General features: G+C 41.4%; 2 protein-coding genes across 3 annotated transcripts; both read right to left on the minus strand.

Moving 5' to 3' along the window:
- Nucleotides 1–5,215: 5,215 nt before the first annotated feature.
- On the minus strand, nt 5,216–38,589 carry MEP1B (meprin A subunit beta). Its single transcript, XM_034060227.1, has 17 exons — nt 38,527–38,589; nt 35,501–35,519; nt 35,266–35,316; nt 35,119–35,160; nt 34,046–34,126; nt 33,380–33,497; nt 29,375–29,557; nt 27,720–27,934; nt 25,713–25,865; nt 24,820–25,035; nt 21,921–22,388; nt 20,228–20,410; nt 19,456–19,771; nt 16,875–17,073; nt 6,003–6,104; nt 5,611–5,735; nt 5,216–5,285 (listed from the first exon to the last, which is right to left on the minus strand). Exons 1-17 carry the CDS (start codon nt 38,587–38,589, stop codon nt 5,216–5,218), a joined length of 2,604 nt encoding a protein of 867 aa, XP_033916118.1.
- Nucleotides 38,590–44,594: 6,005 nt separating this feature from the next.
- LOC101881935 (E3 ubiquitin-protein ligase RNF138) lies at nt 44,595–56,004 on the minus strand. 2 transcript variants are annotated; one of them, XM_013130127.3, is made up of 7 exons: nt 55,696–56,004; nt 54,619–54,784; nt 53,165–53,280; nt 51,608–51,673; nt 49,883–49,988; nt 48,924–49,031; nt 44,595–47,491 (listed from the first exon to the last, which is right to left on the minus strand). In XM_013130127.3, exons 1-7 carry the CDS (start codon nt 55,806–55,808, stop codon nt 47,423–47,425), a joined length of 744 nt encoding a protein of 247 aa, XP_012985581.1. In that variant the 5' UTR covers nt 55,809–56,004; the 3' UTR covers nt 44,595–47,422. The 2 variants fall into 2 exon arrangements, with proteins under 2 accessions (XP_012985581.1, XP_005153596.1); XM_005153539.3 differs by having other exon boundaries at nt 51,608–51,676.
- Between the last annotated feature and the right edge of the window lie 4,500 nt (nt 56,005–60,504).

The raw sequence follows: 60,504 nt of genomic DNA on the forward strand, positions 1-60,504 counted from the left end.
TTTGACTGCGTTTTACTCTGTGCTTACTTAAGCCTCCTGATAGTCCTGATTTAACTGTCTTTCCAATAAATTGAAGAAATCACTTTCCCATTTCCCAGGAGTATTTGGGCAATTAATTGTAAAAATACTTTGTAAGTGCAAGAACATTTATTTCATTCAACTTCATTCCAGCCAGAGCTTGAAGGTACCAAGATTCCAGTTTACTGGAGCAATTAGCCCCTGACACCATCAGCAAATATTTAATGACTATGAAACCTCACCACAGAGCGACAAGAGCCACTGAGGAGGGAGCCTCAAGTCCTTGACAGGACTTGCCCACGAGCTCAGCTACTGCGAGGAGGTGACTCACCGGGGGCGGAGACAGGAGGAGGGGCAGCAACTGTGAGTGGTTAAAAATCTACCCAGGGAGCACAGCGACCAGAGCAGGCAAGCAGAGTGGGTCGAGGCAGTTTGCGTGGCAGTTCGTGCGGGCAGGCGAGCGGGATGGTGAGCACTCACTGTAGGACCAGGGCCCGGTCTGGGAGCTCTGCCCCGGCCGCCCCGGTGGTGGCCAGCGTAGGCACCCAGACAGAGCTGGTAAGTGGGGAGGTTGCGGTGAGCTTGGAGTGTAGAGAGTGCCTGCACTGGTCTTGTGAGGGAAAGGTGCAGAATGGGCAGGGCTGCGCTCGCTGCTCCCTGATGGAGGTCCTCCTCCAGCAGGTGGCTGAGCTACGGGATGCTGTCAGTAAGCTGCAAGATGTCAGGGAAGCTGAGAAGAAGCAGGACTGCTTGCTCCAGGCCCAAACAGTGCAGGGGCCTCAAGATTCCCCTCTAACTCATGGAGGAGAGAAGGAGGCTGTTGATCAGGGAAGCTGGGAATTAGTAGCAAAAAAAAACAACAAAAGGAGGAAGAGAGCAATTAAAAGCAAGGGGCTTCCTCCTAAATCTGCTGTACCCACCCAGAACCGCTTTGCTGTCCTGCAGGGGGCTGATGAGGAAATGCACTTGCATCAGAAACAGTCGGCTGGTGCACTGGTACAGAAGATCTCTACTGCTGCCGCCAGGAAAAAGTGGCGGGCTGTAGTAGTAGAGGACTCCGCCTTGAAAGGGACAGAAGTGTTCATCTGTCGGCCTGACCCGGTCGCAAGGGAGGTGTGCTGCCTACCTCTGGGGCATGGATCAGTGATGTTGTGGAGAGGCTGCCTGCTCTAGTAAGTCCCATGGACTATTACTCGCTTCTAGTGATACATGTGGGTGCTAGGGATATAGATAGTAGTAGCCTGAGGAGTATAAAGAAGGACTACAGAGCTCTGGGAGAGGTGGTCAGGAGCTCTGGAGCTCAGATAGTCTTTTCGACAATTCTCCAAGACACAGGGGAGGACCTTTCAAAGGCAAGGAGGATTGGACAGGTTAATAAATGGTTAAAAGGGTGGTGTCATAGTCAAGGGTTTGGGTGTCTTGGACATGGGGCCCACATTTGTAGGCCAGGCCTACTGGGGGCTGATGGAACTGCTCTGATAAAGAAAGGGAAGAGTGGCTTTGCTGGGAGGCTTGCCAGACTTGTCAAGGATGCTTTAAACTAGTTGTGTTGGGGGAGGGGAGCATCATTCCATCCCAACACACCCAGTCAGTTGCCAGCACCTATAATAAATACTCTGAGCTATGTAGTAATATTCTAGCCGCTCCAGCCACTGAGCTGGCTTCGTTTGGAGATCGGCTCAGATGCCTCTATACAAATGCCCATAGCATGGGGAATAAACAAGAGGAATTAGAGATGTGGGCACATCTACGGGGCTATGATATAATAGGCATCACCGAAACATGGTGAGATGGTTCCTTTGACTGGAGCGTTGGAATGGAGGGTTATAGGCTTTTTAGAAAAGACAGGCCCGGTAGGAGGGGAGGGGGAGTTGCCCTTTATGTTAGGGATAAGCTAGAGAGTATGGAACTCTGTCTGGGGACAGGTGATCAGTTAGCAGAAAGTTTGTGGGTCAGGGTTAAGGGGAAATTGGTGACGGGACACATTACTGTGGGGATATGTTACAGACCACCTGATCAAGAGGAACCTGTGGATGAAGAACTCTACAGACAAATAGGAAAAGCATCACGTTCACAGGCCCTTGTTCTCATGGGGGACTTCAACCACCCTGACATCTGTTGGGGCAACGGGATGGTACAGCCCGGCACAAGCAATCCAGGAGGTTTCTCGATTGTGTGGAAGACAGCTTCCTTCTGCAAGCAATAAAGGAGCCGACGAGGAGAGGTGCCCTGCTTGACCTCGTGCTCACCAACAGGGAAGGGCTCGTTGGAAATGTGACTCTCCAGGGAAGTCTTGGATGCAGTGATCATGAGATGGTTGAATTTGAGGTCCTCAAGACAGTGAGAAGAGTGTGCAGTAAGCTCACTGCCCTGGAGTTCAAGAGAGCAGACTTTGGGCACTTCAGGAACCTGCTTAGCAAGGTTCCATGGGATATAGCCCTAGAAGGCAAGGGGGCCCAAGACTCTTGGTTAATATTCAAGGATCACCTGCTACAAGCTCAGGAGTGTTGCATCCCGACCAGAAGGAAGTGCAACAGGAGGGCCAGGAGACCTCCTTGGATGAATAAGGAGCTGTTGAGAAAAGTTCACAAGAAAAAAGAGGCTTATAAAAGGTGGAAACAAGGACAGGTGGCCTGGGATGAATACAAGGATGTTGTCAGGGTAGCTAGGGACTGGGTTAGGAAAGCTAAGGCCCAATTGGAGCTAAACTTGGCAAGGGATGTTAAAGATAATAGAAAGGGATTTTATAGGTATGTAGTGGCTAAAAAACAGACTAAGGACAATGTAGGCCCCCTCTGGAAACTTTCAGGAGAACTGGCTACACAGGACTTGGAGAAGGCTGAGGTTCTGAATGGCTTCTTTGCCTCGGTGTTCACTGGCAAAGGCTCTGACCGCAGCACCTGAGTCTTGGAGGGCAGACGCAGGGACTGTGAAAACTTAGACCTTGGGCCCACTGTAGGAGAGGATCTCGTTCGAGACCATCTTAAGAACCTGAATGTACACAAGTCCATGGAACCTGATGAAATCCATCCGTGGGTCCTGAAGGAGCTGGCGAATGATGTTGCAAAGCCACTGGCCATCATATTTGAAAAATCATGGCAGACATTGATGTTCCTGATGACTGGAAAAAGGGAAATATAACCCCCATTTTCAAGAAGGGGAAAATGGATGACCCAGGGAATTACAGACCAGTCAGTCTCACCCCTGTGCCTGGCAAAACCTTGGAACAGATTCTCCTGGAAGGCATGCTAGGGCACATGAAAAACAACAAGGTGGTTGGTGACAGCCAGCATGCCTTTACTAGGGGAAAATCCTGCCTGACCAATTTGGTGGCCTTCTATGACGGGGCTACAAAAGTGATGGACAGCGGTGGAGCAGTTGACGTCTTCTACCTGGACTTGTGCAAGGCTTTCGACACTGTCCCACATGACATCCTTGTCTCTAAATTGGAGTGTCATCAATTTGATAGGTGGACCACTCGGTGGATAAAGAACTGGCTGGATGGTTGCACTCAAAGAGTTGTGGTCAATGGTTCAATGTCCAGCTGGAGACCAATAACGAGTGGTGTCCCTCAGGGATCGGTGTTGGGACTGGTCTTGTTTAATATTTTTGTCACTGACATGGACAATGGAATTGAGTGCGCCCTCAGCAAGTTTGCTGATGACACCAAGCTGTGTGGTTCTGTTGATACGCTAGAGGGAAGGAATGCCATCCAGAGGGACCTCGACACACTTGTGAGGTGGGCTGATGCCAACCTCATGAAGTTTAACCATGACAAGTGCAAGGTCCTACACCTGGGTGGGAGCAATCCCAGGCACATCTACAGGTTGGGCAAAAAGAAATTCATGGTAGTCCTGCGGAGAAGGACCTGGGGGTATTAGACAATGAGAAAATGAACACGAGCCAGCCTCAGTGTGCACTCACAGCCCAGAAAGCCAACCGTATCCTGGGCTGCATCAAGAGGAGCGTGACCAGCAGGTCAAAGGAGGTGATCCTGCCCCTCTACTCTGCTCTCATCAGACCTCGCTTGGAGTATTGTGTGCAGTTCTGGTGTCCTCAACATAAAAAGGACATGGTACTGTTAGAACAAGTCCAGAGGAGGGCCACGAGGATGATCAGGGGACTGGAGCACCTCCTGTATGAAGACAGGCTGAGAAAGTTGGAGCTGTTCAGCCTAGAGAAGAGAAGGCTGCGTGGAGACCTCTTAGCAGCCTTCCAGTATCTGAAGGGGGCCTACAGGGATGCTGGGGAAGGACTCTTCATTAGGGACTGTAGTGATAGGACAAGGGGTAATGGGTTGAAACTTAAACAGCAGAGGTTTAGACTTGATATAAGGAAGAAATTCTTTCCTGTTAGGGTGGTGAGGTACTGGAATGGGTTGCCCAGGGAAGTTGTGAATGCTCCATCCCTGGCAGTGTTCAAGACCAGATTGGATGAAGCCTTGGGTGATATGGTTTAGTGTGAGGTGTCCCTGCCCATGGCAGGGGGGTTGGAACTAGATGATCTTGAGGTCCTTTCCAATCCTAACTATTCTATGATTCTATGATTCTTTAATGCCCAGCTCAGAGGTCTGGGCCTCTCAGCCCAGGCCAGCACAGCTCTCACACTCCCATGTGGCCTCCTGGCTGTTCCCCAGGTTGGAGCAGCATCTGTGAGTGCCCACAGCAGCGCAGGAGCTGCACAGGAACAGCTGCCAGGGCCTGGGGAAAGAAGTGGATTCATGTCTCTAAGGATAAAGTGCCCACAGCACAGGATTGTCCAGCAGAGCTCTTGTTCTCAGCCCTTCTGCTTCGAGCCCTTGCTGAGATGGAGATCCTGTACAGAGCCCCAGGGTGCATCTTTGGCAACTTACCCGTCTGGCTCTGCCCCGTCCCTGCCTTCTGGACAAAGGCACTGCCTGGCGTTGCAGCTCCCATGCCTCTCATACAGTTCTTCATATAGATTGTTGTCTTCCCATGATGCATGTCTGATGGAGAAAGGAAAATTGATGAGCCCCTGCTGCCACAGCATAAGGCATATGCAGGGCCTCCCCACTCTTCCCCCGACACCCTGTTTCCAACTCCTGCATGGAGGTAAAGCCTAGACTTGGGGCTGAGCAGAGGGCCACAAGTGCAGGGGCAGGTCCAGGCGTGGCACAGTGCTAGCCGGGAGGACACCAACCTTACGGGGATTCGGATCCCCATGAGGAGCATTTCTGTTAGAAAGAGTCTCCTATTTTGACACAGAGGGCACTGCAAGCAAAACGCGCCAGCACGCATAGCCTGTGCCTGCAGGAGAAACAGAAAGAGTGTGAGTGAGGTTCTGGTGCTGCTGAGAGGTTGCTGTGCCCGGAGCAAGGGAACAGCTCCTACCTGGATGCAGGCCCTGTGGAACCAGGCATGTTTACACACTGGGCACACCATAGTCCTGTAGGTCGTTCTGCCTTCAAGTGGATCCATGCAGATGAGGCAGTTGGTGCCCTCTGGAGCCTCCAGCTCTTGCTGCTGTGGGCGGTGCTCCCAGCAGAAGGAACTATGGGAAGAGGGAAGGGATGGGTGAGATGAGAAGTGCTGGGTCCTTCCCTGGTGATGGGGAGAAGGGTAGAGGGGGTACCTGTATGGCATGAAGTAGTGGGTGACACATCCACCCTCCATGGCACAGGGGAGATGGAACCTGCGGTCGCAGCCCATCTCCTGGCAGGCGACGGTGGCCCCGCTTTCACCACACACAAAGCAGACCTGGAAAGAGCAGAGCAGCCACCATCAGTGGCAGCCTCACGGTCTCCACAGCCAGACCCACACCTCGGGGCAGAGCGCAGGATGTGGCCCCAGCTTGATCACAGGCCACAGATCCACCTGGCAGAGCAGGCTCCTGTGCTGGAGCCTCTGTGGAGCTGCTGGGAGCAAGACTTCTGTCCCAGAGCTGGGATTCTGTTCTTGGCATCTGCGCTAAGCTCCCGCAAACCTCTCCTGGCACAAATCACCCTGATCATCTCAGATCCTCACCCTCTGGGCTGCCTGCTCGACTGTACGTTGAAAATCCGTAGAAATAAATCGTACTTGTTCCTCCTCTTCCGTCGCTTGTGGTGGAAGGTCACTGGCAAAACGCTGCAGAAGAGCAGAGACAAGGAGGAGATGAGGGGCATGTGTCAGGGCAGGTGCGTTGCAAAGATGAAAGCAGGAACTCACCAGGCAAAAGTAATGGGCACAGATCCAATGATAATTATGTTTTAACCCGCAGATGTCCGTGTTTCTCTCTGCACGGTGACACAGCATGCATGCTGGAGGGGAGAGAGCAAATGTCACTGAGAATGAGCACCTCTGTGGGGCCAGGGATGTGTCCCTGAGGGATTGCCCCCAAGGACTGCTCTGTCCCTGCCTAGTTTGCTGCTGAGCAAGGCTGGAAGCCTTGGAAAGGGCACTGCAGGCATGGATGTCCCAGAGGGTGTGCACTGCCCAGCCCTGGTCCCACTTGCCAAGCAGAGGAGTGGCCCTCCCCGACGGTGTCTTTGGAGCTTCTGCCTCCCCCTGCCAACATTCCCAGTCCATGCCAACAGCCTCAGGAGTCCCTCTGCCAGGCTGTAGGAGGGACACATTTCTCTCACCCTGCTCCATCGCATCAGGGGTCCTAGACCTCCTTGCGTACGTGTCAGACAATCAAAGGCGGGTGTTTGGAGAGTCCCTGTCCCAGCAGCACTGGGGCTTCTTCACCAAATGCTCCTCTGCTACCTCTGAGGCAGAAGAGGGATGCAGGTGAGTTTGCAGCACAGGTCAGAGCTCTGCGGTGCAGAGCCCCCTTCTCCCTCGGCAGGCCCCTGAGAGCCCTGTCCCTGCCCTCTGCTCCCCGCACCTCACCAGGTCGCAGGGATGCCTGTGCCCTGCGTTCCCCCTTTTATAGGCCTGCCCCCACCACCAGGCACAGTGGCCTCTGTGACATCATCACCGCTGGCCCGCGTGCGCCCCAGGTACGGGCAGGGGCACCCTCGGCCACACACCACCCACTGTGACCCAGCCACTGCATCACAGGGCTGGCTGTGAAGTGCATAGGCAGGGACCTGAGCCCTTGGCACCCAGGTCAGTGGGGCGGCTGCTCCATCTGCAAGTGCAGAGTCAGGGGCCAGCTTAGGGACATGGTTTCCTGGTGAACTTGGCAGTGTTAGCTTAGCAGTTGGACTCGGTGACCTTTACGGCCTTCTCCAACCTAAATGGTTCCTGTGACTCTCATTACCATTCCACTATTACTTTAGCACCATTTGCTTACGCTATGATTTTCCTTCAATCGTCGATTCCTTACCATTTGGTCGTCACTTCATCATGAAGAAAGCCCTTTTAATTAACCCACTAAGGATGACTTCCCTGAATAATTCACCTGCTATGCCGGGACAAACACCAGACCATGTCTGGAGCACAGCCAAAGTAGAACAAAAAGAATGATGGAATAGTTTGGGTTGGATGGACCTTCAAAGGTCCACTTAGTGGCTGGTGTATTGTTTATCCATAAAAATAAGCCACTGTTGGTTGTGGCAGTCATCGAGACTCCATTAAACTCATGCAGTGAGCGCAGCTAAAAGAGGCAGCTAACAGATGAGTAGTTTCTCTGCTTTCCTTTGAGATCTCCTGGGAACTTCTGAGGCTGCTGGAGAACTGGGAACTCTTCAAGGGTTTTCAGGGTGCTGGCTGCAGCTGGGAAGGGATAACTACAGGAGGCCTGTGTTCCAGCAGGCTCTGGCAACTTCTAATGAGCTCTGCCAGCTGTGCCTGATCAGAAGGTGCTTTGAGCTTTTTCTCCTTCTCCAGCTGACTCCTTGTTTGGGAAGATCATACACCCTTTCAGCAGGTGCTGTGGAGAAGCCTATGTAGCTGCTGGCCTTAAAACACAGCTCCCAGAGGTAGCAGTTGATGCAGTAGTCTGGGAAGAGATTAGTTCTTCTCCGGGACCCTGAAGATACAAAAGCCTGAGCCCCTGGCTGTACTGAAGAATGTGATGGAAGTGTGGGCTTATCAGGCTGGGAAGTGAAGATTTCCATGGTGGCAGAGGCAGAAGCCTGTGAGTTCTGGCCTCAGGAGGAAGTCTTCTGCTCCCCTTGCAGATATGCACTACAGAATAGCTTCAGTTCTGTGGGTGCGGATGCGGGGCTGGAGCTCTGTCCAATAAAGCATCTGAGCCTGAGAAAGAAGGCTGGTGGCAATGGGTGACTGTGAGGGATGGAGTCCTCATCTGTCAACCCAACCTGTGTTCTAGGGGATGTTTTCTGCTTGCCAAGGGCTCAGATCTTGGGTGTTGTAGACACACTGGTTGGGCTTGTCTGGCCCCTGGGCTATCACTCACTTCAGGTGAGCAACAGTGATACAGTCAATGGCACCCTGAGCATATGCGTTATGGCTATAAGTTTTCACAGGTCATGGTTGAGGACATGTGGCCCAGATGGTTTTCTCATTTATGGGGTAGGGCTAGAGAGGGAGTGGACAGACCCTGTAGGTATGCAACTGTTTGCATATTTGGTGTCAACAGCAAGGGCTGGGCTCTTATGACTATGGGATCTTCTTTGGGGATCAAAGGTGCCTATAAAGCAAGGTGATCTTCCTGATCAGTGTGGCCCTACAATTGATATATAGCAAAATGCTCTGCTTTCCCCTTTAAGATGTGATCTTTGTATTGAAAAACATTCCCTACACCACTTCCACCATCAGCAGGGGGTTGCCAGGAAGGCAGTTGACAGCAGCTGTAACTGCCGATTAAGAAACTCATGCTCAGCCTTGCATTTCCAAAGATATCAAACGTTCCATCTTCGGAGCTCTAAAATCCTCCTGTCGTGCAATGGTCCCCATGCTCTCGGCTGCATGCTGTGAGCCCGTGTGTGCATCAGCAAGCATCCATGTACCCCAGCTCAGCACCCTAGCCCCTGGGCTCTTTTGGTAACAAAGCCTTGAAATGGTCCTGGTGCCACCTGATATTCTTAGGGAGTGTTTTATAGCTGAAGAATATTTGTGGAATGAGAAAAAAGAAACACCTCTAGCCCACCCAGTCTGAGCCCACTAGATCATTGAGATGCTGTAGGAAACAAGGGAGAAAGCAAATAGGCAAGTAAACCCAACCACACACAATCTGAGAGTGATCTGATGCACCTGTGAAGTACTTTGCGCAAGATGGGTATAAATCAAGGCAACTGGAAGCTAAGGTAATTTACTCTTAGGAAAGCAAGTGGCACCATCTAACCTAAGCACTTGGGTATGATTATGGAATAAATGAAAGCATTTCTATGAATTTGCTACCATAAAGAGAGGAGTGGCTTGCTCATTTGAGCCCCAGGGGAAAGAGGTAGCTAAGCCCCTGTTCCTCCTTTTCCCACATCTTATTTCAGAAGCTCCTTTGAGGCTGCTGGGACTGCAGTTGTGGCTATTTGTATTTCTCAAAAATTCAGACCTGTTCCGAAGCTCAAGGTTCACTCCTGGGGGGAAAGTGGTTGCTAGTCAGTGCTCTGAAGGTCTTTCATGGACAGGGGTGTAGCCAGCAGGGAGGTTCGATGTCAACCAAATTGCTTCATATTCATTCCCACTCTGTGACCATATGGGGATCTGGTCAGGAAAGCCAGAGTGGGGCAGCCCTGCTTTTACTGGCAAGGGGAATTGTGTGCAAGATGAGGACTTCCCTCCCCATCAGCAGCCTCCACAGGGCCAAGCTCTACATGGGAACAGCAGAGCCAGCACTACAGGGTACCACCACTAGCTTTGTCCTTGGCAGAAGTCATGGAAGGGGTTACTATTCCCAGTTTTATTTCAGTCTTTGAGCTCCCAGCAGCAAAGCATGCTATGTGCTGCTTGTGTCAGCTCTGCCTCTGCACACCCTGGCTGCCAGTCTCCCAGACCTACTTGAGGGACAGAGCTGCCCAAAGAGGCTCTGCAGCACAGTGCTTGGGGCAGCCGGAGGTCTTACAGCACTTGTGAGAGATGTGCATGTTAGTGTAAGCTGATGGAAATAGGTTTAGAAAGCACCCAAGTAATGGTGATTGATCTTGCTGGGAGCCTATGAAAAGCAGAGCAAATGGGTAGGCTGCTGAGCAAGAGGAATTGCTTACGCTTCATGTTGCAAAGGAGCATCTATCTGCTTAGGAGACGTGGCTTTTACCTATCATACACTGGCCCATAGTTGTGTATTCGCTAACCCAGGTGTTGAGGTTTTTTTCTGAGTTTTTCTTTCCTTAAGGAAAAGCAGCTTTTCTTTTTCCATTCCTCACAGTCACACATGCTAAGGCTTAAGCATGATCCTTATTCTTTTGGCCAGGGCAAACTGAGTGCTTGCAGAGGCTGTTCCTTAAACCAGCAGAGGTGATAGATGCTTTCATTTTCTGTTTCTCTCCTTACCTTCAGCTTGCCCTGACAAATATTTTCTGGAGATGAAGGCATGATGGTAGCAGCCAGTATGAAACCTGACTCTTCTGAGGAGCAGCAGAGACTCCTAATACAGTTAATAAAGTATTAATTAGTTATTATAGTATAATTATTATTAGTAGTGGTATAGGTTATTAAATACTTAATAACTCCCAAACTTAATAAACAAATAGCTTAACAAACTAAGCTGAAGTTGCAGTGTTATTTTATGTCATTTATAATGCTCTGTTCTGAATAAGCCAACATCATTTACATGAGTGAAAGCTGCCTCCAAACTCAAGTGTTCACAACATGATGAGAAGTATGAAAAAAGCAATCACAGCTGAAGGGGGGAGATGTGCTGCTGACAAGATTTGATCTGGCTTTTTGTAGCATAGACTGCATGGATCCAGATGGTGGTAAAAAAATACCAAGGGCACATGCACATGCACATACACAGCTCTAGCAGAGCAAATTTGCTGGTTCTAGTTACATATTAGTAACCACTGAGCAGAAATGCTATTGTTAAGAAGTTAAGCAAAATGTTCCATCACATTTTTTAGAAGAGGTAAGATTCAAATCTGCTAAAGAGCACACAAGTTTTTTTTTCCCATGAGTATTGCACTGGAAGAGCAATCATGTTTATGTATTGTAGGATTAAGCATTGCAACCTTGGGAAACAATGAGGTTTGGTTTTGTTCTTTTAAGTTCCACACATTCAAGTTAAGCTCCTTTGATGCTGTTTTGTTTTCACAGTAGGTGAAGTCAAAGGTGGAGATCAAGCATGGACCATTTCATCTGAAGTGGAAAGAGTTTAGGAATCTGTTAGCAAATTAAAATGAAAACTGGGATGTAAACCTGCCTTCAGCCTTTATGACACCAGTTACCATGTACATGTTGTAAGTAATGAACTGACTTCGGAGGAGGGAGGGGAGTTACACGACAAAATAGAAAAGGTGGCACTGATGTGATGGATGATGATTTTGAGGAAGTTTGATACAAAGGAAGCTGATCCATATGTACTCTAGAAAATTATTAATTTGGGAGTAGGAGGGGTGATCAGCCTGAATTGCTGCCGTCATTGTTTTTTCTCAGTTCATTCTGCTGTTGCTCAGAAAGGGAACAGGACAAGATGAGCAGCCACATGGAATCTGTCCACTGACAAAAATTCATAATCTTCTTCTTGCACAGAAAACAATGACTAAAACTTGACTTCTGAGCTGTCTTTTGCAATAAACTAGAATATATGGAGTTAAAAGAGGTGGGGAAATGAGATCACTGTGTATTAAATCTCTTCATAATTTCATAACACGGAGCAAAATAGAGGTATTTTGCCATTCCTGCATCAAATACTACAAGAGTCTCTAGGCAACAACTCTAGATTTGAAAAGCAGCAACTGACTGTTCAGAAAAGGCAGTTTATTTGATGGTTATCTTTTCCTTTTGAGACATGACTATCTGTACTACTGGCACTGAAGATGATAGCTTGAAAATCTGTGTCTTAGCAAAAGCCCCCAAGCTCTAATAGCAGTGGGAAAAGAAACAGGGAGGGGCTGGGGAGGGAAGGAAAGGAGAAATACCACTTCTGTGCTTTGATCTGCACCAAAACAAATGATAACTCATGACTCCTGCTGTGCACCCTGCACCCATGTCTGCTGGCATGAGTGATATGAGACAAGAGAGAGCTGGTGTCTAGGATCGGTCCCTTTTTTGTATTTAGACAATGCAGTGTCAGCCAGACTGTTAGACCTTATAATTCAGGTATTTGCTACTTGTGCAAAAGCTAGACTGAGCAAGCTGATCCGTGTGATGCAAATAGCAATGAAATTGGTCTGGTTTGTCTACATCAGGAATATGAGGCTGTTTAGCATAGATATTAGGTGGCATGCATAAAAGATTTTCTGCAATGCCGAGATTCTTGAAAAAAGACTGCTAAGCAGCGAGAACAGCCTACCTTTTTTCTTAATCCAAACCTGAGCCACTGACTTGAATACTGGGGTTATTCTAGTTGATTTTTAAACCCATGCTGTGGCTCTGATAGACTCAGCAGTGGGGAATGAGTCATGCACACAGCTCTAAATACAGTGTGCACATACTGTGCTGGCTCCAGCTGTACAGCTAGTCCGGAGCCCAGAAAAGGAGGAGCGGAGAAGACAACATTCACTTAAGCCTGGGTCTTTGCTGGGGGAAGCAGCCACCAGGTACTGGCAGAGAACATCACATGTATGAGAAACAGGAGCAGGGCAGTTGACCCATGGAGTCAATATCCACAGTTCAAGCCCTTGTTCTGCACACTGTGAGAACCCAATAATAGTTTTTTTCCGCTAGTCCTGTTTTCTAGAGAGTGGAATGTGCCTGCCCAGGGATGCAGGCTGAGCAAATCCTTGCCACAAATTTTAACCTGAATCATCACACTGAGAAGGATGGGAAAGTGGAACTTGCTGCAGATCTAATGTTGGTGGGTTTTACTATCCTGTTAGTATCTGGGTGATTTCACACAGAGAAGTTTACATTAAAGGCTTTTAGTAAAACTGTGTGAATAAATATGCTTTAGGGAAGACAACACCCAGGCTGCAACCCCATGCATGGCTCTCTGGCTGACCAACATGATATCTATCTGTGATTAAATTTGTATATGTATCACATGTATGTCTCCAAAATAAAGCTATTTCATGAAAAATAATGGATGCAGCCATAGTAACCATGTAGGCAAAGTCAGGGAAGAAGGAAAGTCAGCTCCAGAGGGAAGCTGTAGCACTCAGCTAGTGAATTTTTGTTGCTGTTTTCACAACAGGTGAGCACTACTCAGGCACTGTAGCTTTAACCAGTTAAATTACAAATCCAAGTAAAGTATCCACACATAAAGAAGAAAATTCCAGTTGAAACACTTAATTTCCTAAACCACATATGTACTTCTAATCTCTCACTTTCTTTCTTCACAGGAAAATACCTTCAGTGTAAGCCAGTTGTGCTTAAGCTTTCTAAGAAAAACGAGTTAGCTCAGGAACTTGAGCTAGCAGTGTAACTATTGCGGTAGACAATGAAGTGCAATATTGGATCTTATGCTGGGCTTCCTGAGTAATTTTCTGCATTGTAAAATTAAAAAAAAAAAATGCATTTTCCTCATGAAAATTGTCAGGCCACTTAGTGACACTAATGAAAACTCAGTCTCTTTTGGCTCTGTGGAGTCTACACACCACTGAAAGGTGAGTTGTTCATAATTGCTGACACAGAGATTCAGTTTTAAGTTCTGTTCTTCATTGATTCCTATTTGAAATGAATAAGCAGAAGCTTAAGGTGGGTTTTTTTTTTCCCTCCATGGAAGTTTACCATTTCAGGATATACCCTATGATATTCGTATTTTGCACAATGCATTGGAATACATTAAGCTCTCTTCTGGTGAAAGCACAGGTATGTATTTATGCTATTTCACACAATCTGGATTTCAAAAGATATAAATGATCTCTGCAGTAACAAATCTGGCAGTTAACATTTGAAATTATTAAATGCTCACTGCTTATAATGTTAAGTATTTTAGCCACAGTTGAATTAATGAACAGTCTCATTTGTGTCTTCTTAACTCCATGTAAATCTATGTGCATATCTTAATTGAAGGCACATTTGGAGGATTATTTGCATGAAAACTGCTGATGAAGATATGTCAAAATAGGAAAGTTATTTTAAGACAGCTATAGTAGGGTATCTTCCTATCCAGGATGTTTGTTAGCTCTGACGATTCCTTGTTAATTTTGCCTGGCTGCTTTCACGAATCTTTGGGTTCTGACAAAAGCCAATAAAACCAGCTATGAATGCTTTAAATATAACTACATTTCAGAGAATATCAATCAGAGGAGGACTACATGTGTAATGCCAGTACAGAAGTATACACATTTGTTGCTTTGTGCCATGCAGTACCGTTTAGAGAAAGACTACTTCCTTCATCAAATTTCCATACATTTGAACTGCTCTTGCCCAGAATTAGGGTAAACTGCACAGTAAATGTTATGATGATCAACATCCATCCAGGGAACCATAGTAGCTGCTGACCTTTAAATGTGAACATATTCACATACCATCTGGTATGACCTGACATTTCTATTACTGGCACTCCTGTTTCTTGCAGCCCTGCTCCAAACCACTGCAAATGTGATGATCTGTGCCCATGGTGACTGCCATCTTCCTCTGCAAATTGTCCTTAGGGAAGTACACTTTGCTTCCTCTGGCTGTTGTATTTCCATGCCTACTCTGTTCTCCAAATCCCACTGAATTGTAGCCCTACCTACTTGCCAAGGCTGTTAACAATGTCAGCATATCTACCAGACCCATGATCCCTTCTCCCCAGCCAAAATGCCCAGCCAGGAATGGTCCCAGATAATCTTTACATCCCATTCCCAGGGATTCAGTTGTTTTGTGTTTGCAGGTCCAGCTTGTAGCAAAGTTGAGCATGTACCCAAGAGACACACGCACACAGAGGTCCTTACTGTGGCTGAATGCACAGACTGCTGCACATACACACACACAGCAGAGTGGGTAGCACAACCCACCTACCATGCTACCCAAACTCACACAGGTGCAAAAACTCTGTCCTTTTCCTCCCCTCCAGCTGATCAGAATGGAGGTTCTCTGGTGAAAAGGATTGCCCTCATTCTCCACATCCACAAATAAACCCACATTCATAGCCCCCTTGAATGTTAGCATGGCCCCTGAACCTGTTTAATATCCATGCCTGGACATGGGATCCTTTAACTGGTATGCAAGTCACCTCCTACTTGCCAGATAGGGAAATGTGATGTTTGCTAGTGCAACAGATGCATACACTCACAGGTTAATCACATAAACACTCCCACAATCATAGTGCTCTTGAATATTACCATAGGCTTCCAGTCTGCCTAATATCCACACCTGGACCCTGGGCTTTCTTTCCCCAGTCAGTGGCTCAGATCAAGACTTCCAGATGTGGAAATGTTTCTTCCAACTCACCAGCTAGTCCAGCTTGAAGTTTGCCTGGGGAGGATTAAATTCAATGAAGAAATATAAACAGGTCCGTGTCCCTGCAATTGCCACTGCTTAGACCTCTTTCACACCCACATAAAACCTCATCCTTTCAATTGCTATCACCTAGACCTACAGCTGTGCTGCCCATGGCTTCTTATATAGCTGCTGGCAGTTGGACCTTTCAACACACATGAAACACACCAATCCTTCCAGATTACCCATTCAGCCCTTGGTTCTTCCAATTGCTGGCACACAGATTCTTGCATGCTAGTCCCTCCATGTGCTAGTACCTAGGCCAACAAGCCCTAAGACCTGTGGACTCCTCTGGTCATTGAAACACAGGTCTCTCTTCCCTGCCAGTCTCTGCAGTAGCTGGCACCATTTTCCCACACTAGCTCTTCTCCAATCCACCATGATCCTTCCCCTCATCTTTGTATTCTTTGGCCCTTTCCCTAAACATACCATAGTCATTTTTACATAAGTCCATAAACCTCTTCTGACAGCACATATTCCAAGCAGCCTCAGGTTTTCCACAATACTCATGTTAATCATGTTTCCCCCTGTCAGTTGAAAATTGTTGTTCAGATTGACATTCTTGAAGGCTCTGCCTGAGTAGTTCCTTTAATGGGACATCAATCATCAGCTGAAGTGTTCTGGGTCCTCATTACTGTCTCTGTTGTGACTTCCTCCTTAATGTTTGCACGTCTGTGTGGTTAATTTATTACTTTACTCATTTATTTCTTTTATAGTAAGTAGATCATGACCAAATAACTTAATGAACCAGAAGCTCCCATGCTCCACATACTCTCACACTACTGACTGACAGCTGTTGCAGAACTCAGAACCACAGCATACCCAGTGATTACAGGGTCCAACTCCTGTTTATTATAGACATCTGTACGATGATAAGATAGCAACCTAGACTTCACTGTGCTGATGAAAGTCAGGAGGCAGTTTTACATGTTTTCTTCATGTTCCGGTAGACTTAAAGGTATGTCATACAACATATTCTCATTTTGCTTCATTGCACGGCAATACACAACACTGTCAGACACTCACTGACTTTAGTGCAGTATTTTATCCAGATGATGACTTATTTTCCAGACTTTATAAGCCTTTATCATGATGGTTAAGATAAAAATAAAAGAAAGAACAATGACGTAGTTGTGGTTTTCAAGCGATGTTCATCTTGTGTCTTTGATGCTTGTTTGCACTATCTTCAGAAGGCTGTTCTAGTCTAAATAGGAAAAAAGAACCAAACAACTGCATCTTAAAAGAGTGTAGGGAAGGGAATACGTGTATACTGTAAGAGCATTACGTGCAAAGAAACCAAAATTGTCTATTCAAAGGTCATAAATTAACAGTGTCAAGTATCTGGCATTGCACAGAGGTACTGCACCCCAACAGGACAGCACACACAGGATATTACTACATAATTAAAAATGGAATTCTGCTGTCTGGAAGGCAATTGCTCTTCAATCTGCTTACATTTGTTAAAAGAGACAGAATACTTACCTCTAGAGTCAGGTTCTCCCCATTTTCCTTTCTTTGTTTGTATTTCTTTTTAAGGCAAACTGCAGTTGTGATAGTGACAATAAGCATTACAACAAATACAGCCACGGTTGAAGAAACAGCTATTACAGTATTTTCTTGAGTTGTGCCTTTCCTTTCACACTTTTCTCCCATGTACCACCAGTTGTCAGCTGCGGGACACCTAGAAAGTAAAAGAACAAATGTGTGCTATCATCACCTAATGATTAAAGGCATGAAAAGGTCTACTTAGGAAAAACTGCATCTTTGATGCACTGTTTCTATATGTCAAAGCATAATGAAGTTATCTGAAAATGGACTTGTATTTTAAAGTTGTCTTGAGTGGACAACTGCCTTTACACATGTGTTTTTTTTTAGCTTCCGGCTGTTTTTCAGGTCATGTCTTCAGAGAGAGCCTTTGCCAAAAAAACCCAAGCACCATCCTGATCCATTTGACTGCTTAATGCTTCTCTGCAGCTGATCTATAGAGCTGCTGGTATAGAATGATTGTCTTTAACTTTCAATGAAGACACCCTCTGTATCACTCAGTTCACTTATCTGCTTCCTTTTCCTTGAAGTTTGTAGTACTTATGTTGATAGAAAACTCTCTGCTCCATGAAACTAATACCTGTCACTTGCTCCCACTATTATTAATTAGCTTCAAATCCTCATGTAGTTCTGCCTTTTATCATGCTCATCTTTCACACAAAGCCCTTCTATCTTCTTCAAAAAGCCTTTGTAGGAAGAAGTTGAATAAGCTCCTGGGGCATCTGGTCCAGAATCTTTACACTGCTATTTTTATCTGATCAATCTACATTTCCAGGAAATGTAACTCTCCTGTTTCTTCACATGTTCTTTGAGGGCTTTATTATTTCTCAGCTCACCTTATGCAGCAATTTGAACCTGTGAGATAAACAGGTAGGAAACCACAGCATGGACTCTCAAGGCACCTCTGAACAGATAGCAGCTGAACCAAAACTTAGCTGCAGGAATTTCCCAGTTCAATTACTATGTCCTGAGTTTAGCAGTAGCTGACTTGCCAACAGAGTTTAAACCACGACACTGAGCTAGCCAAAGGTGCTCCCACCACATTTCCCTTTCCCTGCTCAGTGCTTCTCCACTAGTAGATGTGGAATGGTCTGATGAGACTTTCTTTTTCCAGGACATAATTTTCAACTGTAAAGAACTTGTATGAGCTGCCTCTGCTCTCTCCCAAGAAACTAGCATCCCAGCACCATATGGGTTTAGAACTAAAATCAGCTTCCAGGGCCTGATTCCTTTACCTTATCCAGCATCACAATCAGCTCCAAAACATTTTATAGTGAACATGTAAGGGTCCCATGGTCTAACACTAAAAAGGTACACGTGCAGTACTGCTGAGTGCACACCTGCCCCTTTCTAACCCAGACTGCTGAATATGTGTTGTTTTCTCTAGTGTCTGTCAAAGCCATTTATTCAGATTTACCCTCAGCGCTGAAAATGAGTCCATTTGCAGTGCACTGTGAAGATACTGACTGTTGGGAGACTTCATTTGGTCTGGTTTAAAGTTTTGTATTGCATTCCCGCTTGTTTCTCAATAGAAAATCAGAGCAGAAACTGACTGCTGGTCATGTAATTCTCTAGGACAGAAAGTAGGTCACATCATAGGCACTAAAACTTCAAATAGTCCATATATGTCAGAAATTAAACGCTCTCTCTCTGTAATTTCAAAATCAGGCATAACATTCAGCATAACTTTTATTTGGCTTTTTGGAACAGCTTCTTGACATTTATTTATATTTGTGACCTCCTTCTGATGGGTTGCAGAAGAATTATTTTTCAAAAGGTTTCTAAATGGGGAGATATAACAATTAATGAGTCATCCTGACTCTTGTTGCTCTTGGCCTTTAGGTATTTGCCTCCAGCCTACCTGCACAGCCTCACATAAGGTTACTATCTTCAGCATTAGAGATTGTTTGAGACCTGGAACAATGCTAATAAGCCAGGTGGGTTACATAAATGTATCCACAGAGAATTAAATAAAAGTTGATATTAATTTTCCTGCAGGGCAAACAATGTTTTTAGGTCTCAGCTTTCATTGCTGGTTTCAAAGACAAGCAACTAGACTTCAGTAATTCATGGTCATAATTTGCACTGCATGATATTTCTGAATCAAATTCTAAAACAATGTCTATGCTGCTTCCTGTCCGAGAAGTATTAAACATCTTTTGTACTGATACAAACACTCTTTTATTTCAACTGCATTTATATTTAATTCTTCCATATTTTGCTATAGGGACTTCAAAGGAGGTGCACAGTCTACTTTATAACATTGGACTAAGACATTACTGAAAACGATAAAATACAATTTACAGAGAAGTCAAGCAGAGTACTTCTAACAGTCAAATGCTGTGGTCAGGAGCTCTGTTGCCCAGACTGGTCAAAAGTTTAGTCTCACAGTAGCTGTTGGAAATATTTGCTTTACTCAGCTATAGTCTTTCCCTTCCCTAGAAGCAAAGATTTATTCTACTAGAGACTTTCATTACTCCTCCTAAAATGGCATTTCAAAGTGAATAAAGGCAGTTACCTGCACACCTGTGCTCTGTCTACAATAACACAGACACCATCATTTTCACAAGGATTGTCTGGGCAGAAATCTGGAGTCTCTATCTCTGGCTTTTCGGTGACAGAGGCTGTTGTGGTGGATGTTGTCATGGTGGTAGGCTTGGTGGTAGCTGTGGGCTTAGTGGTGGCAGCTGTGAGCTTGGTGGTGGCACCTGTGGGCTTGGTGGTAGCTGTGGGCTTGGTGGTAGCTGTGGGCTTGGTGGTAGCTGTGGCACTGGGGGGATTCACAATATGGGTGGGTGAAACACTTGGCTGAGTTGATAGTAGATACGATATATCTGCAAGATAAAAACACAAACGATAAGGTCTTTACTTCATGTTATTTTTACTCTTATTCTAATAACAAGTTCTAATAGTAAACAGAACCTCTCCATAGGTATAATGGATAAATAGTCTTTTTTACTTTTCAGGAGCATGATGTATTTTGGAAATGTCCTCTAAATTATTTCAGAAACAGAAAAATGTATTCAAAATATCCTATTCAAAATAATTTGCACAGGATTAGTATAATTTTATGTATCTTCACATAAGATAAAGGAATTATACAATGCACTTACCTATTCACAAACATATGATTTGACTTTAGATACATGTGTAGTTCCAAAACTGGAAAGTTTCCAAAAGTTCATCAAAGTATATCATGTGTATCTATATCTACATCATTAATGATTTGGTAAGTATGTGACAGTCCTTTCTTAACTGTATCATAAAGAATATCAGCAATGTTTCCATACCTTCCATTGTTAAAAGAATATAAATGCCATCTTCTTTAATAAAGTTGCGGCTTCTAAGTCTCTGATGAGTTAAAAATACACTTGTTCCACTTCCTGGACCTCTCATGAATGTAGTTCCATTAGGAAAAGATGCTATGGATCCCACTTTATCTGGCCTATCCCAAAAATATGTTGATGAAGACTCTGGGAAAAAAAATCAACTGAATGTGAGTGTGGGACCACTCAGGATTTCTTTCTCAGTAAGGTCCCTTCCTTCTTAGATAATCTCTGCTTCAAAAAAGTACTGAGGCCTCTCTCAACAACCAAGGCAAACAGCATCCTACTTTACCAGCTTCTCCTTAGCTGCTTATGGATATCATGATGATGGAGAACACAATAAATTACTTCAAACTCAAGTAGTAGGAGCAATGCTGAATCTGCCTACAGATTTTTGCAGATTTTTTGCTTGAGATTCCACACTAATGAGATGCTCAAGACAATGGAGATCTTCAATGGCTTGGTTTAGCATAGGGTACTGAGAAAAAAACTTGGTGGAGATCAGGTTATTGAAGAGCTGGTTGAAAACCTATTGTATTTTCTTTTGAGTTCTTCTAAAGTAAGTGTAGCAGAAAAAAGATTAGTAGTACATGAATCATCTGTAAAATGAATTGATTCAGCGCTCCTCAAAAAAGAGCATCTCTTGATGTGGACAAAGGGCACAAGGTACTTGAACAACCTGAACAGTCACAGGCCACTGATGTCCCCTCCATTAAACCCTGTTCTAAATCTCAAAGCTGAGCCTGATTGTCTATGAAAGTATCTGCCAGAGGGAGAAGAAACTGCCTACTCCAACACTCTGCTGGTTAGAGAAAGGATAGTAGTTACAAGGCTTCTCTTGGGAATCTGGGGCTATCAACAATACACGAATAAACACAGGAGAAGGAGCAGAGTGCAAACTGTGGCCATAACAGCAGAGAGCACATTTATGTCCATCTATCTATGGAGGATCTGGTGTGATGCATTTTTCAGTTACAGGGGGACCATTTAGTCTTTCCAGATTACCGGCTTTGTTTTCATGTAGAGACAGTGTCACAGAAAAATTCATGTAAAGTGTAGCATTTTAAAAATAATACTGTAAATTAGACATTTTTGTGCCTACTACTTCTCATAGTTACATCTTTCCGTCCACTGCCTCCTTTCCAAGTTATTAAGGACAATTGCTCCTTATCTCCTCACATCTTGAACAAGTACAGATTATGTAATACGAATCAGTACTTTGTCCATCTGGAAATCTGCACTGACAGCACTATAGCTTTTACAAGGAGGGCAGGGATTTGTTTAATAGCTGCACTTTTATCTGGTATGAACTGTGTGTATTGTTAATTCAGTATTTTCTTCTCAAGCCTTCTGGAAAACTTCCATTCTCATTAAAGCAGATATAAATGCATCTTCACAGAACATATGGGAGAAGTTTTAGGAGTGGATCATCCACCAGTTTCTAATGCAAATCAGCCTTAAAATCCAGGGTCCCAGCTTAATCTACTTGTATGTTTAATTTTTTCTGGTCTGTGGATCCTTTATATTGTTGCTGCAAACAATTAAAACATTCCAGAAGCTGAAAAACCTGCACTAATTTACACAAAGAGAAAAACTAACTCCTTGTCTTTTGGTTGCATTTTAAATGTACTGGATATCACGTCTGATTTTAACTAACCTGATAATTCTAGAGGGTCTGTTGTTATACTTCTTTGGTTTGACATCCGTTGACGAATATCGGGATGCTGGTCGAGCAGAATCATGGTACCTTGTTGCCATGCACAGGGCCATTGCAACTGATCATCATTTGCTCCAGAAATCAAGTGGAAGTAAATTGCCAAATTAAAGGGATTATCAATGGTACCATTTACATATAAGCTGACCTGAAAAGCATACCCTTCACTTGAATAAAAGGGTGGACTGTATATTCGTCCTGATGATCCTGCTGGACTTGTATTGAGGAGATGCGTGAAATTTCTGATATGCCAGACATGGTGGGGACACTGAGTTTCCGACAAGTTGATGTCATCAATAGAGAGGCCTCCATTTGATAAGCCACTTCCTTTCATGCCTTGAAACACAACCCGGAATTTACTTGTGACATTCAAAGCAACATGATGGAGCTGCCAGTAACTCGCAGGTGAACCTGAAAAACAAGGGCCAGCATTTATGAGGACAGTCAAACACTGCACAGCTCTGTGGACCCCATACCAACACCATGTTAGAATTTCTTAATTACACTGGCTCTGAAGTGATAGAATACTTCTCCTGTAGATGTTACTTATTCAGTGCAAGATATTTTCTCAATTCAAATTTTCAACAGATTTAATATTCATAACAGCTCTGCAATTTGAGTGAAAACAGTGTTAATCATTCTTAAGACAGTTTTTTCTTTTATGTTTTTTAAGAACATTGCTTTAAATTAGTCCAAATGTTGTGATAATTAGATGCACGAAGATGGCTGTCACCTCTATTATTAAAAAGAGGAAAATTCAGAACAAAATATATTCAAATTAACATGTCTCAAAGAAAAATGCTAAGAGGATTCTGGGAGCCCAGAACTGCAAGGTTGGTTCATTTGGTTGGTTTTGTGCATTTAAATGACTTGTCAGAAGTTTGCCTATGCAGAAGCACTCGCCATCCATCAAATAATAAATGGTACTAAGTTCAAATTAAGCCACTCATTTGCAAAACCTACTTCATGTGATAAAACCTCACTGCAAATTTGATGCTGCATCCAAAAGTGCCTGCACTAGCAAATTCCACTTGACTACAGCAGCAATGCACACAAAAGCAAAGATCTCTGCAAGGCAGGTGAAAACTGGACATCCTTTGTTAACAGTATGTGCAGCAAAACAGTTTCTTTTGCTGTCTGGTTTATGCTCATCTGCACAGAAGACCAGACTTTCAGCTGCATTTATGGAATAAGCAGTGCCAATCACAGGTACAGAACTCATGACTCAGTCTCCTAACAATTCTAAACACAACACAATGGATCTCAGATATGAGTCTTAATTTCTTGCCATTTTTCATTATTCTTATAATTAGGAGGAAAAAAATAAACACAGAAACAAGAACCAAACCTGCTGTTTTTTATTAAATTGTCTTCTGCATAAGGATTTTTTTAACTGCACAGATTATATGCAAGGTGGGAGTTTATGACTCACGTTCAATGAGCAGACCAGCTAACTGTGCTGTAAAATGTCCCACCACTATAGCCTTCACAATATCCCCTGCTCCTGTGCCACAGATCAGGAGAAAGAGCTCAGGGCTTGTCCCTCAGCCTCTATGGCATGATGGTTCAGTGCAAACCCATGAGCAGCTCAGTCAGGGTGTCACACCACGGCTGGAAAGGGCTGCAGTGTCAATATTTCTTCCAGTCTAACTGCGCTGGTGAGGGTAATTTCTCACATAAGAAGAGTGAAACAGCTTGCAGGAAAAAAAATATCTTGAACCATTCCTGAAAGTTTTACCAGAGATTGTCAAAGTAGGATGCCCATCTGGACACACATATGCGATCAAAGACTTACTTAAAAGGAAACTATGGACTTAAGAAAGAAAAAATGGTGTGTGGGACCTAATGTATATGAAAGAGTATTTGTGAAGAAGGCTGAACTGTGGAGAAATTAATCTTGGCTTCAAAGTAGGGTTTGAAAGAGGCTGGATCACTCAGACTGATCTGAAATATGCATCTGCCTCAGAAACTGTGACAATTCTATTAAGGATTCCTGATGGCACACAGGGATGATGAAAGTATCAGGGTGTAGAAAAGAGTGGGGAAAAAAAAACAGGCACCAGCAGCAGCTGAGCCTAAAGGAGTAAGAAGAGGCAGAAGAGTGGACTTGATAACCTGTTTAGTGAAAGAACTTGCTCAGACCCTTAGGTAACCTGAAGATTGAAATAGTTATAGCTGTAATGGACACCGAGTGATAGCTAAGTGAGAAAGTAATTCAATCATAAGGTATCTTTGGCAATTCTAGCTTAGAGAGTTTTTGTGCACTAACTGACCCCAGTTGCTCATTTGGTAGGTCATAAGCTCCTAAAGGCACAAAAACTCAGTTTTCTTCAAACTACAACATAAATCATGATCTGCCACCCATATATTTCAGATAAGAAATTCTAAACATCGTTTAAAAGTAAGCTGAATTTTGTTTATCTTTTTTAAACTAGCATGTTAGGTATTCCAGGACACTTACACTTTCCATTTCTTTATTATTACTTTCTTAGTCATTGCAATTTACTCTAATGACCAACTTCATCGGTTGCTATCGATACCAGCAATTCTGGAACAGCTAAAATGACTACTCATGGAATTTCATCTATTTTGGTGAGAAAACCATCTTGATAATGTAAGAGTTTGTAATTTGTGATAATTGATTACATTATAGGAAAATCTGACTGAGGATCACGTATATTTTCATCAAGTATAATTTCACCAGCAAAGAATCAATTACATATTTAGAGAAGAAGCCAAAGAATAACACTAGGAGATGAGTCACTTTGATACAATATTTCCCCCAGTACTTTGAAAAGAATATTGAGTATAGATTAAACCAAAATGCAATTTTATTCCATACCTTTTATCTCTTCAATGAGTCTCAAAGTGCCATTCAGATGGGTTGAAGTATACTCCCTGACCCAGACATACAGGCTATCACTTTCATGACCACTGTTATAGAAATAGAATTGTAAGCACTGAAAGCCCCTTTTGGGATACAAAATTCTGCTCTCCAGGATAGCTGTATTTCCCTCTACTCCAGTGCCAGTGTTGAAATGCATGAAGTAGCCAGAATCTGTCAAAAGTCAATGAGAAATTAATGGTGGAGGAGAAAGAAAATAGACTTTTCCTGGCATACTGCTATTCTTAATGCTGTATTGTAATAACACAAGAAGACACGATCAAGTCAGGGTGAAGCAGATTCTGTACAAACCCTCAGATCCTTGCAAGACTTTTCCTCCTTTTTGGATCTCTAGCAATTTATACTCTTTACCCAGTAATTCATCATTGACTCTCCCTCTGGAGGACTGGTTTAAGCTCCTGAACTCATGAAGATTTTTTTCTGGCAGGTTTAGAAGCACCTGGCTATATTCTCAATTAACGGTTCACCTGAACCGGGATAATACACATAATTTCTAAATCCTGATTCTTTCCAAGGATTTACTGAGCTGTTATTGAGAAAAGCAGCAATCTTCCTGGTGTGCCTGTACCATAGGTTAGAACATTTTACACAGTTCTCATGTTAGCATGTGACACGAAGACTAGAAAACAAACGAGATAAGGACATTCAATCTTCTGAAATAAGCAGAAAATTGATCATTATCCCTGAGTATATAGATTTATGTTGCTTAGTTAAAAAATAAGCTGTGATTTGTTAACACATAAACAGAGAGCAAGGCCAAGATCAAAGTCAACACACATACCTCTGCAGAATATAATTGCCAGCAAGATAAGAGCAGTATTTTCTCATACCTTCACATTCTCCCATATTAGTGTGATCAGTATATGGCCCAGCAGGAACGTGAGACAAACGCTGCCAATCACTGTTATCATCTGAACTTTGAATCATGCCACATATATTTTCAAGTTCAAAACTGCATGTGTCCATAAAACTCAGGGAGGAGGCTATAACATTCAAAAAAAAAAAAAAGGAAGTTGTGAATCTCCATTACACAACATACATCTTAATTCTGAATGTCCAAAAACCAAGAGCAGAGAAAGACTTAGATGCAAACACCAAATAATCAGTCGCTTCGCTTACCATCAACATTCATAAGTATAATGTTCTGGAATTCAAAGCGTTTGGCAATTAAATCCGACATTAATAAGATGTTGTCAGGACCATTCTGGGCACTCAGCAAGCACAGGAGGGTGCCAGTTTATTATCAGATCACATTTTTTATTTACAAAAGGAACACTAATATCAGTCCAAACCCACCAACTTTCACACCATCAAAAGGTCCTGAGGTTTCCCATTTATGCCTCTGCTTTCCTTGGGCTGGTCCAGACATGGCCACAGATTTTGAACTGGAGTGCTTATTTTGAAATATAGCAGAGCAGAAGTTATTTCACTGCAATAAGCAAACCTTGATTTTCAAAATGCTGAACAGAAAAAAAACAACACATTTGGCAAAGGTACATTTGGAACCAACTTTTAAGATGTCTTGCATATAACAAGTGAAAAACTAAGTAAAGGAAGACTGTGCAGTTCAGTATAAAAGGGAGAGCACTGTATGAAATATTTTCTCTGTCTAACGCAAACTCTGGATGGGTAAGGGAAGATACAGCCCAGGTTTATCCCTGATCTTTGTTTTGTTTCCCATTGTACCATGCTTAAGTTGTGTGTATCACTAGACAAGATCTGAAAACAAGTCATATAATAAAATGCTTTTCGAAGTACATATAAAGTATTGCAGCAGGTTTAAAGGTTTCATTGTACTACAAAAAGGACCTTGAGTATCACAAAAATCAACCTCAATGGCATGCCAAATGCTTCACTTATGCTGTGGCTCAGGGAAACACTTAAGTATGAACTGCTGCCATATCAGTTGTACTGCTGAGAAATTTGTAGTGTCCTCATAAAAAGCTAACAATCCTACAGAGCTGTAAGGCTATCAGAAGTGTTGTGTGACTGATACCTTCTAAGCCACAGTATTGGTATGATGTAAAAAAACAAGAAATTTTAATGGTAACTGTTATATTGACTACTGGAGAAAGAATAGAAATAAAAAATGACAATTATTAGATGAAAGAACTCTTTGAAATTAAATATAAACCGAAATACAAAATTGATTTGCCCAAACAGAAAAGAAGTAGCCAAACTACTTTAATTAGACACTGCTAGCTGGCATGGAGTGGTGACCCAAAGAGAGAAAAGCAAGACCCAACTCCGACTCTTACTTTCACTCAACTTTCTAAAATAAATCCCATATAAGCAAAATAACTCTTTTGACCACTTTTGTAAGAGGCTTGGTTTGAAACTAAAAGGAAAATATCTAAAAAGCACACATTTTTGTCATAAGAGTGTCTGTACCCCATTTGCTTGAACACTGGTGGTCTCACAGATTCTGTGGAAGAGGAGTAGGTACAATAGCCACAGCAAAGATACTCATTTCTGTACAGTGTCTGAGTAACAGCTATGCAATAATGGAGGGAAAAAAACAGACAGCTTTGTGCAGAAGCACATGTTTTAAACAGCCACTTGAGGGACGAACAAAAATCAGCTGCTGAGTGAAACTGGTTTTTAGCTAAGGTCAGATGACATTTCACAGAAAACACTGCTGCATAGCAGTATTTCTGCAGGAAGCCTATGTTTTTTCTAGCTGCACTGTTATTTATGGTGTTTTTAACACAATTCATTTCTCCAAATACATTAGCATCTCTTTCACTTGTGCCTGGATGAGTCCAGTGTGTACATATCACCCTCTTTTCTTTCAGATGCCAGAAGTGAAGAAGTTTAAAAGCAATGGAGAAACTCACAGCAATTGTACAGCTTGTTCAGTTTCTGGAGATCATAATCACTGAAATCCATTCGCTGTCCTATAACGTCCATGAAGTCTGGTATGTTAGTGACGATGGTGGGTTCAGTTCCATTCCTGAATGCATTCTTGCTATAGTGCATCACAGATGTATAGTCATAAGGGACATTCAGGGAGTCTGATCTTTTATCATCATATTTGTTGAAATTATGTTTGCTACCTAAATGGGAAAAACAAAAGGAAAGATTTTTTGTTGCCCAAGAGGACCAAATTCTGTGTAAAGACTCAAAGTGACAGAGAATTTGTCAGATCCCAGAGTGGTTTTTGCAGTCATTTACTTGTCCTTGCTCTGTAAAACTATTTTATTTCTAGTCTAGAGTTATTTACTTTCCTCTTTCAGCCACTGGAACATAAAACAATGACTTCTGCTGGACAAAACAAAGCTTTTTGCTACCAAAAATGTTTTTCCTGTGAAAACATCTGTAAACTTTGGTGATTTTATGATTCCCAAAAGTGGAGATACTGTTTCACACTCAGATTAATGCAATTTGCAACTGCAGTGAATCCCTGTTTCTAATCTGTATTCTTGATATATAATTGTTGGTCATTTTAGCTCACAATAAACCAGTTAGTGCTTTTATCAGATAAGCATCCAGAATTTATCTTTACAGATATTTTCAGGAGTATGAGCAAAACCCCATTACTAACTCTAAGGTAAACATTTTAAATTAGTCAAAATACAGTAACTATATTTTGGTCAGTGTAAAAAAGCTGCAGCAGTTTCAAATGTCTAACAATAGTGCAACTTGTCATTAAAGAGTCAGCAAAATATAATGGAAATCAAATAACAGTGTAAGTCATTTTCTGTAATGTATGCTTGCATATGCACCTATCGATCACTACTGAATAAGAATGCATTAGACTTAATCATTATCTACTTTTTCAGTCTTCTCTGTGTACCTGTGTTAGGGAAACATCAAGTCTGTGTATATAACTTTGTTTTTGAACTGCCTGAAAGTCACAGAGGACAAGGGCAAGCTGAAGAGACTGAGTCTCAAGGATCCCTGTGCCAGCTCTCAGGCTTGTGCCAAGTACACCATTGCTTACATTGACAAGCTGCATTACTAAAGTAAGTGTGTGTGTGATGTGGACCCCAAGAAGGGTCTCTCCGACCTGCACACCCTCTGCATGCTCTGCTGTCTCAGTTCTGCTGCACCAGGGGTAGTGGTTGGCAGGAAAGAATGAGCAGTGTTTTCAGTAGAGATTTTCTACTGACTTTGGTCACACTGGGTTTTTCAGAGTGGGATTTTTTTTCAGTTACTTCTGTTTTATTAAGGGCTCCCAGGCTAACAGTGCTTTCAGGGTATTCATTTTAACAAATGGGCTCTGGGGTACAACATGTAGCATACCAGGACTCAGACCTCTAGCTAGGGCTTTGGCAACTGCTGTGGCACAAGCAATAACCACAACAACCACAAACAAGGCTTTCTGTCCTGAATAGGTGTCACTTGATTAAATATCAATTCACTAATACGCTGGCTTTGAAATTTAAGTCCAGGTAAGAGAATAGTGTGACCACCAAAGGGTGGCTGGAAGCCCTTTTCCACTGCTAAACCCCCTAACACCAGAGCCTGAAAGGAAAATCAGGTGAGTAACTGACCTGATAGAACCCTCTCCCAGATGATGGACACATAGTCATCCCGGTCAGACCGTGATTGCTCATGCCAGAATCCCAGGGCATGCAGGAACTCGTGCTGGATTGTCGCGATCCTGTCACAGCCATCTCCAATGGAGAGTTCCTGCAACCCCATCTGGAGGTTTCCTACTGAGGACCAGCAGCTAGCATTGAAATAAGATGAGAGAGGGCTCTGTAAGATATATGCCATCCCCATGCCATGCGAACTCCAGAATCAGTCTGTTCAACAGGTACATTTTTAACTTGAGTGTTGAAGTTACATTTTGCTACAGAGAGCACTTTTTCATTGATCTGGTCCTTATCAGATCCTTTCCTCTCACATTTAGCTCTGTTTTGATGAATAAGCAGTTCTCCTATTCTGGCTTCACTGTTTTTAATGGGTTTTCTTTAGCAGAAAAATGTTGAGCTATTTGTGACAGAAGAAAACTGTTGAGGATTCCATTGGTACTCTGGTAAACATTAAAGACTATGGACACATAATTTAGAGCAATTAAGTTACTGCAGATTAACAGTTCTCAGATGGATCACAGTATGTGACTGTGAGTGCACTTTGAGCCAGTCCCTGTCGTAAGGGGAACCAGGTTCATGCACACTCTTGCCTCTGCCACTGCAGCTGCTTCTCTCCATTATTTTGGTCTTTTTCATTGTGAGTGGCTGTGGCTGCCAGGAAAGATGCAGTTCTTTGTGGCTGCGTTTACCTTCTGAAAGGCTGGTAGATTTGATAGTGCTTTTCACAAGCTCTTTCTAGGTATTTGTGAGTTTCTGTTCTAGAGCACTTGCTGCTGACACACACTCACAAAGAAGAGCAAAACTGCAGCTGTGCTGGAAGTTTTTATTAAAGGATAAAAATTTCAGTGAGCTATCTGCACAAGACAATAAAATGGCACCCCATGTCCACAAACCAGCAAGCACAGAGAGCTACATTTAAATTGATATTTTAAGCAGCAAATAAATCAACACTTACCCAATGAAGTACATAAAATTAATCAGGCACAAAATATGCCATAGGATTTGCAGTCCTATCACCCCAGAAATTTAAAAACAAAAGCACACCATGCACTTTAGAGCCCTGTAACTTATTAGTATAACATATTCCCCAGTATTTCTCTTTCCACAAAGCAGCATAGGCCTTGGCTGTTGATTACTTATTAAAATCACAGTATGACACCTCAGAATAAGCACATATGGCATCCATAATTTCACAGGCTCGCCTTGAACAAGGCCTCATATTGATTATGCAGCTTTTTCTTGTGTTGTGCGGAAGTCTAAGTCCATCACAGTTCTGGATCCATCTCATACCGAAGCAGCTGCCCCTGGCTTCACACAGCAGGCTACAGGCAAAATTAGCATCTGAACACCAGGGATGCAGCTTCTCCTTCCCTTCAGACTACCAAACGCTTACCACACCATCACTCTGCAGCCACAGAGGGAGTAAATACATGGTCTGTGCTGCCCAGCACTGAGAATAAAACCAAGCAAGTCAGACATAGCACTCCAGAGCAATGAGCACCTGGGATCCCCTGTTAGGAGTGTCTTCAGGAGGGGAAAAAATGATAAAAAGTCACAGTTTTCCAAGTGTGTGAGAGCTCTAGCTCTGATTCTATGCTTTCTGCATTGCTAGTTGCTCTATCAGAGGCTAGGGAAACAGGGAGGTATCTACTCTGACTAATCCCACCAGCCTTCTTTTTGGAAGATGAGCTGTAAGTAGATACATCCCATTAGTAGCAATGATGCTACTTATTTCAAGCACATTTCTATCCTAATGTCCTGCTAGCAAATAACTTCCCATAGTATCACAGATCACCAGTACCAGCACAAAGACACTTTGACTTCCCAGCACCAAGCTGGTTAGCCAAGGATCTGTATTAATCCACTTCTGCATGGGATCTCTTTGCCATGTGACACAATGGCAAAGAGCTGAACTGACACCCCCAGGAGACGCCCATGAAAACGCGATTTTCCATGTGGAAATAACAGAGATGGTGTTGATCCTCCCGGGTCTGCTAATCACTTGGCTCTTCCACACCATGCAAAATTTCCTGCTGAATGAGTCCTCTATTCATGAGAAGAATACAGAGATGACACTACATAGGTACTTCAGAGTCTACAAATGTGTATTTGCATAGGGCAGTCAACACAACGAAAGCAGCTGGCTTCTTTTGTGGCTGACTTCATTTGGATTCAAAAGGATAATCCACATGAGGACTTTATGGCCTACTACAAATCCTTTTGACACAAAAATTCTTCACCTTCCTCTGTCTGTTTCATAGATGCAAGCCAAGATTGGAAAGGCAAAGATGATTTATCAACTTTTTCTTGGTGTGATAAAACTTCATTAATCTGGCTGGTGTTGCCAGGAATTTTGTGCTCCTGTCTGCACTGTACCCTCTGGACTGAGGTCTTAAGTCTGCAGTTAGAAGGGTCCTCACTGATTAATAACAATGACAATAATAATAAAAATAATTATAATAATTAGGAACTGCAGAGGGGAAATGTCTTGGTTTACTCACCTTTCACCTTGCTTCATTATATCACAAGACAGTCATGAAGTGAAATGAAGGGTCAGTCCTGATAACATTTTGTGCAGCCGAAGCTAGCTCACTGAAACTGGACAGCCATTTTCAGGAGACTGCACTGTTTAGCTCCAACCTCTTAAAAAGTGCTGCTGAGCATTAGTTGTTTTAAGAATGTGTCAGCTGAGATGATAGAAAAATTTCAGGGCAAGCAACACACCAGGCAGTGAGGACAAGATATGTTATCCACCTAGAATGACTTGTCGTCTTCATCACCATGACTCATCTATTTTTAATAGACATATAAATGAAACATTGTGCTGAGGCCTCCAATTTGCCATAGGCTAAATATTGTGGTTCTTTTTCAGGTACAATTATTAGCAAATTCGATGCATGCTTTAGGTGATGAAGGACTAAAAAATTTAGCTACATGAGTTTCCCATTTGGCTCAAAAAGCCCGTCATTAGCACAGGAAAATGGATTGCTCCCTAAGTCTCCACTTACACATCTTTTAGGGTTGAGTTTCAATGTCATGTGTACAGCATGAAGAAAAGAAGGTATAAAAAGCCAGAGACTGAAGACATTCTGAAACAATTATCTGCTACAGATATCTCAGAACAAGTCAAATGGAAAGGGAAACATTTTTATTATCAGAAAATCTTTCCCCATTTATGAATGCATTCTCATATCAGGAAACAATTTTCTGAAAGTAAATTTCCTCAACAGGCTAACAAGCTTTCCCTGATCTCCTTTTCAAAAAGAGAAATGTTTCAACATAGAGAGGAGATATATTTGTTCTTGTCGCACTGTTTTGACAGAGACTATCTGAGAAAGTGAAGCAGCTGGGGCAATTTCAAATTCTTTATGGAGTCTTATTTTACAAAATTTAAGGTGGAATAGCATAACTATTCATCAAAAGAGGCAAATAAAGTGAAACTTCTGTAAAATATCTAAGTGCTATGCAAGCATTTAAAAATATTGGTGTTATATCTGAATGCTGGCATGATGCTGCTCAGATGCAATTCCACTGTAATAGTCAAAAAAAATCATTGTCCCACAGTTAGAACTATCATACTGCTGCTGGGATTGTTTTTGTTAAACTAAGGTATATTAAGAATGGCCATTTGAAACTGATACTTCATATATCCAAGAATCAGTCAAGAAAATAATTGGCTTGTTTCTGATATCTTTTACCATGCTCAGAAAATTAACTCTTAAAGGACTTGATTTCTTCTTATACTTAAAAAGAAGTATCATCAAAACATTGTTCATTGCTACCAAGATGATATCTGTTTTGGAAACTACTACAGTTTCCAGCTGAAAAAAGACTGGTAAAACGGACACACAAAAATACGAGATTATAATCAGATATATGAGTTTTGGATGAATATTGGCCACAAAAATAGCTTGAAGTCAAACCGGATAAAATTTATTTTACATAACTCCTCTTACCCACTTTCTTTGATCACATGTATGTAATTCCTCTCCCCTTCCCAAGGTTTGAAGTCAATACAGGTTTTCAGTCGATACTGTTCAAATGCCTTGAGGATGACTGCCTTAGCATTCATTTCTGCAAAGCAAAGAGTGTTCTTGTCAATACTAAGCCAATGGGTTTGTACTATTATCTGTATAGAGCAAGTCCTAAGGGTGGGTCATACTCCAGCAATCTTTGATCAAAATAAGCAGTCTTTTTGTTCGATTAAGACAAGGTGACTCAGCAACAGGCCATTGCAAACCGTTGTCTGCAGAATGCCAATTTGCCATTGGTGCTATAGATTATGTACATGGCCAGGTAAGCTTCCAGACTCTGAAAGGATCTTCAGTGTCCTGTTTTTATTTCTGCTTAGTAGAGTTTCATGTCTCAGACATAGGCTTTTAAAACCAAATCAATTTTCTGGGCCACAGCAGTGGCGGGATAAGAACCATTCAAGAAAGGAGGTGAGAACCAGCACCAACACTAAGGTGATACACGCTGCTTGTGCTTACCCAGACCAAATCCTGCTGTGGGGAATGCCTGCTCTAGGCTTACAATAAAAGATGCCACAGAGTATTTATCAACCTGAATTTAATATTTCAATGAACACAACATACGGACATTGTCAAGGGCAAATACCATACCTAGGCTATCATCAAGGACATAGGGAATAACATGGGGCCACCGATAGTTGTCACCAATGATGGAGTTTCGTGCCTGCATGTGAGAAGGAAGTAGGTATGAAGTACTGAGTAAAATGTGGGTCAGGATAGGGACTACAAGTGCTAAAGCAAAGCATTTTTCCTACAAGCCCATATGGGTAAGACACATCATAGAGCTCAAAAACTTCAGAAAATCAGAGGTCTAAGGCTTGGGTTTGAAATCCCTTCACTCCCTTCTGTCTTCAATTTCTGCAGCATTTGTTCCATAGAAATTACCTGGGATTTTGATAGGGGTGTGATGGGGGTGGGAAGCATTAAGATCTGAAGTCCTGACAACTGTACAGACATTAATAATTTTCTAATTTTCCATAATGCAAGAGTTTGTTCCTGTGCCCTTAGCAAATGCTGTTCTTGCTTCCACTGATACACTCAGGCCAAAGCAGCTCACCACAAGTGAGAATAAAACATCACTGATTTTCAGGTGCTCAAGAGAGTTCGGGGATATCTACCAGGTGTTTTTGAGATGTAATTTGCTGTATAAATATATTTATGTTTTCAATTGGCCAGGTAGGGATACTGGGCACAGGCTTTAAAACATGTTATAGATCTAATTTTTCCATTAGTTCTAGTGAATCTACTTAAATGATGAAGGTTTCGCCACACTCATCTGTAAATCTAATTGGCTCATTATAAATATTGTACAGATACCTGGAAAATCTTTTATATAAACCTGTCTGGGTGCTGATCAGTGCTGCTGAATTTCTTAAAAGTTCTAATACAAGGAACACAGTAAAGGAAACAAGAAACTAATAATATTGATCTGATGGCTAAACCGACTTTACCCTGGATAATGTTTCTGTAAATGCATCAGGCTCCTTCATTGTTATGATATTTTGTAGAAATCCATCCCCAGATATATTTAGTTTACTGTTACATAAACAGCATTTATTGTTAGTAGGAGCAGGATGCATCAATCATTTCCATGCCAGCAATACTTTATGTTGCGTAAGTCAATGACAGGTTTCTGGTTTTATATTTTATATTTAAACTCACCCTGTTAAGTTTGATGTCTCCCTCAAAAAGGTTCAGTCCTAAAGCTAAAGAGAAAAGGAGATTAACTTTCAGTTATTGCATTGATCTGTGGCTACTGTAATAAAAATCACCAAAAAAAATATTAAAAGGGAAACTCAATTTAAAAAAACCTTCATTGATGTCAAAGATGTCTTGATCAATTCCTCCATCTACGTCTCGTTCTGAAAATAAAAAGACAAGTGAGGTAGGACATTAGCCCTTGCTGTTATCTTTATGAAGTGTGAAAATTAATGCAATAACAATAACAGTAATTATAAATCTGTGTCTGTCCTAGCGATGTTTATGAGCAGCTGGTTTTGTTGACTGCCTCCCATGCATGCAAATAGATTTCAAAACAGAACTCACCAGTTGTCTCTGGAGCAGGCTGGGAAGGGGGAAGAAAAAAAGATATTATTAGAAAAGCACATAATGAAATGCAGCTTGCGTTACTCTCCCAACAGTATTAGAGATGCGATTTAAGCTCAACTGACAGCACTTAGAGTATGCCTTTGTTTTGGATTGACTGGACCCACTACCTCTTCATTTGTCTGGATATTTGCTTGTGTGTCAGCTTTCCCGCAGGCTGGGACACCTTCCACTAGACTAGGTTGCTCAAAGCCCCATCCAACCTGGCCTTGAACACTGCCAGAGATGGTGCATCCATAACTTCTCTGGGCAACCTATTCTAGTGGTTCCTGTTCCGTTTCTCCTGAAACAGCCCTGTTTTGGCACTTCACTGTTTTGGACTGTTTCAAAATTCGGTAGATTTTAAGACACCCAACTATAAAAAACCCAGCTTCATTGTGGAAAAGTGACTGAGTGCATTGAAAAAATGTTTCCAGAGCTGGACAGATGCAAATGCTGAAGGATTGACTTTGATCTCACACTTCAGTGAGTTAGCTGGTACTATGCAGGTTTACACTGATAAAGGAGAAATAAGGATGGGAACTTCAGAAAAAAAGAATAAACATATAACTGTATAGAGATACAGTTTAATAATCCCCAAAATCTTTTCCAGACAAATGATCCATAAAGTTGAAATGTCAATAGACTCCTCTTACATTTTGAAGTTTTATTGCATGTTTATCCTGTCATTACATTTTGTTATCACTTGATATGCAGAGGACAGTACCCATGTATTCAAGTTTTGAAATTACAGTGAAGCTTGAAAACAAGCTGAAAGTAAATGGGGAAAGTGTGTAACACATTTTTAAGACTTCATTTGCTTATAAACTCCAGCTCTCACACAGATTTCTAGCTAATGTGGAATTAAAAATGACAGGTATAGCTTGCAATATTAAGACTGAAAACACTGTTATTCTCATTGAAATCAAAGTTATTGTCTTTTCTGTTCAAGATTGTTGATGGAAAGAAAGAATCATACCCCTATATGTTGAATCCCCTTATAAACATTAATGGGGAATGTTTCAGTTATAAACTACAATATACCCATACCTACTAACCAGAAAGCATAACTATGCTGAAGTTAAAAGATGGCTAGCTCATGGAAATGCTCCTCTATCAGCAGCAAAAGCTTACAAACAGAAATTAATATAGCTAAGTCCAGCAGTACTTTTGGTGCATAAACCAAAATGTAAGTCCATGACTGAAGAATACAAAATTCAGCAACCAACTGAAATCCAGGCTGGTCCTCAGCATCTGAAAACCATCACTGAATGTTTAATGCTGAAGGGGTTCCTTCCATCACTCTTTTCCATTTCATTCTCAACAAAACTAGATTTTTAGTCTTGGGAATCTCAACAGCAAAACACTCTACTTCAAAAGGAGCATCTCTGTGCATAAATATTACTTGTTTGAGTAGCAATAACATCAGCCTCATTATCAGCCTGACAACTGAGACCTGTATGATGCATTTCTAGTCTCTTGAAGTTTTGTAAATAAATAACAGATTCACAGTCCATAGTCACATACAGAGGAAGGTTATATTACCTGAGGTGCACCAAAGAGGAATCTAATTCAGTCTAATCACTGCTACTTTCAAATCTACACACACATAAAGATCTGAGTATTTGTTACATTAGTCCCCAGCTTTGGAGAACAACAGTTTATGTGAATTAAATTACAGTGAAGATTACTCAAACCATGGCTTGTGAGCACATTTAACTAGCAAATAATCCTAGTGCATCTTGAACAGGTGGGAAACACCTCACTTATTGCAGTCATGTAAAACTGAGGTAAGTAGACTCACTCAGTAATCAGTGGAGAAACAAACTGGTAATTAATCTGTCCCTAAAATATCTATGGCACCACCACGATGCCCTGGCAGCTCCAAAAGATGATCCATCTCATCTAGGTTGCACATCAGTTCAAGGGTGTGATAAATCTCTAATGAAAATTTCCCTGTCTCACCATGAACTTCAGACGGAGTATTGTCAACCAGTTTGGATGAGACACTAACTTACCAGTGTTTTCTCCAGACTACAGAACTTCAAGTATTGGCATTCAGAAAGAAGCTTTTCCTGACCATATGGCACATGGAAATGATATAATTGGTCCTAGTGATCAGAAGCCACTTTCTCACACAGGAGCTGGTTATTAGGAGTCAGTTTGATGTGTAATAGCTTGTAGATGGTAGTAGCACCCCACATCACCTACTATAGGCTGTACCAAAGCCTGTAGAGGAATCTAAACAAAGCTAAGACTTGAGTTTCCAGAAAGTTGGGAACAGGCAAACAGGTAGCCATGATGGGCAATGGTAATAAAAGGGAAGTGTGGTGTTGGGTTTGTGAGGGATACAGGAAGACTATGACAAAGCTGGGGACATGAGGCTGAGCTCTTGACTTAGGGAGACGCATGAGTGCGTGTTGTATTGTGTACTACCAAAGTTCCTGGTCTCTACAATAAATATCACAAGACGAGCAAAATGCTGTATTTCACTACAAAAGACAGGAAATACAAAATCTCAGCTGTTACTTTTTGGCATTTAATAGTTCTGCTGGACTTGAAGAACAGAGAACAGTAATATCCAAGTATATCCAGTGGCTAAAAAGACACCAATTTCATCATCAAATATAATGCATTACAGCAAAAAAAAAAATACTATTTCCATTCAAATATGGAGAAGCAAAATAAATTTGAATACTTATCTTGGTTCTAACCCCAGACTTGCTATTCTGGTAGTGGTTCTGGTAGTGGTACTTTGAATATTAGTGGATATTTTGATATCCACTAATAAGCTCTTCCCATGTACAGCCTATTAAAAATAGCAGCACTAGGACCACAAGGAAGCAGAAATCTTTATCTTCCATGCAGATGACAACAGAATTCTTATTTTGCAAAAGCAACATACCTTAGCCTTTTCCTCTCAAACTCAACTTAAGCTGTATTGTTTTCTCTATGATATAGAGAATACATATTCTTTGTTTTCTTACCGGACTGCAGACCACCTGAAGAAGAAGCCAAGTTAGGAGCACAGGAACAAAAAACCAGCCCATATTGTTCTCCAGTCAGAAGTTGCATGGACAGAATTCCAGACCAACTTGGTATGTAAGACAGTAAATACCATAAATCAAAACCTTTGTCCTTTCATCAACGATTAACTTACCTTCTTCCTTTTCTTGTCCAGTAAGCAAAATTTGTCATTACTATACCACAATAACTAACCTTATTTTAACTATTTCTAAGCACTGCTCTGAGAAACAGTATTGAACACAAATTGAAATACAGGATGAAATGGACACAAGAAAATGGAAGTACACAGGAAATGGACACACTGAAATACAGAAAATGCCACTGAAATATAAGAAAACTTTTTTTATTAGTCTGAGGGGGTTTAAGTACTGGAACAAGTTGCCCAAATTGTTGTGGAGTCTCCATCCTTGGAGACAGTTAAAACCCAACCAGACGCAGCCCTGAGCAAACTGCTGCAGGTGGCCCTGCCGCAAGCAGAGGGACTGGACAAGGCAGTCTCCAGCGATGCCTTTTCACCACAACCATCCTGTGATACAGTGAATAAAGCTGGCACTATAACCTTTTGAACAACAGAGATATAGCAAGACTCTTGGCAGTTAAGACATTAACTTATTAATAGACATGTAAGTTTTGACAGAAAGTTAAAATGATAAATTCTTGCATATTAGGAAAAAATAAATCTGTCAGCAACATAATTTCAATATCTTGCTTTAGAAAAGGCAATGCCATTTCCATTATTGATATATATATATGAAACACCATATTTGTCACTGACTGAAATAATTCTTCTGGGATATTTAAAACTTCCATACAAATTCATGTTTAAAATGTCAGTACTATTGTACTATCACCACTCTCGGTAACTCTTTGGAGTTTTAGTTTCTTCCAACTTCAGTAATCTCTTCTACTTAATAGCTTCCAGAGAGTGTTGAAATTGCCACAGCTTCTTATGCTTAAATGGAAGCTACTTGTCCTAATTGTATGATCAGCCTGTGATAACCTTTTACTTTCACGGACTACCTACCTGGTTAGACCATCATAGAAACTAAAAATGGCACCTAGATTTTGCATTGTAAATGCAGACTCCTAAATGAATATATTAAAAAATAATAACATATCATAGAGTCATAGAATGGTTTGGGTTGGAAGGGACCTCAAAGATCATCTAATTCCAACCCACCTACCATGGGCAGGGATACCTTCCACTCTCATATTATTTCAAGTATCAGAGCTGACAAGAAAGAACAGGTAATGAGGACACCTGAGCAATTTCCAGCTACTCACATCCATGCTTATTTCATTGCTGATCCATTGGGAAGTAGCAGTTGTAGATATTGCTGTTCTTATAATGCTAGTTTTTTTTTCTACTAAAGTAAGCTTTATGCATTGTAAAGTACAGTCCCTATACATGTTTTTTGTCCAATTCACACAGCTGTTAAATGAATTAAACTCAGAGTTTTGATAATTCACCCAGTCATCTAGTATAATTAAACAAGATGCAACAGAAAAATAAACAATATATGAACAACAGGACATCAGGACTTCTTAAGATAGAACTTCTTGTCTTAAATTTTGGTGTCACCCATGAAGTAGCTAAATGCTTTTTTAATACATGTTGAGGAGAAAGTAATCAATGGATGGGCAGTCTTAAAGTTTTTTTTCTATCCAAGCACAGCTCTTTTCTACAGACCTTGCCTACTTTCACGAGAACATTCTCTACAATGGCAAACATCTTGCTTTGTCACTGACTTACTGTTTGTGTTCAGGCAATATACCTACCTCTTTTTTCCTTCAGGGTTTTGCTGTGCAACTCCTTGCATTTTTCTTTGAAGACAGAAAGCACTACAGCCATATTGTACTTCTAAGACCAAGACCTACAGTAAGAAATAACTGACTATTCCTGGAGATTAATTAATAAAGGACAGAACAACCTATATGAATAGATGGTGTACATTTTCAGATGTACAAAAAGAACAGCAGTCTTGGTTTATTTCTTTATTCTACAGTTACCAGGACATACAGCAGCCAAAGTAACGCATGTCCTTCCTTGACATGGTTAGGGAACTGTGGAAGTCAAGGATATCTTTTCCATTTTGATCTGCCGACAGAGTCCACCAGTGTCCTAACTACAAGCTCTGTGTTTGAGGAAAAGTTAATACATTAAATACAAAGCAGAAGGAGCAACAATCTTTAACTGGTTGTTTTTTCCTTTCTTGCAATTCTTTGTCTTGAACATATTTCACAACCTTTATGGGTGCTAGGCTATCTAATGAGCCCTGAGTACCTGTAAGAGACGCCTGCAAAATCTGAGCTTTTGCCAGTCAATCATATTTCTTTTCCCATATACCCACATGCTCCCATGCTGCTAGCAGAAGCTACGAAAAGACATTGGAACTTGATGTGGACCTTGCCACAGATCCAATGACCACCTGCATCTCCTGCTGAGTTCACTTTGCTACTACCAGCCACATGGGGAGCACCACAGAGCAGATTGCATGTTCCCTTGGACAGGCATTGTCTCTTTACATTTGCCTAGGAGCAATGTTGCTGCTGGTCACTACTTCAGCACAGGTAATAATAATAATAATAATAATACTGTGATGCTTACCCCCCTGCAGAAGGAACATTCATCAGGCTTTGTCCAATGCAGAGGGAAAAAACACTTGCTTTAGTCTTCTTTGCAAAGCTATGTCTGCAGAAGATTGCTGGGAAGAGAAGATTGCTACTGGGAAGAGACAGTAATAGGGGCAGAGAGATTGTAAAAACCCAGTAAAGTACATTATAGCAAAAATGCTCTTTTTAAAAGCCAAAGGAACTTAATTTCAGAGTACAATACCAGCTAACTACAGAGAGACATAAAAACAGTTAAAAATAGCTCAATAAAGCCAGTGATTTTCTAGCATTTTGAGTAGGTATTTGAATATTTGACACTATTCATATTTGAATAGTGTCATTGATCTTCTCTATTTCAGCACAGATGCTTTGATAATTTTGCTATCAGTGTACTCCTCAGCAAACAATGGTGATTCATGGATGCTTGTTGACATTTGGGTGAAACCTGACTGATCATAAGTTTCAGTGTCAATTTCAAGTGGTATGAATTCATTAAATAATCTTGAAAAGTGCTGGCTTGTGGAGCATTACGTACCCCACTTAGCAGTGCTTAGAGACCAAATGTTAAAGAGTAGGAGGATATTCAAACGGTCTATTATTCTCAGACAGTGGACTGTTGCTTGCCCTGCCTCAAGCTTCCTGCATTATCTTGCACAAATTAGTTTCACTTTTTCAGCATTTAAATTCCCCAAGTGGGGGTAACACTACAATAGTATCTCCTTGGCTGAGGAGGCAAAAGCACTAATGAAGATAAGGGCTGTCAAATAAATTTGCAACATAAGAGACCCTCAATCAAACCCAAAATGTTTCAAGTTTAACGCCTAAGTATTTCAAGGAACGAAAATCCAATGTTTATAAGCCTAGTGGGTGTCATATGGAACATAATGCAAGAATGTAAAAATCACAGAAAATATCAAATACAAGTATTCTATCTTCTTGCACAGGAGCAAACAAGACATGTTTGCTCTGATTAAGAGTTGTCACAAAAATGAAGCAAACCTTCAGTTTTCTCGCACCATTTAACTGGAGGTAAATTAAAAAGCAAGGTTAAAAAGCAAACCACAGAAGCTTGGGTGTATAACATCGCATCCCTTCCTGCCCACTGCCACTTCAGACATGTACTTGAATCATTTTCTTATAGTTTGTGTGAGAAAACCATCTTTCATACATTAATTACTCATAGAGGATTTCACCTCTCCCCCTTTCACAGGAGTCTGAATCATGTTTGACATGTTTTTACACAAACTTATTTCATGGTAAATATGAATCAGATCACAGTGTAAAAAAAAAAAAAACCTGACTGATATGCAGCTGCTAAAGTAACTGTAGCTGGCCGCTAGCTATCATGCCCCTGTAGAAGCACACCCCAGGGGTACTTAGTTCTCTTCCAGACGATGGAGCATGAGCCTTATCTGGGAGAATTTCTGTCTTAATTCCAGAGGCCTCTATCAACCCCAAACTACTGCATGTGCTGCTAGAGAACAACTTAGAAGACCTAAGTAATATGAAGGGGTAATGAAGTGTGGTTGTACTTGGCACCTGCTGGACCCCATCACTGCAGCAGATAGAATCAGCAAGGCCGTTGACATGTCGCAGTTTCAGAAAACAAGAAGTCAAAACCCCAGGAATGACCCCATCGCTCACTATCAGACTGCAGCAGTCCTCAGGTGCCCCCCTGTGACTCCTGTGCGCACTTGCAATGCTTCAGGTTAAAGACGGCCTCTGTAAAGAACAAGTTTCAGGAAGGAAAGGTCTTGCAAGTGAACAGGGTTTGCATGCACATGCTACATTTTACCTTCACTCGTGAATTGGGGGCCACTCAGCTGTCCCTAGAGTGGAGTGTTGGGGAACGCGGCTTATTTGCCACAGATGATAAAGCACACAAGCAAATCTGTAAGTTTGAGGTTTTACAGTAAGTTAGAAATACTCTGTAGATTGGAATGACCTCAATCAACCTCTTAACCCTTAACACATATAAACGATTTATTTCATTTTATGAAACATCTGCATAGAAATCCCATATCTAAAAGTGTCTTGGAGTACAACCACTTAGTGAATTAGCATCCTTAAATGCTAATACTCAGTGCCCTCTTGTGGTTTGAATTATGAAGGAAGAAAAATCCATAACAGAAATTACTGAAGTTTGAACAGTCTCACAACGGAGCTGATACATCTCATAAACCCTTTATGACACTAGTGCCACAGCAGTTACCCTGGTGAAAAAAGCCACCACCTTCCTACTGTCTTCTGCCCATATCTGCAAAACCAGAGAACCTAATGCAAGGCTTTCCAAAACAAACAAGTGCCTATTACCATAAAGAACTGGTCTGCATGAGATGTTTCTAATTTTAAACATCATCCTAATCTCCCCAGTCCAAAAAACAGACCCTCCCCTGAAAGAAAACAACAAAGCAAATGCTTTAAAAATCATTGAAAGTCAATAAAATTTGATTGGTGGTAAGATTGTTTCAAAATGCAAACACATTCTGAGAAATATAAACTTCTTCGGCCATATAAGTAAACGTGGCAGGTCAATTCTAGAAATTATTAATGCTAAATTTCTTAGTTACTGCATTTACCTAAGGCCTACATCAGTCCCAAAATAGAAAGGGCGCAGCCAGAGGTGCGTATAAACAATACAGAACATGTTACAGATAAAATAAGACTGGTAAAGGCTGGAAAATGAAGAGGTGAAAAGTGGTCCTTCCCAGAGCAGACCTATAGTTTGAGGAGAGTAAGCACAGTACAGACTTACTTTACTCATGAGGAAGGGAGTAAAAACAGTCTATGCTTTACCCTAGGAAGAACCTAGTAATTTATTGGGAAGTAACAATTTTAGCAGTATTGAAAAGCATTCTCAGAGGCCCTGAATTTCGTCTCCTATGTGTTTTCAAACATACCCACAACAGAACACAAAAGAAACTGGATACCTAGAGCAAATTTACATGGCCACTGTACAGAGAACAAACTATGTACTGTTTGTGCCCTTTCAATGACAGTTTCTGTGATTTAAAAAAAAAAAACCCTGAAGATGCTTTTTTCAGATATTCCTGTAGCACTGCTTGCCAGCAATAACCTGGCTGCCAGATTCTGCAGTCATTACACAAATGGCACAGTGTTTACAAGACATAGTTAAGTGCACATTTTAAAAGCATCCATGAATTAGTGTGTCTGTTTCAGCATAAAACAAAGAGTACAAACAATATATTAGCCCATACACTATCCCCCTTCTTTTACAGCAGCAACTTCACAGGCACCCATGCATTCAAATCTCACTGGACTAAAAAGCCACATCTAAAAAGAAGGACCCAGGAATGCTTCCCAAATACAGCCTTACATGCCTTACAGGCATAAAACTGACCACGTGCTTCAGTTTAGAAAGCATCTGAAAAGGAAGTAGCAGCAGCAAGAGGACTGATCATCTTTATTAAGCAACAACAAAAAAAAAAAACAAACAGAAAATAAAATATTTTAATAAGAGAAAAAATAGAAGGTACAATTCAAACATAATATTCCATATTGAAACCATACACAATGCAACATGAACATAAAAACATTGTTAAATAGCAATCTTCCAGTAAAGATCGCAAGTTTTGAGTACAAGCATCACCCATCACAGATACACAGCTTTTTGTGCATGTCTGAGTTTCAGTGAGAAAGATTATGACCAGCAGCATTATTTAAATAGATATTTTCATTAAACGCTTACCTAGTGAATGTATTGGATGCAATCTCTTCATATTAAAAGTATAAAATCTTACGCAAGGCAGTGCCTGCCAATACAGATTTTAACATACGCAAATAAAGAGGATAAATATTTTGCAAGTTTTTTTTATATATATTGCATTAATACACATTTGTTGCTTTAAAATGTGTATTCAAGTCTTTCAACATTTAAACACGACTAAAATGTTCAGCAACTACGCATCAAGTCAGAACTAATTATTGCTATAAGAAAAATTTGTTTCCCAGAGTTTTAAAAGAGATGTAATTCCATTTGCAATTCTCAAGATATGTTCAAGTAATAGAAATAACTAGTTCCAGTGTCCGTGAGGCATTCTGAATCTGTATTGGCTGCAGGCATTTATTGCCAGATCATATAAATATTTTATTGAATCTAGAAAATTTAACTAAACTTACATATAACTATTAAATTCCTTAGGAAATGTATGCAGTAACAAAATCACCATGGTATGCATTTTTACTTTAAAAAGCTAAAACTTCAGCATCAGGCTACCTTGAAACTCCTTTCTGTCTAAGGGCACTATTTCATAGTTGGCTTTATAGAACAAAAAGAGAAAGTCAAAATCTAAACAACTTTTTCAGCTGGATCAGTGAACCACTTGAAATCAGTATGTGGTCACACAAGCACTAGAGCTGACAGATGAATGAGAATGTGCAGACAAGAGTATGGGGTTAAACCATGACAAGGGCAAACAGGCAAGCTGGAGTACAAGATTAAAGCATGGGCTGCTGTGAAAATACTGTATTAAGCCAGTAACAGAATGCAAGACAAGTTAAGTTGTTATTAAAAGGATATAACCTTCAGATGTTTCTGAAATAGCCAACTTCCTCAGTGTTTTAGCTAGCTATGGCTCCAGTAATGTTTTACACTCTTAAATGTAAGAGAAATGTCAAGTTACAGTGTATGGTGTATAGTGGTTTAGTTCCAACACTAAACATACTAGAACTAAGAATCAGTTCTGAAACCCGTTACATTGCCAAATGAAGCATTTCAACCTTTGGAATATGAAATATTCCAGTATTTAAAGAGTAACCAAAATCTATTTGGAGAGTAAATGGGAGCCAGGGCACAAGAAGCAGATTTTACTTCAGCTGCACAACTTATATTATTACACATATATCACCAACTAGACTAGGAAAATCACTGGGGATGTTTTCCACCATATATACTATACTCACTAAGAAAAATAGTTTGACAATGGGCGATGGTGACACAGGATGAAATGTTGGTCCTAAATGGTAAACATTCAGAACAGTCTCTTTAAACCTCAAAAATATAAGCTGTGCACATTTCTTTCTCCTTCTCCCCATTAGTATTAAATTAAAAAAAAAAACTTGAAGTTTTTTACAAATACATTTTCCATTCAAAATTAAAAATTGCATTATTGCTCTGTTTTCTCTGAATGTAATGATGGGTTTGCTGGAAATGTGAAAATCTAGAATAGGAACTCTTAGAAATGCTGGTAACTACTTTGGAGCAAATTTTTCTTCTCTTTTTTTCTAGCCTTTGGTTTGTAGGAGATACCCAAATTTTAAACAGTCTATCAAAATAAACAAGTTAATTTCAGTGCTGGTAGGTCTGATGCCAACTAGTTAACACAGCCTTCCATGAAAGACCGGACTAACCAAAACTTGAATTTCAAATGGAGCAACAGAAGTTCTTGAAAAGCTCCAGCAAAATGAAAAACCAGCTACTCACAGTCATATGTGAAAATGCATACCTTTTGCATGTCACCTTAAATTGCTTAGAAAGCATATCATCTTCCTTAGTAGTTGGGAGCATAGGGAAAACTGCTCACCCATCACTTTAGTAAGCAAGCATTCTATTTCAGTTATGCTTCAGAAAGAGGAAAAATTAGATGTAATTACTCCTACGCAATAGCATTATTCTTTCTCAATGAAAGGTGAAAAAAAAACCAAACCAAAAACCAAAACCAACCCTGCTCTGCATTGTTGATCCACAGAAAACAAAAAAAAAAAATGTTTCTTAAGTTATTATTTTCATTCACGTAGTGATGGTAAAAAAACCAAATCACAATATCCAAAAAAAACTTTGTCACTTGGCAAGAACAGAAAAAAAAAATATCATTTCATAGATATCTTAGCAGATGACTGCTGAACTTAAACTCAACAGTGCAACAGAGCATCTTGGTGTATCTTTCTAAAGAGAATTCCAAAGTCGGTTTTGGTGAATTAAAATATCTTACATTAATAAAAGGAACTGTGTAATTAACAGAGTAGTAAACATTAGAGAAAAAAGACAACCGTGTGAAGTTCTAAAAAGGTCCCCAAAACTCCACAGGAACACAACTCAGTACAGGTGTCAAATCTGAGTTTCCAGCTAAATCATTTATGAAAAGTCCTTATGAACACTGGGGAAAAGTTAAGCCTGAAAAGTCGTTACTGAATACCATTTTTATTAATATACACTTCAGGTCACCAATAGAGATGATGTGATTTTTCTCTCAGATAATCAGTGAGATGAAGGGGAGCTGTACTTTAAAAGCTCACATGACAGGATTCTTGAACTGCATTTTGGTATTGGGCTTCTTCATCAAGTTGAAGATTCTAAACAAAATGAAAACATCATCAAAATGGACAAATACTCAAGAGGTACCATAGTCCTTAATCATTCATTTCCCACATTTTTACATAGGAATTGGCACTTAGATGAAGACTCTTCATCTTTACATGTACTAGATTATTGTTTATGTTGCACAGTATCTTTTATTTAACCAAGTACCAAGAGATACATGAGACAAGAGAAGAATCAAATGAGTGGGACAAGGCTCATTAAGCAGAAGGGTCCATCTTCTCTCCCTGGCTGAATTACATTACAGAACAGCCAGCTCAGAAAAGCTGACTGACTGTGTCACACTATTCTTGTAACAGGGCTTCCAACCAGCCATAACATCCTCCATTAATAAAAACAAAATGTGATCCCTAGATAACAGTAATCATTGATCATTGAGAATATACTGCTTACAATGAGAAAGTAAACATGCATCACAAAAGATGGGTGGTTAAGCCTGCTCCTTTTGAAGAGCTGTCTTCCAAGTTTTTAATAAGCCAGAGTAATACATATTTTAATGCAGTTCTGGCAGCTGCCCCACATCAGGATTGCCATCACCAGTTTTACATCCTCAAACATGCAAGATGCTCTCATGTAGAAGAGCCCAGTCCCCTGCATCAGTTTCCTAGCTTTTCATGCCTTTGTCATGGATCACTCTACACAAAGAACAATATGCATCATCTTGCCCACCTCTAACCAGTGAGGCTGCTTACTCCTCAAGTACTATGCTTGTCCCATACAAAGCTCAAGCAGCATACCCCAAAGCCTGCCAAACTGTAGAAAACACAACACAAATTCTCCAGCTCTCTGATCCCACACACAGTACTCAAGTGGTTGGCTTTTATGATCCATCCACTGACTACATCTGTGTATGCAGGTCTGCATCTAGTTCAAGGTCATTTAATCAGTGAACCTGAGAGCAGGCAACCTGAACAATAATTTCATAACAAAACATCTCTCTTTTTCACATTGCAGCCCCTGTCGCAGCATACTGGAAGAGAGACTGTAGCAGCAGTATCAGCTAGTCAAGCTGTACTTTGAGTCCTGAGCATTATGATTTAACCATTTCTGCCATAAAAAGTCAAAAATGTCAATAAAACAGAGTAGTACCTATTTTATTTTCCCCAGAAGCAGCAGTAATTAACTGTTCTGGAGGAACAAATAGTTCAGATTGAGAACATTAAGGTATTATTAACTTCAGTCATCAGTTTGGAGCAGAACTTAGCTACTGACAGACATCTATTCCCAGTGGCAGTTCATGTTGATAAGGGAATGTTTAAGAGCAGACAGGGCTACTTCTGAGTTCTGTACAGAGCAGGAACATAGCATGTCCAGAGCACAAACAAGTTTGGTACAAAATTTTTATTGGCATTTTGTTTATAGGAAAAAGTTACCATTTATTCCCCTACACATCAAAGAAAAACTTACCACAAATTCTCCGTAGTCAAACCGATGTCTTAGATTTAGATGGCTAACGAGATTTCTAGTCACCTGGTTAGTATCTGCCCAAGGAAGAGATACACAAATAGGACAGATCTGAATTTGGAGGGGAACGGGAAAAAGAAAGAATAAAAGAAAAAATAAAAAAATTATTGGTAATACAGAACACATTGAAGACATGTTCTACAGGAAAAACTAAGAATACAGGATACAATACAGGAGAATAACTAGGAATACAGGAAAAGTCTGTTACTCATCCACTACCAAAATATTGTGGAGATTTTCACATAAAATCACAGTTTTAAGTATTCTTTTCCTCAGTTGCATAACATTCAAAAATTACTTTCAACTTGTCAAATTTCATATTTCTCTTAGAAGCATAACATTGTTACGTCTGTCTGGCACTCCTAGTTAATTTCTGCTAGCTAAAATTTAGAACACGAAGCGATTACTGCATCCTACTCATTGTTTGGGAGAATTTTCATACAATTGAGATGATAAAGTAAAATAAAAAGTAACACACCCTATACAGATTAAAAGAACAGAAAATCAGACAGATTTTTCCTCTTCAGTTCCCTTCATTGATTACTTTAGATTACTTTTCACATAAGTGCAGGTTTCACATAAAACAAGTTATGTGATGAACAGGAATCTACAGAAAGAGGTCTGAACTACTAAACGAAGAAGAGTGTCAGGCTCAAAAACTGAGTTTGTTTCACATCTAGATAGATCAGACAGCTAAGTCACAAATGCCTTAAACCAATAAGAATATGGACAAGAAACATTTTCACATGAAAGTCACCCATCAAGTTAAATGCATTAAGTATATTGCCATTCTCAGACCACAGCGATCTTTACAGATATAGAGTAGTTACTATACATTTAAAATTATCCACATATTTATAATGAAAGTAGCTTAAGAAGCATATATACGCAACAATACTTACTACAGGAACTATCTGATAAAGATGTCTATTATTACAGTGATCCAGCAAGCGCTGTCTGGTAAAATTGGCTTCCTGACACAGGGGGCATTTGAAGGTTGGGTGTCCACTGTAAACAGAAATACACAGTATTAAACAGAAAAGAGAGGTTTAGAAGCAGTGGTATAGAAAGTGTACATTCATAGAATCATAGAATAGTTAGGATTGGAAAGGACCTCAAGATCATCTAGTTCCAACCCCCCTGCCATGGGTAGGGACACCTCACACTAAACCTTATCACCCAAGGCTTCATCCAACCTGGTCTTGAACACTGCCAGGGATGGAGCATTCACCACCTCCCTGGACAACCCATTCCAGTGCCTCACCACCCTAACAGGAAAGAATTTCTTCCTTATATCCAGTCTAAATCTCTGCTGTTTAAGTTTCAACCCGTTACCCCTTGTCTTATCACTACAGTCCCTAATGAAGAGTCCATCCCCAGCATCTCTGTAGGCCCCCTTCAGATACTGGAAGGCTGCTATGAGGTCTCTACGCAGCCTTTTCTTCTCCAGGCTGAACAGCCACAACTTTCTCAGCCTGTCTTCATATGGGAGGTGCTCCAGTCCCCTGATCATCCTCGTGGCCTCCTCTGGACTTGTTCTAACAGTACCATGTCCTTTTTATGTTGAGGACACCAGAACTGCACACAATAACCCAAGTGAAGTCTCACAAGAGCAGAGTAGAGGGGCAGGATCACCTCCTTTGACCTGCTGGTCACGCTCCTCTTGATGCAGCCCAGGATACAGTTGGCTTTCTGGGCTGTGAGTGCACACTGCTGGCTCATGTTCATTTTCTCATTGACTAACACCCCCAAGTCCTTCTCCACAGGACTACCATGTATTTCCTTTTTGCCCAACCTGTAGCTGTGCCTGGGATTGCTTCGACCCAGGTGTAGGACCTTGCACTTGGCATGGTTAAACTTCATGAGGTTGGCATCAGCCCACCTCACAAGTGTGTCAAGGTCCCTCTGAATGGCATTCCTTCCCTCTACCGTATCAACAGAGCCACACAGCTTGGTGTCATTGGCAAACTTGCTGAGGGCGCACTCAATTCCATTGTACATGTCAGCAACAAAGATATTAAACAGGACCGGTCCTAACACCGACCCCTGAGGGACACCACTCATTACTGGTCTCCAGCTGGACATCGAACCGTTGACCACAACTCTTTGAGTGCGACCATCCAGCAAGTTCTTTACCCACCAAGTGGTCCACCTATCAAATTGATGACACTCCAATTTAGAGACAAGGATGCCATGTGGGAAAACATTGTCTGTTATCTTGTTATTTTCCCTTATTTTGAAAAAAACTTCAAAAAAAAGCCCACCCTCACTGACACAGTGACAGATCTAATGAGAGTTCCAGTGCTGCTTCCAAATTTTTAAGGCACATTCTTTATTCGTATATCTAAATGCACTCTTCTGAAACTTTGATTTCAGAAAACTCTTTTGTAATGATTTCAGCTTCATCCTGATCTTACTTACTGGTAACATCTTTTCGTGCAAATCATCCAGGAAAGTCTTAAAAAAACCCAAATTCTAATGTATAGAGGCAAATGGAGAGGAAACTACACAAATTTTTAAATACAATTTGTTGTATGCATTTGTGGATTGTTTTACATTAGAAGAAGCTTGCAATAGGACTATCTGGATCTATTTTAATATTAAATATAGAAAAATAAGCAGCCTACCTTGTTTCTCCTTGAAGTATTTGATTATTAGCCATCTCACCATTATCAGATATTGCATCACTCCTGCTACTTTAAATGAATAAAAAAAAAAAGAAGAAAATTGGTATTATTTTACTCCACTATCAAGATTTTTCAAAGTTTAGGAGTAACATGGGGGAATGGGGAGAAATCCATTGAGTCACACAAATTCTAAGGCAAAACATACAATGCTATATAATTTAACTGTCACAACTTTTCCTTTGGATCAATGTAAAACTCAGTATGCAGTTACCATGGTGACCCTTGGTGGAATACTATAGAACTTTATAGCAAAGCAGTATATGATACAACAAACATTTAGCCAACAAGAATGGTAATGGAGATTATAGCCAAGTAGCTCAAAAAGCATTATGGACTATGTGAATGCAAGACAGGAAGCACTTTCTAAATTTTTTTGACTTAAGACTATGCAAACAAACATTTAACTGCCACGAGATTACATGAATAATTTAAAACTTTCAACTACAGCAAGATTATTTTTTTTACACTGAGCACAAATAAACTATTTCTTAAAGTAAGAGTGACAGATTGAAACATTTAGAAAGTAATTTTGACCATGTATGCACCTGTAGCTAAGTCAGAAGAAACTGCACAGACACACTGATCATTCCAAGAACATGAACATTTCCAGTCACAAATCTGGGCACAGTACATTTTCTTATACTTCTGTAATATTATAAGCACAGGTATGCTACAGTGGCATAGTCAATAAATACTGATATAACAATATCCAGCCACTTCAGTGAAACACTGCTGAAGCTAGTTCTGGTAACAGCTTAAACTTTCACTTTCAATATATCAACGGATTGAAAACCAAACATAGAGAAGTTCAGACTGCTAAAAATAGAAAACAAATATCAAAACAAAATAAATAAAGGACAGGCTATATAGAATAAAGCCTATGAAACTAATATGTAAAAAAAAGGTCTTCAAAAATAAACAAAAATCCCCAATCAAAACAAATACATCAGTGAGAAGGTATGAAAAAGAAAGTTATTTAGCTTTACTGCCTGAAAAACAAATTGTGTCATTTGTATTTTATGGTGTATATCATACTGGAGTTCTTTATATGCTTCATAAGAGATCAGTTCAAAATAAACTCAATCAGAAAGCAAAGGGTTTGCACAGTAATGTTTTGAAACAGGATACCCACTAAAACAGACTTAGGAAAGAGGAGGAGGGATAAAAAGAGAAGGGGACTTCCCTAGGGCTAAATATTACAAAATATGTAACAAAGTAAGCTGCTCAAATGCTGCCAAGGCAAGGAAAGCAAGCTACAAATATTACACACTTTTTAGGAGAGTCCCTGGAAGACATTCCAAACCACCATGCAGAAAGGTTTTCTTCTGTGTGCTAAGAGTAAAGGAAAAGACCTGGAAAAACTGTCATATTTTGATGCACAAAAATAGGGATAATAATTGCAAAAAAGACATATGCTGGAAAAAAAAAATACTTTGGGGGGGAGGGGATGGAGCAGGGAAAGGAGGCGCATTGCTATAGATAAAACACCCCAATTACCTGTTCCCTGTAGAATCTTGGGAAATCTGTAAGTTTGGAATAATAGAAGAAACACCATATTCATCCTGATACTTCTTACACGTTTTATAATGCTGTCTCATCCACGAAAATCTAACCTGTAAATGAAATTCCAAATTACTGAAATTACTGGAGAACATTCCCACTCCCCAAACCCCCAAAAGCCAGGCATCTGAGAGCTCTCAGGGGTGAAAGACGCAAATAAACTCCATTTAACTGAAACAAAGTCACAGGAACTACAACTTCCACAATCCAGGATCAATAGCTGATGAGCTATGACAGAGAGGGGCCATGAGGATGGCATAAGCACCACTGCTCCTTCAGTCTTCTCTGGCCTGCTGTTAACCTTGTGCAGAGCAGAAGCTTTTTGCATTAGGTGTGTTCTGAGAATACAAAATGTTTCTCTTTGAGAAGGGATAAAAAAAACAAACCAATATGTGAGTGAGCACCAACTTAAGGCTGTATATCCACCTTAAATGCAAGGCAAGATAATGAGTTGCTCAGATTTGTCAGAAGACAGATGTGCTGGACATGCCCTACATCAGAATTTCAGGTTCAACAGCACCGTCAGAAAGTGTTCACAGGTTCACAGGCTGAATAAGATCACATCTAAGATCACATCCTGTGCCTAAATTCCATTAAGTTCTTCTGGGGATCCATTTGGTGCTTCCTTCCAGCTCAGAAAGTTACTATCGTTTCTTTCACCCAGCTTTTCATCCTAATGAATCATGTGGAACAAAGCAAGCAGCTCAGCTTTCCACTAGTACTAATCTTCACATTGGCAGAACTAAGTCCCAAGTGAAATGAAACAAACATGAAGACTACCTGGATGTCATGCAATTTCATGTAAGCAAAACATGTGCCTGAAATCCTGCATCTGTTTATACCAGAAGAGAGATTACTCTTGATTTCAGTGGGGGTCATGATTTCACCCAATGTTCTGAAAATAATGATCCCTTTACAAAGAGAATGACAGGATGTAAACAGATTGACAGGGCAAAAGAAAATGGTGTGTCATTTTATGTACACCAAGAGTAATCAACCTGTACGGTTTTGGTTTAAATTCAATTTTACAGTAGTTATAGGCACTTTTATTTCCACAGTGAAAGTTTCTGAGGTTTTCCATATATCTGCAATTTTCTTGTCAAACTTTTCTTTTGCCAGTTTTATGGCTATATCCAGTTTTTACACTGTTTTCCAGAAAAACTGGCACTCCACTTAAAAAGTCCTTATAGACAATACAAGATCCTCTTTCTGTTTACACCTTTTAGGCATACCTAGCAGGCACTGCACGCCTAGTATATGCACAAGCCATAAAAAGCTAAGTTCAAACTGTTATATAGGGTCTTTAGCTCCAAGACAAGAACAACACACAGTAAAAGTGTGTCTGGTCGAAAACAAAGAATTATCCAACTTTTTGTAAAGTTTTACTCTACCTGCTTCTCACAGCATCTACAGCCCCCAGAAGCTTTCTTCATACTGTTTTCAACATCTAGAGCCCTTTTGGGATATGTCCTTTCTTTTTTAGTCACGCTCCCCCGGCAGAGAGGACAATGCGTTCCGCTTTCTCTGATAGCTGTCAAGAAGCACTTCCTGCAAAACCTGAATTAAAAAGTTACCACAAACACATGTTAGCAAAGTGAAGAGTGAGATACTTCATCCTTGAAGAAAGCTGGCTGATTATTAGTGGGAAAAAAGATGTCAGAGTAATGGTCTACTGTATACAAATCTTTATAAATAAAAGCAAAATGAAATAATGGTGCTTACAAAGAAGCATACAGAAATAAGGGGAACTTGGCAATGCACTTTATGTAAAGATCTTACTATTTACTTACTAGTATTCCTGAGCTGTACACTGGATTGATCATTAATGAGATATTAAATGGTGCAGCAGGCACATGATATTGGAAAGCCTTATCAAAGTAAGCCCTGTTTATCGTCCTTAAGTGGAGCCAAACATGCTGCATTTAGCATGAAAGATCTCAGTTCACCACCCGTCTGTGGTTCTCTCACTTTGTTTCCTGGTATACCAGCTGCCAAAGCTATTTTGCTTTGCTACAAAGCAGTACTTTGTAATTAAATGTTGCTCTGAAAAACGCAGAATAGATGAACTGAAAAGAGAGAACAACTACGCTATGGTCCTCGCTGGAAAACGAGCAGGAAACTATAAAGTTAAAACCGCGAGTTAGGTTAGATACGTAAGATGTTTCCATCGACCAGCCAGCCGAGGGCTTTGCGTCAGGAGGTGGCTTTTCTTAACCAGCCGGCCCTCATCCGCTACAAAAGAAAAAGGCATGTGAAGGCTGGGGCAGCCCTTGGCATGCAAGCCTCAAAGCCAGCTCCCTCCTGGGGTAGCCGTTCCGGGCCTCTGGGCGGCTGGCTTCGGGTGCAGGCGGGTGGCCGGTGTGCTGAGGGGGGATGGCTAAGGATTAAAAGGCAGAGAACGGGAGGAGGGGAGGCACAGGCTTGTGCAGGAAGCGAAGGGGGTACGGGGGGCAGGGAGGAATACCCACACATGCTGGCAGTTCGCGGTCCTCACGGGCGTTTTGAACACCTCCTGGCAGACGGGACAGTAAAAATCATCCTCGCTGAAGCACGCCTCCGCCGCTGTGGCTCCCTCGGCCATGGCAACACGTCAGGGCCTTTCCGTGCGGATCGCCGAGTAGGAGCAAGCCCCGCCCTGGTGAGCCGAGCCCCGCTCCGTTACGCTTCCGCGGCGCCGGGCAGCCGCGGGCAGAGGACGCTGGAGGTCCGGGAGAAGATGGCGGGTGGGCACCTGGCACCAGGTGGGCGGCCGAGCTGCGGCGGCTGGGGGCAGCGGGCCCGGCCTGCGCGCTGCACGCCCCGCCCTTCCCTCCTCCCCCCCCTCTCCCGGCCCGGGAAGCGCCCCCAGCCGCCCTCTACCTGGCGGTGCTCGGGGAGGGAACCCCGGCGGCCGGTACCGCCCCCAGCGCCCCAGACGCGGCTCCGGCCGGGCTCCCGGCGGCACTCACCGCCGCTCTCCCGGGGGGAGGCACAGACAGGGGCGGGACCGGGGCCTGTGTTTCCATGGCGATTGCCTCCCGGCCCTCCGGCGCTGCTACGACACGGCGGGCCGGCCTCCGCTCCGCCCTGCCCGGGAGGCTTCCCCGCTCCGCCTACCGCTCCCTCCGCCCATCCTGGGCCCGCAGGCGTCTGAGGCCGAGGCGCCGGCACCGGGGAGTCCTCTGGGGTGAAAGGCGGGCCCACACTTCAACGTGTGCCCGGCAGGACCGGGGGTTGGTGCCGGTATCCGGGACTGGGGCGCCAACCCCCGATCCCAGCTCGACAGGAGAGGAAATTACGATCACCTTCTACACAAATAAAGCAACAGGAAAACATTTCTGCTCTGGTTTTGTTTGTTTATAGACCAGCTGATGATATTATGAGATAGTTTTAGTGGTATTAGTAAGATTCGTGCCAGGCTTTCTGCCTTCTGAATGGTGCTGATGAAATCTTGGTCTCTGCACTGTTCTTCCAGGATAAGGGATCATAAGAATATTGTGGTGGTGATACAGCAATACCAACACATTTCTCCAGGTAGGGAATACTTTGGACCTGTTAAGCAAATCTAGATCTCATTTGAACTTAAGTCATGGAGGATTAACAACAAACAAAATGTTGGGGAAGCTTTAAAAGGAAATGGATTTGTAGAGATTACATCATTTATATTAATTTGTGGAGATTGTATCCATGATTTAGGTTCAGGCGTGGCCTGGGCTCTCACTCTGTATCAAAGACAGGGCAAAGGCTGAGAAGAACTGTTCCTTTCACCTTTGTTTCCATTCTCTCCTTAGGACAGCAGCCATCTATACCACAGATAGATGTTCAGAGGTGACCACTAACTGGGGAGATCCTGCTCTCTCTAGCCTAAAATTAGACTATGGGGGGAGAGAGTGCAAAACACTAAGATCTGTGGCTCACATACAACTTCAGTCTCCAGCATTTCAAAACAATTTAGGCTTCAAATGTCCATCAGAGCCGCTTTTTGTATCTGCCAGTGATAGACAGCAAGAGGCAATGTCCATGCCACCATCTGGGCTGGTGGTTTGGCAGGGAGGGAGGAAACTGCAGGAAACAAAGCCAAAGCTCAGTTTCAGGTCTCTCCTCAGGTGAGGATGAGGGGCAAACCATCCTGTGATTCCATGAAGGACTCTGGCTCAGTTTTCTTACTTGGGATCTATTGCAATTATTAGCTAAAAATGCTAGTATCCTCCTAACCAAAAGCAGAAACAGCACAGCAAAGCCAATGACCACCCTAAATATTTTCACTTTAGACCACATGGAGGCAAAATTTGGATCTGAAACACTGAAGAAAACATATCAAAGCAATGGGCCAAATGGAAGAATTAAGTCACCTGGGCTGCGGTATTTACTTCAGGTTTGGAGAAAATCTGGTGGAAGTAGCAGAACATCCTGGGCAGGAGAAGGCAGGGCTGGGATATGAGGTGTTGTGGTAAGATGTCCTCTTGGAACTGCGGTTGTCCTAGCTCAGGAGGCTACTACTCCCCTGTGCGTATTACTCCTCTGTTAAATGCTGTGAATGATTAGCTTAGCTGTTCACAGGCTGGCCAAACCCTTCTATTTAAAGTGATTAACGGATTATCTTCTTCCCTGAGATGAAGTAGGAAGCCAGGGTGGTATACCTGGAGAGAAACAATGAGTAATGAATGGCAGTTGGCAGTAACCTCAACAGTGCAAGTGCAAGCCAAAAGAAAGCACAGAACTATATCTTAAGTAGGAAATAGCCTGCAAAATACTTCTGGTGTGTTTTCGTGTCCATTAGGACTATACCACAGCTGTATGACCAGCTTCAAGCTTCAGGTGTGCCCTCTCCATGTTGTGCCACTGCATTAAAAGATAGAATTACAGAAGCCTCAGTTCAGATGCTACGCAGCTACCTTGTGTTACTCACTGGTAGGGAGGCAGCATGGCCTTCATCAAACTGTGGCCTTATGTCTCAATTTCTCAGTCTGTTAAAGGGGAGCAGTTTTTAGTCGCCAAATAAGGTTGCTGTGAAATTAATTACTGTAGGTAAAGAGGGTTATGCCCTTTGAAGGCAGGTGTTAAACAAAAGCAAAGATTTATTGCTAAAGGAACATGACAGGTCTATTTGAACTTTGTTTGGGAGACCGCAGTATTTATTGATTAGTAGCTTTTGGCAGGGGGAGAAATTGCACAGATGACCTCAGAGAAGTAAGTTACAGAAAGGTGTGAGGGAAGGCATTCATGCTTTTGCTAACATTATTGTAAATCTTGATCCTTTAATAAAGCTGTGACCTTGGAGTTGACAACTAGTATGCCATGGAGCAATATACAGCCTGGCACAAGCCTTGTAAATCTTACGTAGTTTTTGCCATTGACAGAGACAACATGTAAAGAGAAATCAGGCAGCTGAAGTTTATGAACACATCTACTTGAAAGAAAGCATTTTAAATCAGACTTTTTATATTAAATTAAACCAATGGCCCTGCCAACTTTTTATTCCTCATGATAAAATGTGTTTGTGAAATGAAATCTCAAGAGTGAAAACCTGTAGAACTGCTCATAAAATTTTGCTTTTTGCAGGGGACAGCTGCAAAGTGATCACCCTTGCACAGCTATTGTGTAACTTTCTGTAACTTATTTTTGAACTATTATTTTAGTTGCATTTTTGACAATGCTTCTGCAAGAAAAGCATATCTCTTTCCCAGTGTGAAAAGGGCAGGGATCCCTGCACAGCTATTGTGTAACTTTCTATAACTTATTTTTGAACTATTATTTTGGTTGCATTTTTGACAATGCTGCTGCAAGAAAAGCACATCTCTTTGCCAATATGAAAAGGGCAGGGATTTGTTCTGTGGGAGCCGTCAAAGATGATGTGAGCAGAAGGGGAAAAGGAAAGAGCTGTGTTACTGCAGGGGGATCAGAAGGTGCCCTGTGCAAGGGGAAAGACATCTTTTGCTCCTGCCAGGTGTATCTCTACTGGCAAAGAACACTTGCGGTCATAGGCAAAACTAAGGACAACACTACTGTGGGGTTAGCTTATTTCAGATATATAAAGGGTTCTTGATACATTTTTTAGACATGCAGGCTACTTTTCTCTGGCAGACCAGATTACTTTTCTTTTAGTTACTGAAATATTCCCACACATTCCACCCTTTGGAGTATTAACTGCCCATCTTTCTGACAGAAGGGTTTTCATTCCCAAGGGCAGTTCTCAAACAGAAAGGAAAGCAACTTTCCCAAGCAGATGAAACATGGAATCTTTCCCTTCCCAAAAAGGAGCCACTTCATGATTCCAAGAAAAACTAGTGAAGACCTAAAAGCCTATTGGGAATTTCCTTGTTAACATGTTACCATGTGATTAAAACTACTTTAATCGCTGTACATGCTTCTATGTATTAATAAACAGATCATCTTTGGAAGTTACTATGTTATAGTGTACATGTAAAAATTGTATATAGACTATTTAACTTACATAGTAAGAATACTGTGTTATACATGTTAGTTAAAAGACACTGTCACTCTCTTGAAATGTTTTCTATTTTTTATTATAAAATTAATATTCCCTTTTTGCTAATATTCCCTTTTTGCTGTCCTTTCAAGGCAGCTTTCACTTGCCAACCCTTATCTTATAAGCTTATAAACTGAAATTTAATTTAAAATATTTTAAAAACAAAACAGCACTTAAGAAAAAAAATAGATTCATGCCTTAATTCATTAATTCATGCATTCATCCATTAATTGCAAAAGGCTAAATTTTAATAACCATATTTATCTACAGAACATGTTCTTCCACTCTTTTGCAATCATCCTTATGTGCTATTTGGATGATTCACATGCACGTATTCTAGAACTCTTTCAACAAGAACTTAACCAACAGTGTCTATGCCCTGGAAGAAAAAAACAAAGGATATTTTATTGATTATCAAGCTGGTAATTCATGTGTTAATAAATTTAATTTTGACTGCTTGAGTTACCAGTTAACAAAATACTAGTTCCAGTGGGTTTGCATCCGTGCTTAAGGTTTACTGCCTAACTTTCTATTCTTTAGCAGTAGACACTGCAATATAAAACAAGAGGAATAATTATTAGACTTGAAATAATTGAGAATGTCAAATGCAAAAAAAGATTAATTCTGGGAATATGCAAAGCCCAGCAATGCTAATACTCTTTAATAGAGAGTCCAATTTGGCGATGCACGTTACATTACTATGTATAGAAATAAATACTCAAATCTTAGCTATACTTTGTGAAGCTGTATATAGTGAGGTATCATTAAAGTTTTATCATACATAAGTCTCTTTCTGCCATGTGCATGA

The sequence above is a fragment of the Melopsittacus undulatus genome, chromosome 1 (genome assembly GCF_012275295.1).
Source record: "Melopsittacus undulatus isolate bMelUnd1 chromosome 1, bMelUnd1.mat.Z, whole genome shotgun sequence".
Classification (NCBI taxonomy): Eukaryota; Metazoa; Chordata; class Aves; order Psittaciformes; family Psittaculidae; genus Melopsittacus; species Melopsittacus undulatus.

What these genes read in the sequence shown, in the direction of transcription:
- MEP1B (XM_034060227.1), bottom strand. Translation starts at nt 38,589, where the DNA reads ATGGGCTGGTTTTTTGTTCCTGTGCTCCTAACTTGGCTTCTTCTTCAG. An exon ending in CATGTGATCAAAGAAAGTGG is followed by an intron (nt 29,558 to 33,379) that starts GTAAGAGGAGTT and finishes TTTCAATGCTAG; the next exon opens with CTGCTGGTCCTCAGTAGGAA. An exon ending in CACTACTTCATGCCATACAG is followed by an intron (nt 5,286 to 5,610) that starts GTACCCCCTCTA and finishes TTTCTCCTGCAG; the next exon opens with GCACAGGCTATGCGTGCTGG.
- LOC101881935 (XM_005153539.3), bottom strand. Translation starts at nt 55,808, where the DNA reads ATGGCCGAGGGAGCCACAGCGGCGGAGGCGTGCTTCAGCGAGGATGAT. An exon ending in GTAGATGCTGTGAGAAGCAG is followed by an intron (nt 53,281 to 54,618) that starts GTAGAGTAAAAC and finishes TTTCATTTACAG; the next exon opens with GTTAGATTTTCGTGGATGAG. An exon ending in CAAGATTCTACAGGGAACAG is followed by an intron (nt 51,677 to 53,164) that starts GTAATTGGGGTG and finishes ATTCATTTAAAG; the next exon opens with TAGCAGGAGTGATGCAATAT.